Here is a 72,089-nt window from a genome sequence, read left to right as displayed (position 1 = left end):
TGAGAACGTCAAAAGATTCAAAGTTCAAACCCTGAACTTCCATCACACGAACGTGACAAGAATAAAAATCGATGGAGTTATATATTAATGACATGATTTCCGTCTTGAAAATTTACGTTTTCAAACTGTGACTACTCGTTTTCCCGTAGTCTACGTAATGTATACAACTCAGAGGATCATATACTAAGTAGTATAGATGCTTCTGTTTAACTGATGATGCTAAGTAATAAATGGTATTCACGATCGCAATAATAACGAAGAACACAAATATAATGTAAAAGCTTCTAAGTTATCATGAGACACGAGAGATTACGTGGTTCTGCTTTTGTCTACGTCCACGGTGTAATGAGTGATTGTTTTGTATTGAGTATGGTGGTTACAAAGATCTTAATGGTGGTTACAGAGATCTTAAATGCTTCCCAAAGTAATAGAGAGAACTCAAGTTCAAGGATACTTAAGTTACAAACATTAAAGAGGTATAAGCTTAAGACTAGATCTTCTCTCCTAGATATTGAATGCCCTTAGTTTGTTGGTGAGGCTTGGTATTTATAGCCCCTTCTGCTCCAGGTATATCTTTGCTGCCTCTGGGTCCATCGTCGCTGATATACCTTTCGTACCAATGGTACTTTCGTTCACCGCATGCTTTCTCCAGTCTCACTCTGCCACCTCAGCTGACCCACGTTCCTTCGGAAACTTCCCAACCTTAGTACATGTTGTACCTTCGTTCACCGCCAGCTTCTGCCAATCGGGTTCTGCCACGCCTTCTCTCTTCACGTGCTTTGTGCATTTAATGCTGATTAGATGCGTCATCTAACTTTTTCCCTTCGCCAACTGCCTCCTTGTAGACTAGGCTTTTACTTTTCTTATCTCAACCGTCGAGGCATCCTTCCTCCGGATGGGATAAAGTAGATCTGCGAAGGTATCCTTTGTTACTCAGGATTCTCTGTATAGCGAAGGCTACACAGTTAAGTTCGTATGCGTCCACTAAGATCGTGACACGTGCTCCGCAGAATATTGGTATTTTCACTAACCTTCTTGGAAATCAACGAAGTGGCTAAGAGATCAACCACCACTGCTTCGGCATTACTCGAAAGAATGAGATAAGTCAAAGATGAAAACTGTGGATACACTCGCGAGAATAGGCGTCCAATCAACAAGCAATACTCAGTTCAACCATCAATTGTGTTGTTACCGACGAAGGGCCTACGATAAAAGCTATGCTTCAGCAAACCGCACGAACCAAAAGTTCCATGTTCGCCTCGACACCCACTCAAAATCCAGCGTCGCCTACCCAAGATTGTCTCAAATCTCCACGCCGACCACCACAACAGCAAGCAAAGCTGGACTCAACATCTCCAAATTCTCATATGGAAGAGTTCCTTAGGCTGCCATATGTTTGCATACAAGATATAGTTATCAAGTTACCTCCGGTACGACGCCAGCCAACTAATCAAAAGATGATGAATCCAAAGTATCATTTATTTCATAAACTGGCGAAATAAATTTCTTCACAACCCCCGACCATGTCGCTTCCGCCCGACTGGGGACTTCTTACCACCGCCTATGTCAGACAAGTTGAGTTGGAGAGGACACCTATCGATATCGGAGCCGTATCTGCGTCACCACTGCCAAATCCCTAAGAGCCTCGGGGACTTCCAAATACAATGCTATCCACACGCCTACTATAATTGAAGATCCCTAAGAAAAATCCAGGTGTGCATATGGCCACATTACTCTCGATGATAACATAGGTGGCATCCAAACAAACACCAGAGTTCCAGATTATCAAGGAAAACATAGGCTACGATATGGTCCTTGGATGTCCATGGATTCACACCAGGAAAGAAAGGTCTTATGCATCCACGTCGTGAGAGCCGCTATCGGGAGACTCGCCTATTAATATCGACAAGTCATGGGATCTTATTGTTCGCCCACCTTCGACTGACCACCATACGTCTAACCCGGATGCATAGCCAACACTTGGAGGAGACATGAAATTGTGCGCTCACGGGTTTCGACTACAAGTAAGTCATGTTCAACAAATTTCTTTGCAACCAGCTGTAACAAAATCTGTCAAAGCCATGGACTTGACCCCGGACGTCAATCCCGCTCCTACACGACGATATGAATAGGAAGATGGTCATTATAATATTTTATTAAGAGGGTAAGAGTAGCCCCGGGTGAAAACAAGAAAACCAGTGACCCAATTATTCTGGAAATGTGTCGCAAGTCTGAGATACCAAAACCCAATCCTTTCCAAGACGGCGACACAATCGAGGAAGTTACCAACTCCCCTGGAGAAAAAACATATCCAGTTGTTGAAAACACATTAGGAAGATACTATAAACTTTTCAATATCAATAAGCTAACATGAATAGTCATTCATAGCAAGTGGCTTAAAGTCGTCAATGCTTAAACACTTCACCATCTCTAGCAATCTTTTCTTGTTTTCACGTAAAATTTATAATTTTCTCAAAATGATTGCAACACCTAGCATTCATATTTAGAATTCCAATCTATCAATCAAATTATTACTTCCCTTTCCAAGAAAATCCCTTACAAACCTTCATATTCAAAATCCCAAATAAAACCACAAAAGTCCAGGTATCTCAGAGACATAAAACCTTCAAAGAGAATCACTCTTGAAGACTGGTTTTGCTAGGGCTGTCAATGGGTCCGGATCCTCCCGGGTACCGCTGGACCCGGACTCTACTTATAAAAGTAGGATCTGGATCCCAAATTTTTGGACCCATAACCGGACCTGTTAAAAACCCGGTCACCCATCGGTTCCGGTAACCGTTGGGTATTACGAAAACATACAAAAAAAGTTCAAAAACTTGATATATTTCTCTTTTTGGCTCGAATCTAACTTATTTTTATAAAAAATTACTTTTATTTCTTTGTTAATGTACTAAATAAAGATTCAATATAGAGAAAAATGAAAATGGAAAAAAGTCCAAAGCCAAAACTAGCAAAATACTTGTAATTTTGCTAAAAAATATGAATAAAAGAATGAATAACCGGGTACCCATTACCCGCGCCACGGGTATTCGTCGGGTATTACCCTTTTGAACCCGTTAAGATTCAGGTGTAATCGTGTAATTACCCATCGAATCCTAACTTGTTAATGGGTTCAATTTTAGGACCCGGAACCGGACCTTATTCGACCGGGTCCGGGTAATTGGTATCCATTGACAACCCTAGGTTTTGAGCCATTAGCAAGATTATCCTTCACTGGCACAAAGTATTTGGTTGCAAACCTCAAATCTAAGGATAATCTTTCAGTGTCAATCTCCAGCCTCGGTAATCGATCTCATGCAATGACGAAGTCATCCAACTCCAAGTTTAGATGCTTCAGCTTCCTCCAAGAGTCATATTTTTCTCGACAAAGTCAACTTCATCATTCAACTAGCCAATCGGTGCAGTTCCCGTCACATTGGTATCATATTCAACGACACCACCTGGAACGTCATCTTCGACAGCCACATCCGAAGAATCATATGAACCGCACTTGGGGACTGAAGTTTACAAAACATCCCCTCCCTTTCGGAAATCCCTCCACTCTATAGAAGACAGACAACCAGGGAGTCGCAAATTTGAAGAGGATTCTTTGCTCTCCAAAAGTATACCGCGGAAGTATCTTCACATATGCCAACCACGTCATCAGATCTAGTATGCGCATACAACCCCTAACAAGGCTAAAACGCATCACAAGCCAACTCCATAAAATACAACAGAAGTGTGACTGCAAACTCTTCACCATATCCCATTATTGTGTGACTACAATAATCAAAGAATCAGAAGATAGCTCAAAAGGCGTCGTCTGGAACATAGCTTTGAAAAAACAGACAACGACACATTTGCAACATTTCTTTCGTCTTCGATGCCTCATCATGACTTCACCAATGTAAGCATTCCAAGCATACCATCACCGCAGTTAGAAAGGAAGAATGAGTTTATGAGTTAAAAGGTCAGAATAAGACAAAATTCTATTCGGTCAATGCTCACGAGTTTAGAAAGTATCCCAGTTGTGACTCAGCGGTCCAACAACAAGGGATTCAACTTCAATTCAAGCTCTTACTCTAGTCTTGGCACGAAAGAAACGACAAAAACAGAAGGATACATCAACCGTTCTGGCTTTTCTTGCCTAATCAAGACCTAGAGAAAATCACATCAACAACAGTATTAGAAACGAGGCCATCATCTCTACAAGAAGAAGACATGTGGAGTCGAGACCATATTATTCACCCATAGCATATGCGCGTTGGTATATACACATAACTTGTAAGCCTCCTCCGTTTACCTGATCACACCCATAACATGGGGACTTTGCCTTTGTCACCGCCGTCTTCGACCATACCGGTCAGTTATGAAAGAAATGTTGAATCAAGAATTCTGAAGGCGACGCCATCAGTCTACAAGAGAGCCCTAAACATACAGTACATGAAGTCATAGTATTAGTCTCAGCTATTATTGGTTTACTAGATGCTCTTAGAAGTTCAGAAATCAGCAACCTTCAGTGAGGAACATGATGACACATCCTTTACAAGAAGTGTTTACCTATGTCTCTGCTACGACATACTGAAATGGCGTATCAAATGGATACACGAGCTAAGGGATGTGGCTCTTTCACTGAAGTTCATGGAGTCTCAAGAATTGCATGGGATTACAAGTTACGAATGTCCAAGCACCGATGACTATCCATACAAACTTCGAATCAGGTGATTCCTTTTGCATATGATAGTTTTATTCGCTAGATTTGAAAGTTGGGGTCAAACGTCAAAAACCGACATCGTATGAAGACTCTATGCCTCCTAGAACGAATGGTACGCAACTAGGGTTACCTTACGGGATTCAATAAAATCAGCCTCAGAGAAATTTTATCCACCTATGGGCTCACATAGTTTGTCACGCTCAAAAAAGCTTGGCCAAACCGTGGCCAAGTCCATAGCATAGATTGCTATGCTAATTTCCTCTTGTCTAGTTACAGCCAAGTCCATGGACTTAGCTTGGCACGCCCAAATCGCCTTGCCCAGCTGAAACCAGCTCCCCTGGAATCCTTCAACATGGGTCTCTTATTAGCAAATTGTGTTTTGGGCCTTAAATCCTTGTAAACCCATTTAGCTTATGTTTTTTGTAGGGAACCTGATTGGTTGTTACCACCCAATGGGTGAATTTAGTGGTTTTGTCTACAACCAATTAGAGAACTGTGTGGGTGTAAGTCTATTTATTGGCCAGATATTTTTGTAAGAGAACTAATGAGAAAAGTTAATGAAAATTAAGATATATCCTTAAGTTAGGAAGAGAAGGTATTGCAGTTAGTGAATTCTTCTTCCTTGTTTCATGACAATTGGTATCAGCCATTAAGATCCTGATCGCCTGTAGTTATGACCAGAGGTGTTGATAAAGCTACTACAATAAAATAGGTTGCAGCTCAGTTGCAGGCTCATTCAGATCGATTGTTGACATTGGAGGAGGCTGTTAAGAACATCTCTTCTGAGGTTCGTTCTTCATCTACTGAGATCATTCCTGTTAAAGAATCTTTCACCACAATCGTTCTGCTGTGTCAAAGATTGGGTATTCCTACTGATCCAATTCAGCCGGAAAACCCAGAGCAAACTTCTATACCAGCTACTCATGAGTTGATTCCTCAATCTGGTAAATTCTCTCGACACCCAAAAATTGATTTTACCAGATTCGATGGTTCTAATCCTAGGGGTTGGATTCGCAAGTGTAATAGGTATTTTCAGTTAAATTCTGTTGATGAACTTCATAAAGTAGATCTAGCCTCAATTCATTTTGATGGTAAGGCAGATTCTTGGTTTCTATATTATCAAGAGGGTAAACTTTTCATAGATTGGTCTCAATTTTCATCTGATGTATGTTGTCGATTTGAAGAGGTAGCCTATGATAATTATGTTGGCAGTTTTAACAAACTGGCTCAACTTACTACTGTTGAAGAATATTATGAATGTTATGAGTCTTTAAAAGCTTTAATGAAGTCTCGCAATCCCAGTCTATCTGAAGATTATTATACTATGAGTTTTGTTAGTGGGTTAAAGGAGGAGATTCGTAATGTTGTTCAAATGTTCAAGCCCACTTCAGATACTGATGCCTTCTTGCTAGAATGCAACAAGCCTCTGTTAATTTTCAATCCAAACACCATAAACCATTTTCTAGACCATTTCAACCATCTACAAACAATTATTTACCCTCTACTTCCAAACCAATTTTATCACCCCTCACTACTCCACCTAAACCATCTTTTTCCAACACCAAACCATTTGTTACACTTCCTTCTACACCTACTAGACTTGAACCTAATACACCTCCTACTAAGAGACTGACTCCAGCTCAGATGAAAGTCAGAAGAGACAAAATTTTATGCTATAATTGTGATGAATTATATAAACAGGGTCACATGTGTAAGACTCAGCAGTTGTTTATGTTGGTGGCATCAGATGATGTTGCATCTCCTTCTTCTGACATTGATGAGGATGTTCCTTCTCCTCCTGCTCCAGAATTGTCTACCATGGAAATATCTTTACATGCTCTCACTGGATTGGTAACACAAAATACCATCAGAGTACATGGTCATCTTTATTCACATGATATACTTATACTTATTGATACATGAAGCACTCACAGTTTTGTTGATGCTAAATTAGCTGAGCAACTCCAACTTCCAGTAGAGCCTACTGGTCAAATGCTAGTGACAGTGGCTAACGGTGATTCAACTATCATTAGAGGCATCTGCAATCAATTACATTGGTGTATGCAGGACTATGAATTCCAGGGAGATTTAAGGGTTTTACCACTTGGTGGTTGTGACATGGTTCTTGGTGTAGATTGGCTCAAGCAATTGGGTGACATTACTTTCAACTTGGCTGAACTGAAGCTCACATTCTATCATCAAGGACATCAAATTACTCTACAAGGCAGCTCCACCTTACCTTCTTGTAACTTGATCAGTGGTAGCTCTTTTCTGAAATTTTTAAAGAATAATACACCTACTATCATTGGCCAATTCTTTTCAATTTCGACTACCCCTTTGGAACCAATTCATCCTGAGATTTATACATTGTTAGAATCCTATGATGATGTTTTTGAACCTCCTACTTCCTTACCACCTCGGAGAGCTATAGATCACCAAATACCTTTGAAGCCTAATTCTTCTCCCATCCCTCATAGGCCATACAGATGCCCTCATATGAAGAAATCAGTAGTTGAAAAATTAGTCCAAGAAATGTTGGATGCTGGGTTTATACAGGACATCCACAGTCCTTTTGCTTCACCTATACTTCTAGTCAAGAAGAAAGATGGCTCTTGGAGATTCTGTGTGGACTACAGAAAACTTAATGACATCACCATCAAAGATAAGTTTCCTATTCCATTGATTGATGATTTATTGGATGAACTTCATGGTGTTGTCATTTTTACCAAAATTGACCTTAAATCTGGGTATTATCAAATCCTAATGCATTTTGCTGATATTCATAAAACTGCTTTTAGAACCCATCAAGGGCATTATGAATTTAGAGTCATGCCATTTGGCTTAACTAATGCACCTGCCACCTTTCAGTCCCTTATGAACACTATTTTTAAACCTTTTTTAAGGAAATTTGTCTTGGTGTTTTTTGATGACATTTTGATCTACAGTAAATCAATAGAAGAACATGCAGTGCATTTAGCTCAAATTCTTTCATTATTGAGACAACATTCCTTATTTTCCAATAAGAACAAATGTTGTTTTGCTTAAACCAAGTTAGCTTATTTGGGGCACTTAATCACTTCTGAGGGTGTAGCTGCAGATCCTGACAAAATAGCTGCAATGCAACAATGGCCACAACCAACTACTCTGACGCAGTTGAGAGGATTTCTTTGGTTGACTAGGTACTATATAAGGTTTGTCAGAGGTTATGGCAACATCAGCAAACCACTGACTGATATGTTGAAGAAGGATTGTTTCTATTGGTCACCTTCAGCTTTACAAGCATTCTTAGCTCTCAAAGAGGCCATGACATCTGCACCTGTTTTGGCACTGCCTGATTTTTCTCAACCTTTTGTTCTTGAGACTGATGCTTGTTCTACAGGACTTGGAGCAGTATTGATGCAATCTGGTCAGCCCATAGCCTTCTTTCGCTAGGACCACAAGCTAGCCTTGTCCACCTATGAGAAGGAATTATTGGCTATTGTCATGTCAGTTCAAAAGTGGAAACATTATTTATCTCACCAGCAATTCATAACTCACACTGACCACCAGAGCTTGAAATACTTCATGGAACAGAGAATCACTGTTTTATTACAACAGAAATGGCTCATGAAACTTTTGGGTTTGAACTACATTATCAAGTACAAGAAAGGTCTTGAGAATAAGGCAGATGATGCTTTATCCAGAATTCCTCATGATACTTCTGTTTGTCACTCTCTCTTAGTGTCTCAACCACAATAGGGCTCAAGATATCATCTCCAGCTATGTTGGAGACACTATGACTCAATAGCTCATCTCACAGCTACTTATTTCACCAGCTCATCCTCAATACTCCTTGCACAATGGCATCCTCAGATACAAAAAAAAAATTTATGTTGGAAACACCCTGCAAGTTAGGAATCAAATTACACATTCTGTGCATTCCTCAGCTGTGGGTGGCCACTCTGGCATGTTGGGAACTTATAACAAAGCCATTGCTTATTTCTATTGGCCTAAAATGAAAGAAGACATTTTCCAGTTTTTTGCTCAGTGTGACATCTGCCAATGTAACAAAACAGAGTATTTTTCCCCTGCTGGCCTTCTACAACCTTTGCCAATCCCAGACACAGCTTGGCAGCATATATCAATGGACTTTATTGAGGGATTACCCATATCTTACAGGAAGAATGTTATATTATTGGTAGTGGACAGGCTGACTAAATACAGTCACTTCATTTCCTTGAGCCATCCCTTCACTGCAATTTCTATGGCTAAGTAGTTCATGCATCATATTTTCAAGCTTCATGGTCTGCCCAACTCCATTGTATCAAACAGAGATAAGGTATTTCTCAGTCACTTTTGGCAACATCTATTTAAATCTTTAGGTACTCAGTTAACCATCAGTACTTCTTATCACCCACAAACGGATGGGCAAACTGAGAGAACAAATGCTTGCCTTGAATAATACCTTAAATGCATGACTGGTTCAACTCCTAAATTGTGGCTCAACTGGATAGCCTTAGCAGAATGGTGGTTTAGCACAAACTACCACACTAGCCTCAAGATGACTCAATTTCAAGCCTTGTATGGCTACACTCCACCCCACCTAGCATTTCCAGTACAATTTACCACTTCAGTTGCTGCTGTTCAAGAATACCTTGTTGAGAGAGATCACATGCTACAATTACTCAAGGAAGACCTTTCTAAAGCTCAACACAGAATGAAGCATTTTGCATATGCCAACAAGACTGACAAATCTTTTACTGCAGGAGATTTGGTATTCTTAAAATTGCAGCCTTATAGACAATCTTCTGTTGCTCTGAGATCTGATATGAAGTTGTCTGCTAAATATTTTGGACCATTTGAAGTGCTGCAGAGAATTGGCAAGGTAGATTACAAACTCAAATTACCAGTGGAGTCAAGAATTCACCCAGTTTTTCATGTGTCTCAGCTGAAGAAGAAGATAGGCCAACATGTTTCAACTACCACTTCCCTGCCACTGGTTGATACTGCTGGTTCCTTCATTGTCACTCCAATTGTAGTTCTGGGTTCCAGATACATCCTCAGAAGAGACACCACCATTCACAAATTACTTATTCATTGGGCTGGATCTCCTGTAGAAGATGCAACACGGGAAGATGCATGTCACATTCATTCTCAATTCCCAGAGTTTATCCTTGAGGACAAGGATCTTCAAAATGGGGGAGTATTGTCATGTAACTAAATGGGTCTCTTATTAGCAAATTCTGTTTTGGGCCTTAAATCCTTGTTAACCCATTTACCTTATGTTTTGTTTAGGGCACCTGATTGGTTGTTACCACCCAATGGGTGAATTTAGTGGTTTTGTCTACAACCAATTAGAGAACTGTGTGGGTGTAAGGCTATTTATTGTCCAGATATTTTTGTAAGAGAACTAATGAGAAAAGTTAACGAAAATTAAGCTCTATACTTAAGTTAGGAAGAAAATGTATTGCAGTTAGTGAATTCTTCTTCCCTGTTTCATGACAACTTCCTACAGCTCGTTGGACCTTGTCCAACCTTTTTATTGCTCAATGAGACCTTAGCCAGCCACGGCCAAGTCCATCACATAACTATTACCGCCCATAGGACCTTGGCCAGCCACGACCAAGTTCATAACACGAACCATGCTACTCCCACATGTCCTAAACACGTGGTGGCCAAGTTCACAAGACCTTAAGACGCTAATAAGAGTCCTGACCAATCAAAACTTTCATTAAATCCTAAAAATTAGAATTAATCCTAACCTAAGTGATTGGGACAATTAAATCACGCCCAAAACTCTCAGCTATTCCACCTAAATTGAGATAAATATTCAATGACCCTTGGAAATTTATGACTAAGACCTAATTATCGCTTGTTAGGTTATGGCCAAGTTGCACCATTCCCATGTCGTAATCGGCCAATATCGATCTACGGCTAAATATACGTGGGCCAAACTATTATGGGTGTCCGCAAAAATGCTACAACGTTGTACATGTACCCTATACATCCATGGAAAAGATGAGATCCAATTATTTCGGTCTCAATCACCTTGAGTGGCCAGAGCATATTAAGCCAGTTTTAAGGCCACAGCTTACTAAGCTGATTTTAGCGCCATCTTGGGTCCAGAATATGGCACACGCCATATTAGGTCCAAAATATGCCAAAACATCTTCAATAGGTCACATCTTGTTATACCCGTGACCAAGTCATGGCCCCACTATTATCTTCTCATAAGTTCAAACGTATTAAGACACGATAAAGACGCAGCTTGCCAGGCTAGCGTTTTAGGTCGTGGCGTGCAAACCCTAGTGCCATATTAGCCACTCCATGCCATTTTACTTTCGTGGCCTAACTAAGACCTATTCTCAACTACCGCAGATAAGAAAAAATATATTATTTCATCTTTTGGATCTCAGCCTACTAGGATAATCTTAGCGCCACTATAGGCTATGGCATGCCAAACCCTAGCCTATTTTAGGCCACAACACCACTTGTTATTTTAATGCCACAAATAGGCCATGAGCATATTATACCAACCATGTGCTTATTTTACACTCCAATATTCCACGAAAAGATTATGACCTGTAATATCTATTTCATCTTAGCTGCAGTGGAAGAGTGTGGACATACTATGCTACTTTTACGCCACTAACATGTCGTGCTAATTTCTAGCATTATAACAAATTATTGACGTGTCAAATTATTTTTTTAGCGCCTTAATAGGCTATGAACATTCCATGACACTCTCTTGGCGCCTTAGTTAGTCGTAACTAAGTTTTTTCACAACAACTCCATAAAACTCAATCAAACATGTCAATAAGACATGTGGCATATCAATCGCCATGATATTTGGCCTAAAAAAGATGTAGTCTATGATTCTTTTAAATTCCTACGAAACATCAAAATACATCACATGTGGGGATTCTTCATGGGGTATTGTTCTGGTGGTTTACAACAACATGCAGCGTGGAAACACCCCATGTGAAAAGTTACAAGCAGTGGTGACGGTTATAAGAGTTGGAGAGATAATGGGTCACAGTAAAAGGGGTTTCCAGAAACTCCCCTAAAATACTCACCTTACCTCCATCATCTCGGTGTTCTCCGTCTCTCCATGACCTCACTACCTCCACTACTTACGAGAAAAGCAGTGTGTATTCCTAACTACTATAAATAGGCCACTTAGCTTATTCAGAAGAAAGAACAAGTTTACCACATCCATAAACTCTATTACTCTTCATAGTTTACCACATACGCTGCAATTTCTTTAATTTTTTTGCTTCCCTCCCCTAAGATCAACCCTCTTCCTCTCCACATGACCGAAGCTGGACGGAACGACTACTTTTGTGGTTCAGGCTTGTCCAGTTCGATTTTGATTTTCGAACCTAAAAAGAAAGTACCACAACGGTGCATTTGTTTTTCCTAGAAGTAATTTTTAGGTACTAACACACACAAGCTGGAAAAAGTGACATGAAATCGTCATTAGTTGGCGGATGAGAGGTAGTGGTTACTGCTTGAAACTATTGCATCAAGATATTAGTAATATCGTCTTGACTGGAATGCCAAACACCATTGCTTTCCTGAATGGAGTCGATGTGATTACACCTCCTACAATAATTAACCTTTGAATGAAAAAACTTAGTGTTCTTATCTTCATATTTCAGAATGTTTTCCCGTGATTGCTGGAACATCATGTGGTTATAGGAATCATACAAATCAGTGAGCTTTTATATGAGTGTTGGATAATATTTGCTTGTAGATGATCTTGTACTTGAGAAGCAGAGGTTGGGATATCACTAAAAGTTGCATTCTTCCACTGCTTAAGAGCTATTTTAATGGCCTTAAGTTGAGTCACAAATTGATAAGCCGGAGATCCTGTGATATTTGTCTTCAAGCTTGAATCCATGATATCTGGACATTGAGGGTATTTAAACCAAAATTCATAACATCGAAATGGTCTTCGTAGAAGTGGCGTGATGGGATTTGTATGTAGTAAGATGGGTGAATGGTCTGAGCTCACAGGAAGTAGATAATATACCAATACTTCTCGATATTTTAAGAACCAGGAAGAATTCGCTAATACTCTTTCAAGTCGTACCCTGACTTTTAAATTGGCGTTGAAAAAGCGGGGGTATAACAACCAAACCCAATAATTCGTCCGAAAATCTATATGGACTAACTCCAATATAATTCCGAGAGAACCAGCTTATAAAGCGAGCTCAACCAAGAAATATATCAAAGAGTTATATCTCAATTTCTCAATATGACCTGCAATCGAACATATAGAAATCTGTGAGCCGGACCAATATGAGAAATAACTTGGACGGTACCAAAGACCAAAGCCCAAGTTCCAAACAATTACTATCCAACAATCAAGGTCGGATTTACCAATTGATTGAACGACGCACAATCTGTGATATTTGATCGCTGTCGTAGACGTCAAATAATTACACTTTCTTACTACTCAAAATATATTATGAAGCAAGGGCAAGAAAGGATCGTTCTCACAGAGAGTTCTTGGGTTGTCGTTTGTTTCGGTTTCCTATAAGTAACAAGCGGGTTTTCTGATTTTTATATACTAAAATAAAATAAAAGCAAGACAAATAAATAAAGCACATAATTTAAATATGTGAAAGGATTGGTCAAGGATATCGTTTTCATCCACAAACATGCTTTTCAACAATAACAAGAATTGATATTTAATCTCAACTTTATTAAAAGTCCTAAGATATCTTGATCGCAAGTATATCCCGCTAATTCCCTGATTTCATCACAACCACATTAAAAGATTCATATGTGAAGTATTCCTAGAAAACAACCTAAAATGTAAAGGCACAATTAAGTTTAACTCCCTAAGAGCATTGAGTTCTATGGAATAAGACTAATCAAAGCAATCGAATGTGTAAAAGCACTAATCCGATTTAACAAAGGTTATGATCCACTTGTGACTACTAGGATGCATCACTATAAGCAATACTCACAATTATGCTACTTGCAATCAGTAATTATCACTTTTACATATAATAATCCTAATCTAGTAATAGAGATGAAAACTAATTCAACCGATTCGCGACTCGACTAAACATGCATTCAAATCATATAACAATATTAATAGTGAATCATAAGCAACAAAGTATGGAGACAACACTAATTCATTGCATAAATATCATGGTTGGATTCCAACTTATTCCTTAACCAAAAGAGAGTCATCTACTCATATCAATGGAGTTCATAAACAAGAAGAAGAAATAAAACTATTATGTTCAAAACCCTAGAATAAAAGTAGAAGATGAGATAAAAAGATATCCTTGTTGTGGTATTCTCAAACCTTTTTATAGCTTACTGGCCTTCAGATCGACTAGGAATAGTGTCCAGCTTCCTAATAAAACCCAACTTCCAAATCTGGGCCAAAGCCCATAAAGTTACTTCATGCCTGCCTCAACATAGCCTATTAACTTGAAATGCTCGTCAGTCTCGTGAAACTGACAAGCACCCAGCCCACAACAGCACCGCAAAAGCTGGTCATTCCATTTAGGCTGCTTCCCTGCACAGTCCTAGCATACATCTAAGTTATTCATTTCCATTGTCATAAGAACTACCAAATCAACAACCTTATATCGATCCACGACATCACTTGCACTTGACTATCTCAGCTCAGACCACCTTGACCTGCAGCTCCATCTCCTGTCGTTGCTTCAACACCAGTCCATCAACAGCAGTGACCATTTCCATCTCATAATCTCTGCATCTCAATTCCTTTAAGCAGCACCAGTTTCTGCGAATCACCACTGCCATAACATCCATTCACACCTCAATCCTCAATCTCAGTCTCTTGCTTATATCTTCTCAGCTCAAGATGAGATCTTAACCCTTCTTTCTCACCACCATATGTTCTCAGACTCAAACCATTCAAATGCAGCGGCTCATTCCCTGTATTTGTTGTTACAAAGCCACCATACTGCCAATCACCAAGTTGAACTGCAACCCTCCTAAACATTCATCTAACTTCTCAGCTTTTGTACCTTCAAACCCACTAACAACTCTATATTATTCTCTATCTTCAATCAAGCTTCTCCGTTTTCCGCACCCCAGCTTCTTCCATGAGTTCAGCTGCAACTTCAATCTACTACTTCTGTAGCTTCCTGCCTGCAATAACTCCAATCCAATTGTGTCATCCTATTCCTGCTCAACCACCAATCACGCCCATTACCACTGCCATCTTGAATCTCCCTTAACAGCACAATCAAACCATAGTTCCTGGAACCAACCCATACAGATCCATCTCATCTTTGTATTCTTCTCGGATTTGTCAGCAACCCATATCTTCTTCCATCTCTCTGTGTTGTTCATATCTCAAACCTATCTGCTCATTCATTCAGCTTCAGACCTACACAACCACAACTCCTTCCATCCCACCATTAGTATCATACATGCGGCACAACCCCAAACCAGTAATTCATCTTCTCAGCCCGCGTTAGCCTGTAGCAACAACTATTTCATCCATTTCATCCATTCTTCAACCTTCCATCACCTGTAACCATTTCCTCAAATACCAGCAGAACAACTTCTTGGACTCAAATCCATCACCAACATCTTCTACATCCATGAAATGAACAACAACCCTTGTAATCTTCATCTTCAAAACACCAACACAAACCCATATTTGTATATGCATTGTTTGCTTCATCACAACAACAATCGAAATCATTTCCTCTCTTTAACAGCAAACCCTAACTCAGTATCATCTCAACTGTTCTTCACTTCCGATGAAATTAATCAGCAGAAACCACCTCAATATATCTTAATCGACCATCCAACCCTAACTGGACCTCTGCATATCCAGAAAATTTATGAATCGACTAAAAAAACCCTTCATTTCAACTCATTCGAACCCTAAATTTCTCCATATGAATCTTCACGAATTCTTCCATTGAACCCAATCGATCTCCACTCTCTCCACACCTCCTGTGCGATACTATTTGCATAAGCTAGAGTCGATTCTCCTTTAACCTTAGTTTTTTCACGAAACCCTGTAGGTTAACGACTTAAAGACTTCATTGGGATTGTGAAGCCAGATCCAACTATTTTCTCTGTAGTTGCGTGATCTGATCGTGCTGTTTCTATCATGTTTGAGTACTATCTTCTTTAAGATTAGCTCGAGATTTAATCTTCGATAGACAAGATAAAAAGTAGTCACAAACATATTCGTCTCATCGTTTGTGATTCCACAATATCTTGTTTCGCTACCATATGATTAAGATTATTGTGAGGTGATTGATATTTCTAGGTTGTTCTTCGGGAATATAAGTCCAGTATATCAATTGGTTCCTGTTCACCTTGATTTATCAAAAGATGGAACAAAACTCGTAGGTATTTCTATGGAAGACAGATTTATCTATTCCTATAGACTTTTCTGTGTGAGACAGATTTGTTTATCAAGTCTTCGACTTTGGGTCGTAGAAACTCTTAGTTGTGGGTGAGATCATCTAAGGGAATCAAGTGTGTAGTATCCTGCTGGGATCAGAGACGTAAGGAGCGCAACTGTACCTTGAATCAGTGTGAGACTGATTAGGGTTCAACTACAGTCCATTCTGAAGTTCATTGGTGGTAGGATAGTGTCTGTAGCGGCTTAATACAATGTGGTATTCAAATATGGACTAGGTCCCGGGGTTTTTTCTGCATTTGTGATTTTCCTCGTTAACAAAATTCTGGTGTCTGTGTTATTTCTTTTCCGTATTATATTTTGTTATATAATTGAAATATCACAGGTTGTGTGTTGAATCGATCAATTGGTAAATCCAACCTTTGGTTGTTGATTGAAATTGATTGATCCTTGAACATTGGTCTTTGGTACCGTTTAAGTTATTTCTCTTATATTCAATCGGGCTCGCAAATTCCTATTTTATGATTGCAAATTGAATTAAGAGATAGACTCTTTGATATACTTTTCTCTAGATTGAGTCTAACTGTCTAGTTGATTCTCTTGAAAGTATATTGGAGTTTGTCTATTCAGATTTCCAAACGAAATATTGGATGTGGTTGTTAGACCCCCGCTTTTTCAATTGGTATCAAAGTAGGCAAACACATTTTAAGACCTTATAAGTCTGTGTTTGTAGCAATCTGATTTTTGTATACCTAAGAAGTATCTCACAAATTACGTACATAGAGATGTCTTCCAAAGTTTCTGATTATGCCAAAAATATTGGGTTTCACTCAAAGGATAACTCCTTAGCAGATTCTTCCGAGTCCATAGGGAAAAACAAGAAAATTGACATCGTATCAGAATCTGAAATGGAACTAACCAGATCGTTAAAAAAATATGCTGATATCATTGATGTCCAAGGTTCTAAAATCAAGACTCTTGAAGAGAAGAATAATCAGCTCAATGATGAATGCGAGAAATCTCTTGAAAGAGAACGCGAACTCTATTGCTTTATTGAATCTCTATCTAACAATATCAAAAAATTGGTTCAAGAAACTAATCTACAGCGTGAAAATATTAGTATGCTTGAAGATACTGTTAGAAAAACTCAATTAGAGAAGAACATTTAATCAATTCTCATTCATCAGAAATAAACAGTCATCGTGTTGAAAAAGAGAAACTTGTTGCATCTTGAAAAAGGAAAATTGTTTTGATAAATAAGTCATCCTCTGTACCTTTCTCCCGATACTCATAAGGTTTTACCAAGCGTGAAGAAAATTCCCTCCAAGGAATTACCCACTGTGAATCACTTGCAAGATTTGCATATGTCGGAAAAGGTTACGAGTCAAGGCAATTATGTTTCTAATCCACAATGATGTTCCTTCTGTGGGAAAAAGAATCACTTTGATCTTCATTGTTTTGTTAGAAGGAAACAAATCTATGATCTTCATAATTTGCTTCTTTTTACTGTCAACGAAGTGAATCGTCTGAAGACATCTACAATGAATTTCCTTCCTACAGAAAACCAGAATTCTTATAAGAATGATCTCTCTTCAAGAAATCATCACAGGTTGCAAGTTCCGCTTTATGGATTAAAATCTTGTGACCCGAATGAACACATTCCCTGTGCTTATAAGTACAAGTCTGGCAAGTCTAGATCAAGAAGATGGAAATCCTTCAACTCTTATTATCTGGAACCAATCTCTAGAGGTCCTAGACTTAAACCTCAGAAAAGTCCTTATGATGGATCTCTAATAGGGCGTACAACTATTCCTTATGGAATGAGTTATAATCAATGGAAAAAAGGGAATACTCGATACAAACACATAAAATATTTGTACAACTCATCTCCCACAATTCACAGTGAGAATACTTCTCACTTCTGTACCTGATTCCAGGTAATTTTGTCCTTGTATCTATCTTGAGAGTTGCAAGGATGATGATATGGGAGTCTCAAGAATAGTTGTATGTTTTTATACGTTTTTATGTTAATTTTATTCGATCTTGCTGATCGTGTCTCGGGCTCTAATTTGAAAAGAAGTTTTCTAAATTATTGAGCCATGATTAACAAGTATTGTATTTTCTCTAGTTGGATTTCTTTTAATCCTTTCCTCTCCAGTGACCGGCCCACGAACGTCCGTATCCCCTCATATGAGTTCATAGGATTTCCATAACAAGAGATTTCTTCTCCTGTTTTCAAATATATATATATATATATTGTGTTATTTTATCCCTAACAAAAATTATATGGAGAACTCTTCAAGATCTCAAGAGATTGTGAGTCTTGACATGGAGGAGGACACTCAAGGACGTGATTCCATTCAAGAACTTGTTCTGAAGAAGATGCTTGCAAGGAAAGAGCACAACTCCTGGATTGATGAATCTGTCAAGGATTTAACTCGTTTTCAGGGAGATTCAAAGGTCGAGTTTGCAAATCTTCAACTGCAAATAAATCATCTCTTGGATGGTCAGGCCAGAATCCTTGCTAATCAACAGATCTTGATAAGGAATCATAAGAAACTCATCGTGGACTATGTTAAAGCTAGACAACTTGCTCGTGTTGTTAATCGTAAAGTTAGTGTTCTAACTAATGATCATGGGGTTTCCACGGTCAAGAAATCAAGGAAATCAGCGATACCTTCTATGATGGATTCATTGAAAGGTATGAAGTTATCAGAGAGCAGTAATATTGTCTAGGAAACTTCTTATGAGAATTTATTCTTGTGTTTTTAAGAAGGATAACTAGGGTTTGGAATAGCCATTATTGTGAGTACACATAGCCATTGCCAACGTTTTCATCTTGCAATGTTTTTGTATTTATTTGTTTAAATTATAAAGTTTTTTTGAAAGATGATTTTTGCAGTATTAATCTTTATGATTTTATATATTGCAAATTGTTATGGGATATGTTGTTTACGTCCGTGAACCTTGACTGTCTCATATTTGTTCAAAAGTTAGCTCTATATATGTCGGTATGAAAGTATTGATAAAAGATATAATGAAATTTTGACTACAAAATTTAAGCCTTTTATGTCATTATGCAAATATTGATGGAAGAAAGGATGAACTTTTGTTTACAAATATTAAGTCTATTATATGTCATTGTGCAAATAGTGATGAAAAATAGAATGAATCTTTGATTATTCCGCAGTATTGGTCTTTCCCTGATCCATATCTTTGTGCATATACTGTGTTGCTCCATAAGTTTTCTTATGTTGAGCATGACCAATTGAATTGATCATTTTCCTTGTAGTTAATTCAATTGAGATTTTTGGATACAAATTCATATTCTTATGTGATTTGTTAATTTCCAAGGAAATCTTTTTTTCTTGTAAAAGTAAGGTCGCTCTTTTTGTTCTTTTGGGAATGACATTTTATGGGGGAGAGTTCTTAATTGAACTTGTGCTTAATTTCCAAATCTTTGTGGAGAGTGCGGCTGTGGAATATTATATGAGTTATCTTGTATCTTTATAAACTCCTTGGTGAATACACTAAGTTTCGACTATGTGAAATCATCGAAACAAGTTGGTATGTTGTTCACTTTTGGTCATGAAGTATCTCTATGAAAATTTCATGAGGATTCCACTAAATTTCGTACCTTTGCCAATTTATATTGACAAAAAGGGGGAGAATTAATGTATAGTTCACACTACAAATACATATGGTTTACGGATCGTTATGTAAAGGGGAGTGGTTTTAATGTTGAGATGAAGTATTGACTAAGGGGGAGTCATACATATCACCATAGTATTGTTGTCAAAGTTGTGATACAATTGGACTTTGATGTTGTATAATGATACTATGACACTGTATAACAATGACTGAGAGCAACTGTTTTCTCATTGTTATAGCTACAGATATTCAACAACAATGATGCATAATTGAACATATTCGGAATCATTAGAGTACTTGAAAGTGACGAAGATTTCGAGTAATGTTGAAGAACCAAGGAGATCAAGTATTTGGATGAGAAGCTACAAAGTTTATTTATTTTGTAATCCATATGTATTGACATTTTTGTCACTAAAATTGACAAAGGGAGAGATGGTTAGAGCACTGCTCGGTCGAACTTGCAAACGTTTCTATCTCAAGCTTGTTTGTCAATGTTAGTGATCAAAACTATAAGTCTTAGTTTCTAGTCTACTTATAGTAATGTCTCGGACTAGGATAGATTGTGTAGTTGATCATTAGACTTCACGACGTTCATCAAATAAAGACAAAGAACTATTAAGGCGAGCTTGTGGAACATCATCAACAAAAGGTATGTGGAGACTAAACTCATCTATCACTTGGAAAGTATATTTCTACTCTATCTCCTATATTGAGACAGAAGTCGTATTACTATATAGTTGTTGTTAGAGCATAGCTCGGTTGAACCCACCAAGCGTTGGTATGTCAAGTTTGCTTGTCATATTTTTGTGAATCAAAACTCATTTAAGAGTCGCTTGATTATGTACTAGAGTCAACTTCGTATAGGTTATCTTGAAAGTATTAGGATATGAGACATTACAAGTATTGCGAAGACTTGAAGAAGTGAAGAAGTAAGAATCTACAACGACAACATCATCCTTCCCCTTGAGGTTAGTGATATTTGACTTGAACTATTTCATTCCCTAAGGTAAATTTCAAGTCGTGCATATTGAAAACGAAACTGCGAAGCATGAACACTCTAGATAAAAAAGTATTAAGGAATACAATATGAAGTTTATTGCTTAACCGTTAAACTTTGTAGATAACACATCGACATAATCGTTTAAATGCTATTATGATTATGTATGGGTATGAGGTGAGGATTTCATCCTAGAAAATAATGTTTTACATGTGTTTTAAGGAAGTAAGTTCATAAACTTGTTTATGAATCGAAAAGGAAATCGCCAGGCGTATTGGGATTGTTATTCATTGCATATATTGTGAACATCCAATATATGTGATTTAGTATAATTGCTCACGACTTGTTTGTGTTCTTGGTAAAACTATTCACAAAGGCCTGACTTATATATTGGTATGACTTTTATTAGTGAAACCGATTTTAAGTAATTACCTGATATGGTATGATCGAGTTTGTGATTTGTTGAACCGAATCTAGGTAAAGGGGAACCGATCCTACGAAGAGGTGCAAAACATCACAAAGAGGAATCGATCCTTGTATGAGGTGCAAAAAGTTTGTAGCAGAAAGGGGAACCGATCCTATGGACATGTGCAACACATATAAGTTAAATACCATATATATGTGGGAACCGATCCTAGTACCTAGTCAACCGAATTTTGGAAAGCTAGTGTGACTATGCACAATACTCACATAGAGGTAGAACCGAAACTTGTTTTGGTCGAACCGTTAAACCCATGATTTGTGATTGAGTGTTTCTTAATCAATCGCATAGTTCTTGAAAGTCAGATGAACCAATTCTAAACTTGTTTGGAAGTGTGGAAAATCAGTTTCAAGGTTGTAAATATGAAAGAGGACTTACAAAGTAAGGATGTCGGAATACTTTGAACACGTACAGTAATGTTTATCTTTTATTGTTCAAAGTTATTCCTTAATAGCTACAGGAAGAAAATCCCAGGATCGAAATATGAATAAGTTAAGAATCTTTTAATTAAGCTTGTTAATTTTATTTTAGGAAAATGAGAATTAGTAATGTGCATTTACTAGTTGAGATTTTCCAAAGAGATTTTCGGTCATTATTTTGGACAGAGCATTTCCAAGAATTATGGAAACCGAATTTGGAATATATTGAATATCTTTGAGAATATTTTCGGTTTTGGAAATTCCTTGGTGTCCAGACTTCCTTGTCCATAAATACTTGAAGTTTGCATTTCTAGCAAACTAATCCTTCGTGACAGCAAACTTCCTCGGTTGTGTTGTTATTGGTGTAGTCGCCTATTCGGAGAGGAGAGTAACCTAATTAGGCGAAATCTCTTACGGCCGCTCAATTTAAAGTCTTCTTTGGGATTGAGAATCTCTACGAGTACCGTTGGTGGGAAACTAAATAATTGCGGTTTATCTTGTGTTTTCAATTGATTTGATTGACTAACGGTGGTTGAACTTTGATTGCACCTAGTTTGTTTATGCTTTAGAATCTTCTCTTCTGATTAAGATTCACTCAAACTAGATCGAAGTTTCGACAGGGATCTTTAGACTGTTGTTAGTGCTAAAGACGATCTTGTGATGATCCATTGTTAACAGACTCCGTTCTGTGCGTGATTGATCACAAGAGATCCAAGTTGTTGTGTGCAGGTGTTTATTAAAGATCTAAGAAGATTTGAAGACAAAGAAGATATTGAAGATTTCTGATTTAGAGATCATAATCTTTGGTGTGCACAATACTTGTTTCGGTATAAGAGCATCCAACTATAATCGGTTTATCCTTGTGGTAGATTGGATTGATTAGTTGTGTAGATCGGCATCAATACGATTCTTTGTGATTAAAATTATTGATTTCAAAATCACAATTACCTTTGGTGATTGAACATAAGATATATCTAAGAACCTGACGAAGGAGTTTATGTTAAGATAAACAGAAGAGCCTTTGTCCGACTCACATCACTTGGTTGAATAGAGTCGGTACCAAACAGATTTGTTGCTCCTTTACTGTTTGGAATATGAACCAAAGGAATTGTTCCAAGTACGTGATTTATTCATAAGTTGGAGGCGCGGGAATACAGACGGAACTAGGTGAACCATAGGTTTAGTTGCTTGGTCTCAACTATACGAAGTTGGTTTAATTTTGTGTAGCGGCTTAATCCTGAGAGTATTCAATTCTGGACAAGGTCCCGGGGTTTTTCTGCATTTGCGGTTTCCTCCTTAACAAAATCTTGCTGTGCATTTACTTTATATTTTCGCATTATAATTGTTTTATTATAATTAAAGTAAATTACACAAACGCTAATTCCTATTTACTTGATAAGCAATCCTATTGTGTTTGGTTAAGTCCGAATCTTTTTATCAAGTAAACATACTTCGTTGTTGTATTGTCTCGATATCGTATCCATAGACGATCGCACGATGTGTAAACTGATTAGTTACATTGTCTCGACTCAGTCCATAGACAATCACTTTCGGAGAAAGGACTTATAGGTAAAAAATTATAGCTTGAGGTATATTTGGGTACCCTCGCCTTTTCAGTTGTCGATTATACACATTTGAGATTTCGAGCTGAGTTTAACTCACTTACATATTTCTCGGAATATGTGTTAGTAAGCTTTCGCTTCAACCAAGTTCATCTTGTATTCTCGGTATCATGTGAAAATCGCCGAGTAACATCTTACATGGTTTGTGTGATACAATCATTTGGTGTAGACTTGGAATGTTTCGTTATAATTATTTCAATAGCTTGAAAATTGCTTTGATGCTAATAGTGTGCATTCTTGCATGTATGTGATCCATGAACGGAACTAAAGTATGCATACCCATATGTGTACTTGAAGTTGAGAAATTCCGTGTACCAAGTACACATAACGAAATGCGTACTTGCGTAAGGTATAGGTCCGGGAATTTCTGCTGGGTTTTGGAAGTGTTCTAAGTATGCGTACCCGTTTGCCTATTGGCGAACACAAACCCAGGCCGGCTACTTAAGTATGCGTACCCGTTTGCATACTTGAGTGGTTAAAGTTTTAAAATCGGTTGGCTCATGAACTAATACATTTATATATTAAGGAATGCATTATTTGCAAACCGTGGATATAATGTTCATAAATTGATTCGAGTGAATCAAATCGATTTTTCTTCAATTGTGTTCTTGTATACTTCTATGAGAATATAGCAATTGAACAACTCTTTAACTAGTTTCATTTGAGTCATTTGAAATACTTATGATTAAGATGAATAAGGTTGATATGAGAGTGTTCATATAGCTAAAATTGGTTAACTACGGTTGAGCCAACATGGTGTACACGTTTAGGTACGGTTACTAAACCTAAATGAGGGTACATTTCATTTGTGTATAACAAGCTAAGTTCGATCTAACGGTTGAAAGATATTAGCTTGAATCTAATCAGGTTTTCATCTATCGGTGAATATTGAATGCTTTGTTACCAAGGTAACTAAGATTGCAAACCCTGATTTAAAGACTATATAAAGGAGAACTCTAGCAATTGGGAAACCTAATCCCCACACCTACCGTGTGATACTAGTTGCATAAGCTAGAGTCGATTCTCCTTTAACCTTAGGTTTTTCAAGAAACCCTGTAGGTTAACGACTTAAAGACTTCATTAGGATTGTGAAGCCAGACCCAACTATTTTCTCTGTAGTTGCGTGATATGATATTGTTGTTTCTATCGTATTTGAGTACTATCTTCTTTAAGGTTGGCTCGAGATTTAATCTTTGATAGGCAAGATAAAAAGTAGTTACAAACATCTTCGTCTCATCGTTTGTGATTCCACAATATCTTGTTTCGCTACCATATGATTAAGATTATTGTGAGGTGATTGATATTTCTAGGCTGTTCTTCGGGAATATAAGTCCAGTATATCAATTGGTTCCTGTTCACCTTGATTTATCAAAAGATGGAACAAAACTCGTAGGTATTTCTATGGAAGACAGATTTATCTATTCCTATAGACTTTTCTGTGTGAGACAGATTTGTTTATCAAGTCTTCGACTTTGGGTCGTAGAAACTCTTAGTTTTGGGTGAGATCAGCTAAGGGAATCAAGTGTGTAGTATCCTGCTGGGATCAGAGACATAAGGAGCGCAACTGTACCTTGAATCAGTGTGAGACTGATTAGGGTTCAACTACAGTCCATTCTGAAGTTCATTGGTGGTAGGATAGTGTCTGTAGCGGCTTAATACAATGTGGTGTTCAAATCTGGACTAGGTCCCGGGGTTTTTTCTGCATTTGTGGTTTTCCTCGTTAACAAAATTCTGGTGTCTGTGTTATTTCTTTTCCGTATTATATTTTGTTATATAATTGAAATATCACAGGTTGTGTGTTGAATCGATCAATTGGGAAATCCAACCTTTGGTTGTTGATTGAAATTGATTGATCCTTGAACATTGGTCTTTGTTACCGTTCAAGTTATTTCTCTTATATTCAATCGGGCTCGCAAATTCCTATTTGTTGATTGCAGATTGAATTGAGAGATAGAGATATAAAACTCTTTGATATACTTTTCTCTAGATTGAGTCTAACTGTCTAGTTGATTCTCTTGAAAGTACATTGGAGTTTTTCTATTCAGATTGCCAAACGAAATATTGGGTGTGGTTGTTAGACACCCACTTTTTCAGAAAAAAATGAAGAAACTTTGCAGTAATATGAGAAAATAATAGCTATTAAATAGATATACTACCTCCTCATAATCAAAGAAGGTGAAGTTGATATTTAGAATGAAACCATGGATAGAATGATAGTGATAGATGATAATCGACACTTTATCCATGAAAGCTAGGAAACGAAACCTGAAGAAACAGATACCTAAGAGAGGGTACGCATGAAACAAATCATATGATAAAGAAAGTTATATAAGTATGCATGCAAGTATCAAATCATTGATTGATGCGTGTTTTGGTAGAATCATAAAGAAGTAACTATAAAACAATATTGAACGAAGAATTTAACCATTCTCAAAACTTGTTAAAGTAACCTATAGCAGATAAGGATGAAATCAAATCATGGGTAAGAAATAATTACACTTCAATATTACAGAGAGAAACCAGATTAGGGCATGAAAAATTACGAAGTTAAACCAAAATAGTTATAAGTGTTAATTGCATTGATGAAATTTGGAAAAAGGGTTACAGAGATTGAGAAGAAATTCTTACTGGAGTTCGAATTCAAGGGTTGACTTAGGTTGATTTTCGCTTGACTTTTCTCTGTACTTTTCACTTGTGGAATGCGGTACATCCCTAGAATCCTCATATTTTTTGCTTTTTGTAGTTGCGGAAAATCTCACAACTACACCATTTGTAATGATAATAACACAAATCCTAAGTCATATTGATCAACTCAAACATTAATGAAATTATTCACCACTTGACACTAGTATGATCTTCTCAAATGCCTTGTATTGAATATGTGATGTTTCTTACAGAGATTACAAGATGAGTTTGTGTACAACAATGGGGAAACATGAGATAAAGCTAAGTTCTAATGGCTTCCTTCCTTCCTTCTTTCCTTTTTTTTTTTTGATAATTTCCTTAGTTTATCTATCTCAACTGATCTCTCTCTCTATCATTTTTGAACCCTTATATAGACAAATGTAGCAGTAGAAGACAACTATGATTCACATGCAAGATCTTATTTAACTGATTATATTTCAGTTTGTCTTATTCGCCAGGCTTTGGGAGCTGTCTCTATCTGTCGTGCTGCTACTTCGTGCTTCTTCTGTTGAGATGGTCATCGCATTGTCTTTATCGTGCTGCTACTTTTCACACCTTTCATCCATTATCGCACAATTACTCTTCGCCTTTTCTTGATAATTATTGTCTCTTCGTGCTCAAGGTTAGAGCAAAGTTGTAGATTTCTATTGTTACATAGTGCATGTTTGCACAATCTTGTCCTTCAACTGCCTAAAGTAGACGAAAACCTTGCTGCGGGAATCTTGGGCAATCTCATCATTTTTATCCTCATCTCACATGTTTGCGCTATATATATATGTACTTCAGTTTTGCATCATTGGGCACTTGATGTATAGATGTCGTCTAAGGCTATATCACTGAAGAATTATGCTTATTGATGGTAGAATAGACTGTTGAAAATTACTTGCAGGTCTCAGAACTCTATTTATCTTTATTCAATGACACCGGAAAAGGAATACATGCCTCGAGGAATATATAATAGGGCGTGTTTCACACTTGATAATCTGGCAATAGCTATTTTTGGCTTGGTGTAATGACCTTAAAAGAAAAACCTGCGCAACTAATGGATGGTTCCCTTTGCTGTACACAATGTTATCGGAAAACCATAATGAGTCGGGAAGACATCTATACATGAAATGTCTTGGGAAACAATAGTGATATGCTGGTGCAAGGCTCTCATCCAAAATCTTGTGGAAAATCCTGTATAATAGGACAAAGTAAAATTATGAGAAACATGTAGGAGCCTTAGGACTAGGAAGTAAACAATGCCAATTGCATCAGATCTAGAAGAATCCAACACTAACAAGTCAAGCAAACACAACGGGAAAGTTGTACCTTCAAAAAATCTCCAACGCCTGATCAAGCACTCCATCGTCTTCCCACTGTATATCTTTAGCCTTTGAATCCTTTCCAATTAATTGAAGAGGTGCATCTAATGGTGGGGGACTCTGCTCAAAAAAAGCCAAAAAGATTCATTTAAAACATTTCACTTTCAAATCATAATTTTTTTAAAAAAGTTGAGAAACAAATCATCACATAAATTAACCAAAGTAAACAACAACAACAAAAATCACAAACACACAATAATGCAAGAAAAGATTAATGGTGAAATTAGTTAAAAAAAGACAGGATTTACCATGCATCGAATGAGGGGCCAATTAATTCCACGGAAGAACTGATGCTCTTTGATCTCATTGGCTCCGGTTTTTGATCCTAACCGGTCAGCAGGGTCTCTATGCAATAACCCATGGATCAGTTGTCTAGCTGCAAGGCTTACCTATATAAGATGCAAATAATCAAACATCGGCTACAATGTAAAAAAATTCTAACCCAAACAACAATCTTAGCACTTGTGGAGCTTCTCTAAATTCATTAGATCAAGCATACATGTGTCTCTCCAAATGATACAACACTACTATTCTCAATAATTTATAATGGCCTTGAGCCTGTAGTTTAAAATCCAAGATATCAATCTAGTTATAGATCAAAAAAACATGAACTATTTGATGCAGCAGAATCAGGGTAAACTATAGGAAACTATTGTAAGTGCTCATGCTTAATTGCCTAAAAGCAATTTCGGAACCTCAAGACCAGCTGATTCTAAGTTTTTGAAGATAACCAATTCACTAGCATCCCCTGAATGAATGCTTCGAAATGTCAAATTACTAACAGAAGATAACATAAATAACAGAAAAGAGTTTCATTTTTACCGGTATGCTGCTAGGAAACGTCAAGTCTTTGTGCAGAATATTAGCAAATGTTTTCTGCCTGTTCTTTCCCCTGAAAGGTGTACGTCCATAGAGCATTTCATAGAGCAAAATTCCTGTGTACCAAAATATAAAACAAGGAAAAGAATTCTGACGATCATTAACCCATTGATATTCAATGTAAGCATAGTAAAATTTCACATAATTAGTTTCATCATTCCTCCACAAATTTCCTAAATCCTTCGTTGTTTAGCTGTGTAATGTATGAGAACATTGAGAAGTTGACGCAGTATTAGTTAATTGTGTTTAAACAAGCATAGAGTTGTAAGGCATTTACCAGATCCCTATTGCATTATGCCCAATAAATGATTTTTAAAAACAGACAAACTTCTCAATACTGTTCCTACTCAAGGCTAGTTAGATGTCTCAAACAGCCTGCTATGTTAAACTTCAATATGAACAAAGACTGTTACACATGTTAAATTGCATTTCGATTGCAATAATCAGTAAGTACACCAGCAAGAACATTCACGCCGGAACTTATTACGATGCATAGATGAACCAAATTTACAAATTGAAAAAAGAAAAAAGAAAATGAAAGAAAGCCTAATGAAATGCTTACCAAGAGCCCACCAATCGATAGCACTACTATGCCCTGCACCAGTTATAATTTCCTGAAAACAAGTGAACCGTGAGAGTCTTTTCTTAACCATAACTGTGATATGTATTTAATCCATAAATTTTTCCAAAGAATATGTGAACCAGATAAATTATGCATTATAAGGATTTAAAACACATTTGACATTGGTATGTGACATAATTGGAGAAACTGCGAGAAAGATATGAACATAGTATCCGTACAGGAGCAATATACTCTTCAGTTCCAACAAATGAATTTGACTGTGTGATGGGTTCTGCATAAAATGTTGGAGGAGGTTGACTTCTGGACCTTCTCCTCTTTGCAGGTAATGGATGTTCAACAACCTGCCATACAAGAAATAGATTGCAATATTGACACTTGTCAGCATCTAAGCAGTACAAAAAGGAAAGCTATTAACTGATAGAGTGCGCATTTCAAATTTTAATAAGGCAGTAACCACTTGAAACCCCCAAAAAATAAATGTAATCATTAATTAAGCTGACTCGAGTAACCTAGAATGCCATCAGAGGTTACAGCAATTTCTGAGAGCTCCAGTGGTGACCGTTACAGACAAACTAGAGTCTGGAGGTCAATGACCTGGATGTAACGAGCTAGCCCCACGGAGACGGTTTATACCTGAGTATTGGAGATTTTTTAAAAAAAAACTGAGATGTTCTTTGCAAAAGCAGTTGATTTCAATGTGCCTAATCTTACCATAACGAAGAAAATCACAAAAACTAGCATGTGACAATCAACTATAAGTCAGTTTTTATAGGGTTAGATGTCTACAATGGGGCAGAATAGTTGTCAATCAGATAGCCATTCCAATAGGCCAAGGGGTATCTCATTTGGCGTGTCAAAAGTCTGTATTAAGCTACTGTAACATAAAAATCACAGCTTCGTTTGTACAGTAACATACCTGAGGTTTACAACCTGTGAGAAATGACAGATCAAAGTCTGTTAGTACAACATGACCATCCTTTTGGAGTAATATATTTTCAGGCTTCAGGTCGCGATAGATAATTCCTGTTTCAGTTACAAAAAATTGTGAGAATAAGATCTTAGAATAAAGTAAGTATTTTGTTCAGCAAATTGGCACTGATGAAAATTTGAAATGAGAGGGTTTCCCATGCAAAACTTTACAGGATGCCTTACTGAGTTTAACTGTTTAAGTTTAACATGATGTAGACCATAAACAGAACAAAATAGTTTACCAACTAAAAGCCAATTAGATAGAATCACCTAAACAATGAAGATATTCCAAGCCAATTAAAACCTCCGCAGCGTAGAACCTGGAGAAGTTAACCCAGTTAGATTTCCCTTGCTACATCAACAACGGGTATAAGTGACTTTCTAAGAAATGTTTCAAATATTTGATAATCATTTTCATATTTGCATGGCTTGAAAGCTTCCAGCTGTGACTTTTTCATCCTCCGATGGTTCCCAGGATATTATCAAAACTCTATCACTAGCAAAAAATACCCAACAACAGCCAACTAATATGCTAAGGAACCTAATTACTTGGAGCTAAGACAGATGGTAGTACCTCGCAGATTCCTCCTTAAACATTTTCATAGGCTGCTTGTCAAGCAACGCAAATAGTTCTCCACCAGGGCAAAAGTCCGTTATCAAACAAACATGTGTAGCAGTCTGAGGAGTAAAAAGTAAAATCAGTGCATCCGCAAAAGATCATTGTTTTTCTTGTACATGACATAGAAATGTCAACAAAGAATACAATATCATAAATTGTGGATAATAAAATATCATACAGGACATGCTAGTAAGTAGTAACAATAGATTGTGGATACACAATATGCGTGTGACATATGTGGGGTTCACTCCAAGTGATGTTTTAATCAGCTACACGCATACAACGCTGGGAAGAAATGAAATTTGTAGCAGGGATAAGATGTTGCACGTGATACATATCATATTTTGGTTGGTTGCGACAAACAAGAACAAGGGAAAGAAAGAAGGCCCCTCCTGGCTGGCCTAAAAATATTTTGATGAAAACTGGAACCCTAAATTTGAAGGAATTCAACGGTGGCTGATTTCAGTATAACCCTGGGAAGTTTATAGAAGCATAAAAGCATCCAACTGGCCAAACATCATAAACCAAAAGAAATCAAAAATGGCATCTAAGAATTCAGAAGACCTAAATTTGGACAACCTAACCGTAAAGGGGATCGATTCTCAGAGATACTGCAAAATAAAGAGCCTTGTTCATAAACTTGTCTGGTTGCTAAGATACAAACATCAAAAGTAAGAAAATAATAAGAAATTTGCACCTGGAAAGAAGTGTAGAGTGTTGGAAGAAAAGGATGATCAAGAAACGAAATGATTTCCCTTTCGATGCATGCTCGATGAACCTGTGGATGATTCACAAAAAAAAAGGAAACAAGGAGCGGCTAAGTGTTTGGAAAGCATGATTAGAAATTAAAGCAAAAGCTACATTTAAGAAAAGAAAAAAAGAATACTAATTATGATAAATACAACAAATGACAAAAACTCTAAACAATAACAACAGAAATAAATTTCACACAAGCTCTCATAAGTTGTGCCATTGCTGCCACGGTTCACAATTTTATTTCATCTCAGTCTTAGTCAAACCATTCAGCCTCCGTCCTAAGTAGCCCAGATCATATAATGCATGTTTTTGTCAGTTGAGTTCGGTTTTCCAACTAAATGAGGCCACCACTGAGGTCATGGTTCTGAGCCATGCTTATTTACTAGAATCAGACATCTTTACAAAATAGAATTTCAAAGCCTAGAGCTATGTAAAAATCAATATATTAACAGCAGATTACACACACACACACTTAAGCATGCGTACCTTGTTGCGGTTCAGCATAACAGACTTGTCCATTGCCTTCATAGCAAACATTTCACCCGTACCATGCAATTCTACTAAATGAACACTGCATGAAAACCAAATATACATGACTCGCCGTAGATAAATGCTCTAACTCTACATATCCAAAATTCTGTAGTGCCAAGGACAGAAGCTTGTAACAGCACGTAAGAGAAAAGGACAGAAATTACTTTTTAAGCTAAGAAACAGTAAAAAAATTGAAGCAAAGAGTCATGTCTTATTCAACCTTTACATGTTAAGCACAGACGCTTGATCAAAACTTTATCTTAGGTTTATGGAGCCAAGAACAAAACTAGACCTACCCATTACTAACAGTCCAACTTGCATCGTGACCTTACAATCAAACCCTCAAATCCAGCAGCCAAAACCTCTAGTTTAAATAGTTTTCTTCCTAGCTAAAAGCTGGTCTCCATCATCCCTTTACGGAGCAAGGTCGTGATTCACAAACAATCTAGTCATGGCTCATGACACGGGAAAGGAGGTTACAAGTTACAACTGTCACATCATACATGTCCGCATACTTGAGTAGACATGGTTGCTTGTCTGGAAGTAGACAAATTGTGCTACAATGTATCATTCAGAACAAGTGAAGCTAGGTCAAGAACGAATCAGGAGAGGAAGTAAATGAATAATTGCTTTTTTGACCTATAATAAAAAACATTTGTCAGTGCATAAGCCTCTCAGCTCAAACCCCAAATACGAGGTACTCGATCAATCAGCCTTCAATCTTCATAATCTAACCAGAGGTACTTCCAGTAATAGGGTAGACTGCGAGATTAATATAACATGTGTCTTCATAATCTTCCCCTATAAAAAATGGTGCACTAGAGCTTGAGCGCGATGTCATTATATTCTTTGTAAACATGTATATACATTTTTGAAGTGTAACTCTTCTTACTGATATTGTTCTTTCCAATGTGCAACCGTCATTTGAACATTATATATCCCATAAGAAAACAAAAACTCAATTGAAGCAATTAACCAATACACACACCTGCCAGTATCACCACAGCCCAGGGGTCTTATAGGCTTGAAATGCTTCAGACCAATTTGTTCGCCACGTGCAATGATCTACAACATCCAAAAGGAAAACAGGATGAGCAAGGAGAGTAGGAATCCAGTTATGCAGGTGCAATGAACTAGCTTCATAAACACAAACTAAATTTAGAACCTCACAAACAAATCTGCTACAAAGTAATCGAAATTTTCTAACAGACTCGCTCAGTAAAATTCTTTGAGCAAAGATAAAAAACTTGCGGCAAGGAGTGAGACCTAGGGGTGCATACTAAAATGTTCACTGAAGAATGAGTACCTTCTGAATCGCTAGCCAAGAAGCATTGTTCTTTTTGTGAGGCCTTGGAGAGACAGGTTTAGAATGTATTGCCCACAAATCTTCTGGTCTCTAAAGAAAGTAAGTGATGCATTATAAGTCAAAACATATTTAATCGACACCAACAGAATATCATCGCATAATGACGGAAATTTCTGCAATTCAAGGGCAAGTAAGAAGGTCAGTTTTCAATTTTCGGCAAAGATAAATGGAGCCAAAAAATAGATGCCTTAAACATTAGGTATCATTATCCTAAAATGGAACAATTGGAATTCACTGCAGTAATGGTAATCCCAGTATCATTTGCCATAAGGTATCCAAAAACATAAGTTACATAAGATCTGTGTCATGAGCAATGAAGTTATCTACTAATATATCATCAGTTAATTCTCAGTTCAAATATATTATAGCAGAAGAAGTCTACCTTACCAAGTTGGCGTCAGGAAGCTCTCGAACGGCTTCGTTAACATTTTCGGCAGTAGCTTTCACCTGGGAAAAGGAACTAACTCTAAATGAGATACATACAAGCAGAATAACAGGTTTATAGACACATGAACCTACTAAATTGACTTAGATAATTAAGGTTCTAATAAGAACAAAATGTTGGTTTTTTTGTGATTCAACAATAAAGCATGATTGGTTAAGTTAGTGCTTGATTAGATTTAGTTACGCAAGTAATAATCAAGATTGTAGAATATTGAGGTTCTTAATCATGTGATCATGGTTAATGCTACATTAATAAGGTAGCTTAAGGATACATGAGGTGGCTTTTAACCTAGTATGTGGTGTCCCTCCAACTCCAGGTGGAAACCACGGAGGGCACATGGCTAGCATGACAAGCACGTTCATGCAGCCTCTTGCATAAATACAATTTTCGGATTTTACGTTCGCTTAAGCATAAGGAAACGTCTAAACCATCAGACCTAGTTGTCTTAACAATATGTTTCTAGCTTCTGTTACTTCGAAAGTAGCTGCTTCAGCTTCAGCCACTCGAATTTTCGATACACTATCTATCAAACAAGCAATAATATAGACTTATGCACACTCTTGATTGAATGACTTGCAGTATACAGTAAAAGATATTCAGCTAGAAAATACAAGGAGTTAAATGTGGAGAGCGAAAATTATACCAGCTTCGCGCTTTGCTGCTCAGTGTTCTCAGAGAGGCGGCTTCGAAGAGGTTCTATATGATCACTTCCATCTAATTGTACACCAATGAAGTATTGGAGTTCACCCTACAATGGAAAAATTAAGAAATTCCAGAAAAAAGTTGCAATTACTCTAAACTTGATAAAGGCCGACCTTGAAAAATGATAACTGCAAAAAGGAGCAGGTATTTACCTTCTGGTCACGCATAGGCTGCAAGTGGAATAAATTCCAAAATTTCTTCCCTGCAAGTCCCAGATGTTACGTCATTAACCATATGTAGCATTGTGCAAATATAAGACCAAGTATCTCCAATTTGAATATAAGATTTATCAATACAGTTTTGTCGTAATTTGTGCCATGAAAATCATGTCAAGCAAGTCATTTCCACCAAATGATGATCATCATTATCACAAATTGGTCCAAATTCTACAGTATTCATATAAACGGTTGGCTACACAACAGTTGTTTTGACTTTTGTTCTCCTGTGGAAAGCAGCTTGACCAGACCCTTCAACGATCTCAACTTTAGAAATCAGTCGTCCTGACTGACGAATGCACAGTGATGTAAAATTTACTTGGGAGGGTTTTCCCTGTCCAAGGTTCGAAAAACCTCAGCAGTATTTAACTGTCTAACGTAATCACCAGAAGTGTTGCAAGTAGTAAGATCAAATACTGTGACATTGTTCATACATGGATCTGCATTATCTTATGGGTACTATGGATACCCCTGGAAACAAAACATGTGCTATAGACCATCCCAGAAGAAATCCAGTTATGTATTTTAAGGCTTCCGCCTAGTTTTGATGAGTAGCCAATTCCCAAAGCAGAACACTATAGTCGGACCAGATGACCAAAAAGAGCCCACTTAATATATTCTGTACATTTATGGAGATGGTTTATAGGTTTGTGCATGGCTTGCGCTGAAGAAATAGGAAGTAGCAACGATAATTTTAACATGGCATGTGAAATCTTAAACACACTCAGCTCATGGAGAACAAAAGAGTACAAGAGAGTTATGTTAGCCTACCACTCTTTGTATAGTTGATCAATTGGACAGTAATTTCTCTTTGTTCTCGAATAGCATCTCTTATTTTTGAGACGGTTCCTTGATCGGTATCAGAGCCTTGAAGAAATCTACAAAACCAAGTAAAAAACTTATTACTGTTGCCTTACTGGTGAGGTATGCTCCGTGGATGTAAGAGTAATGTCACAAGCAAAATAGATAAATGATGTACTAAAAAAAAGAATCCTTAATCTGTTGCTTCAGAAACAAAAGGAACATACTCTTACCGGCAGTTTCGTCCCAGAATTTCTTCTCGAGTATACTCTGTTAGTTCAAGAAAGCTGTCGGATGCAAAAATCTGGATAACAAGCACACATGAGTCAAATCCCTTTTTAATAGTACCGGAGAACAGCAGACGTCAGTGTTTTGTTGTAGATGTAAGTATCCATTTCAAAGATGAAATACTAAGCAATATAAAATACTAAAGTGCAAACAAAACGAGCTACAACAATCTTCAGAGGATGTGCTGCAACAATCTTGTAGCTTGGTTTGAAGGTTTCGCATGTTATGCGGGTGTTTTTGGTTAAGCGAACACGTACTTCGCGTAATGCTAGATATCAAGAGTATCGCATTTCTAGCTATAGGGGATCTTATTCCCCGGTCTTTCTCCTTTACTACAGGGAAAGAGTAAAGCTACATTTGACACTTATTGGTTTGGGTACCTCAGATCAGTGAAATTACGGAGAAAGCAAAATATATCTAAGAACTGTCATGCCCTTACAATGGGGTTATCGGGTAGCCTAGGATCTGTTATAACAAAATTCTTTTCAATGCGCTCCAGTGTTGTTGCTAGGTCAATCCCTTGGCGTATATCCCTTTCCATCTCTGCACGATCCCAACTGTCAGAGTGTTGTACATCTTTGGTCATTAGAACCTCTGGCTCAAAAGTCGGGGTCTCAATGGTTTCTACTGAGCTCTTTCTTCCCTTAAACCTACAAAAGGTTACAAAATTGTCAAAGCAGATTAACCGCAGTTGATAAATCAAGATGATAAAAGTAAAGTGAACATATTTTATACAATTGGTCATGCATCACTTAACCTTGAGTTTTAAATGACTTTGAGAATGTGACACATTGTCCCTTGATTCTTGAAAAACATAGAATTTCACTTGCATGATTGATTGAATAGAAGGTTGATGTTTTGGACTTGTAGACACAAAGGCAAAAGGAAAACTCTAACTCCGAGCCAAGCTTGGATAATTACAAATGAAATTACGCTCTAGTTCCGCTTGATGTATCTAAGCCACACGCTGATCAAATCAATAAATGAGCTTTGAAACTGTAGTATATCTTGTTACAGATGAAAAGAACCTCTTCTCAGTACATTATATAAAAAGAAACGCGGAAATCTGATCTAAATCGAATGCATGCTTTTAAGAAAAAATCATAAGCAGTAACTGCAGGTGATGAATTCATCTCAAAAAGAAAAAAAAACAAACATGTGAAAGAAACCAGCAAGTCAACAATTAACAAGGGAAGGATTTAGATACGCATATTCAATCAGAAAACACAACATGGATGAAGCATTAATTCGGTGTTTGAAAAGAGTGAAGAGCAGCTCACCCCATCAATGAGTTACGTCCTGATTTTCTAGATTTCTTGTTAGCATCACTTGCTGTACTCATTCTGGATAGTTCACTTCGTGCATCCATGTCAGGAGTATGTCTACCAGGTGTATTCAAGTTCTCAAATTGAACAGATTTGGGCAGGACCATGTTCAACTTGTCATTATCATCAGCCTTTAATGGTGTTCCAGGAACTGTGCCACCAGTATGAGATTTTGGGTGTTTGACAGTCTGAACAACTTCCGTCATAGAATCCATAGCCTTTTCTTTCTGCCGAGCTGAAACACAAAACAGTCAAAGAGGATAATTAAGCACACTTGCAATTAAATTTAGAACTGCTCTTATAAACATGTTGTTATCTGCTTACCATCATAACGAATTAGAGACTTGGGCAGTCCATTTGGTCTCAAGGCTTTATCGACCAAACCTTCTGTATATTTGCTGACCTCAACTTGCATTCTGCAATATCATATCAAGTCAAGTTCAAATTCACAATAACCTAATACAAGAAATTGCAAAAACCAAAGAAGTTGATCAACATACAGATTATCAGTCCAATCATGCTTTAATAGTCATGCAGTAGCAAAAGGAACGGAATCTGGGAACTTTAAGAACCTAAATCACTTGTAATTGAAGTGGTTGTAAAGTCATGGAAGTGAACCGTACAAATTTACAGATACGGAGCTTGTCTTTCTTCCCTGCCATGGGAAGAAAATTCACATGGCTACTACACACGAACCCTGACTATCCAATTCTAACCTTCTAGGGATTTTCTGCTATAAATCTATCTACATTGCTCAACACTTTTTTTTGAATTAGACACTGCCACTGATGCTATTGCAACCAATGTATTCTGGATTCGGAGGGGCTTTGAACATCCGAAGATATATCCAAGTCATGGATGTTAAAGTGCAGTGACTATTGGTTAAGGTTTTTTTTTAAAGGAAAACGATGAGATTGAGAGGAGGTGATAAAGCTCAGGGAGAGAGAAATGAGTAGTTGGGTACTCCGTCCGTCCGTTCTCCCTCCCTCTCTTTTTCTCTAGCGTAAATGCTCATCTTTCACACCCTTTTCCATGCGGGTGAGCGTAACCATTTACTCGCCGGTGTTACGAACAGGTTGTCTGACTCATCTAGTCATCTGGGTCTAATTCATTATATTGAAATCAGACTCGTTATGTCTGACTCAAAAATTATAGAATTATTCAGTCAGATATGTGCTCAACGAGTCAGACACAAAATGATATCTGACTCAAATAATTCCAAGACAGATGCATGAGCCGAGTCAGACATCAGAAAAATAAAAAACAAGTAATACGACATCTGACTCAGACCGAATCAGATGCCGAGTTATATTCAGATAACGAGTCAGATCCAAACAAACTAGGTGAAACATCGCGTGCGGATTCGTATGCTTCGCAACTCAACGAATGTGGCATTTCCAAGTTATAAGATTTCACATTTATTTATGTGTGTTTCTTTTGACGGTTTAAAAGTGCATATTCACTGTGCAATTTAGGTGCTTGTTAACGTTGTTTTTTCAACTGTAATTGGGAAAAAGTATTGTTAACTAGTCATCGAGTACACTTTCTATCTGGTTAGCTAAATTGAGGATGCATCTTAAATTGAAAGAATGCTTTGATATTCTTTAATATATCGAAATTTGACAGAGTAATCATAGAGTGGGAGAACATAAAAGGAAATTCGTTCCAAATTCTTTATGTTAAAAACAAGTTTTTCCCTAATTCATGTTTTTGCTCTTGACGAAAATGAATTGCAAGACTTTTTTTTTTTTTTTAATGTGCAAGGGCGCCCTTGCTCGAGTTAGCCTCAAATTACCAACCGGACGAATAAAAATCCCCATGAACAGTGTAATCATGCATGCAGGTTACAGATACCCAAAATAACATGGTCATTGGTCACGATTGCTTTTTATGAGTAATTTAATGGGGACTGACGGACCCAAAAACCCATGTGAAACATACTGCTACTACAAGTATGGTGCCAAACAAAACAGTCAGCGCCAATATATGAAGTTAATAGTTAAAAAACAAAAACAGTATAAGCTAGTCAAAGTCAGTCTTACCCGATAAACTTGATAACCTTGCCAGTATTATCTTTAATGGGTGTAACTGTTAACAGATTCCAAAATGGTTTCCCATCTTTCTTATAGTTCAACAGCCTCCCACAGTAGCTTTTCCCTGTTTTAACAGCATCTCTAATTTTTGCAACTTCATTCTGATCTGTATCAGCTCCCTGAAGAAATCGACTACAACAACACAGAAATGCAGTTTCAAAGTTAATAAACAGTTATACCATCAAAAATGCCTAAGCCAACATGGGGTTTCTGTGCATGATTACCAGTTTCTGCCAACAACTTCAGATGAAGAATAACCAGTCATGGTGAAAAACCCAGAGCTAGCATAAATAATAGGACACTCAGGTCTTGTAGCATCTGATACAACAAATGTCTGTTGAAGTGTGGCCAATGCATCTTTAAGTTCTTGAGAAACTCGTGGAATTCCCATCGCAGGCCCAGCTTGTGAATCTTCAGATGTTTTTGCATATTCTCTAGACTCTTTTCTTGAATCTCCGGACGACCTTAGTCGCACGGCTTTAGAATTACTGTCACCTGCGACTTCAGATTCAACTACTAGTCCCCATTCAGCAGCTCTCTGTGACATACCATCTTCACTTATTATCTGATTAGTTTTATCATCAACCGAAAATTCGTCTCCTCCTATTTCACTTAATTCCTTGAACAAACCATCAAAAGTATTTGATTTTGAACTCCCTGATTTTGTTATCGGAAATGCCATCCACTTACCGGACGAATTTGTTAACTCTTCTAAGTTCTTCTGTTCTTCAGATAAATTTTCTTTCTCGAATTCTTTTTTGTTAGTGTCTGTAAATATTTCCATTCTTCTTTGAGGATTCTTCGATGAAGAAGCTAAGTTACTTCCTCCTGATGAACCCTGAGGATTCATATCTGAAGACGACGGCAATTAGAACTCGAGTTCTCTGCAGCTGTAGACAAGACATAAAAGATTGATATTCAGAGCATGAAAAAATCTGTAATTCTAACAAAACGAGATTGAATTTGTCGAAAAGTCTCAGATTTCTTGGCCACATTTAATGACAAAGTAGACCACTTATAACTGGCAAATTTCTTACAGTTTCTGAGGCTAAATTCTTCGTGTTTTTCACGTAGAAAACTTTCTATAAAAGCCTCTCAACCTATATAAATGCACATCTTCATGAAAAACCAACAACTTAAAAGAGAAATTCAAGATGATTTTCGTGAAATTTTTCTCTTTTTGTAATCCTTTTATCTTTCTTTTGCGTCCTTTCCTTCAAGTTTGGTGGAAAGAAGAAAATACAGGTGGACAAGGAGATAACATTATGAGAAACCATCATAAATATAACTCTAACTCTACTTGAATCAAATGATAGCCATTGATTTCTTACACATATGCACAAAATAACCGTTGATTTTTACTCTGTTTATCCATTTAGTTTCTCTGTTCCTAAATCTTGGCCAAAAATGGTTCTTTCAGATTTTACCGACAATTTTTTGAGGCTACGAAAAATGTCGATGTGGGAAACAATAATTGTAATGAAATTTCGTTTTCATGCTTCAAATTACGATATCTGTACGGTCCAGTTAATGCCAAGTGTAGAGTTGGAGAATAATCTACGACCACGTTTTTTTGTTTCTTGTGAATAAATTCAAGGTTTATTCTTTGAGAAAATCTACTACAACAGGTAAAAGACTGCGACTGTCAGCAGTTAAAAAGGTTCGACTGTTCAAAGTAACTAAATCTTGGTTTCCTGATATTATGTGACGATGTTTACAAAAACAGTTACAGCACATCCATGTGTACCGTAGGATTCAAGTTTCTATGGTCAATGGTCACATTTTCTTTTTATAGATTCTTTGGTCACATGGATCGGAGATGAAAGAAGGATGATGGATATACATAACGAGGGAGAATCCATGGTCAATTTTATATGGACACTATCCATATAAGATTGAATTAATATTTTTTAGAATCCAAATGATAATGAATCTGAACCTAATATGTTGATGATATGTTCTTTTTATTAAACTCTAAATTCTTATCAAAAATAAGTATAATCCGAGACGTATAATATCACTATCTACCACTTTGAAAATCAACCGTCGAAAATTAACAATCGAAATTAAAATCGGTGGATGATGAGGTTTGGTATACCAAATTGCGCTCATTTTTGGTAAAAAATTTAGAGTTTAATGAGAGGAACACATCATCAAAATATTGAGTTCAAATTCTTTGTCATTTGGAATCTAAAGAAACATTGGCTCAATCTTGTATGGATAGTGTCCATATAAGATTGTCCATGGATCCCCTCAATACACTAAGCGTGCACACTAAAGAAACTTAACGTCCAAGTGTTAACTAACAAAAGCTGATGACATGTGACAATGTAAGACGATGGGAAAGTCATTAGCGATAATATAAGTGATCGTCAAATTCTTTATCGATACCAATAAAATAAAATAAAAATACTAAAAATAATAAACTCTAAACTCAGAAATTACTAAGTATGAATTTGAATATTAAGTCACGTTTTATCCACCCCCGATAAAGCTACGGGTCATCTTGAACCGTTAGCTTGGACCACAAAAGAGCATAAAGATCTTTGGGCAGAGGTTTTATGAAAGTATTTTGTTATAGAGAAAGCTAATTTGTTTAGGAGAACATCATTTCAAGGGGAAAGCCAATATTATAGAGACGTGTATACGGGAAAAATATTTAGTATAATTGACAAATACAAATTATTTAGTATTAATTACCAGATTACCCTATGACCAAATCCACATCCAATTGACCATTGGCTTCATTGTAATGGCCGCCGACGACAAAATTGTTTCACCCAGAGAGGAAAGAAACCACAAGTATTCTTTTAGATCAATGAACGTATTTTGAAGTTTGGTTTGAAGAAAAGTTTAGGTTATGTGAATTTTTGTATTTCTGCACGGTGGATGTTCGACAAAATGTGTCATACATTGTCATGGGTGAATTTTTGAATGACATGTCTGATTACATATATCAACCACAACATGGCCAGCATCATTACCACCATAACAAACCGAGAAGATACAATGGAACAAACACATGGGTATTTGAAATTCATCAAATTTCAACAATAAGGGAAAGAGAGGTTGTGAATATCGACTCTTATGAGGTTCTTGTTAATAGCTGGTAAAGCATGTTAGTTGTTGCAAGGATTTATTCATCGATGAGTTTGCTCTGTAACTAATTTCATATAGCTCCATAAATTTTATGTTCACTCTAAACTTCATCAAATGTTGCACATATTGTCGCTTTTTTGTACTAGTTTCCGTTAAAACTATTGCAGACATGTATGGGAGGGAATATGAATTGCATTGTCCATGACCATCCAGACCTGCTAAAAGCTCAATTTAGTGTCATTATGGTGACCTCTGGATGCTACACATTCTCCCTCCGATCCCGGATATTCCGTCAAGTTCTCGAGCCCTTATAGGCTTGAAGACAAACACACCTAATATAACATGTTGTCTAAGTGTCTAGTCTTTCTCGGTTACAGGTTTCTGTCTCAATTCGAGTGATTTTCAAACCCAAGATCTCTATTAAAAATACTACTAATATTATCTCTATTACGGACTTCCTGTTAGAATATCTTTGGTTTATATGAATTTATCCATTTGTTGTTTTCTTTTCAATTTCCAGAAGTTATCTTATCCCTTGTATCCTTAAAGTCCACGGTTGTCCCATGCTAAGTATTTTCGTTTGCTAATATTAATTTCACGGTATTTTTTATCTTCATTTTTTGATACAAGGGGACTATGCTTTCTCTTAGTTGGATATCGCTTTTCATTTTCTTTAACAGGTGCTAGCGAAGAAGAATTCAAAGAGATGAAAAAAAGAGTCACAGATGCTTTATAAATACTACAAAATAGAGTTTCTTCTTCTAGGCAATTTATAATTGCTCCAATCTGCATCTTAATGATTCATGTTGTTTTTTCTGGAAAGTTTTTGGAGAGAAGGGTGCGATGTATAATTGCCCTAATCTTCATCTTAACGATTCATATTGTTTTTTGGGGAACGTTTGTGGAGGGAATGACGATAGTTAATCATGAAAATTATTTAGGTTTAATCACGGTTATAAAATAGCTCAAATATATGATCAGAATAAGTTAAGGACAAAACTGTAAACTTCAGTATTTTGTTACGGGGACAGATAATTTTTCACTCCTCCCCTTTAATAATCCAAAGTCAAAACAAATACATCAGATTTGAACAATTTTGCTTTCCCACTAAACTAATCATCTTTCCCTATGAAAAAGCGAGGGTATAACAAACCACACCCAATATTCCAATCGACAATCTGTATGGACTAAACTCCAATATAATTCTGAGAGCACCAACTTAAAAGTGAGACTCAATCAAGAAAGATATCAAAGAGCTTTATTTATTTCTCAATACAATCAACATATTGAACATATAGAAATCAGTGAACCTGATTGATATGATAAATAATTTGGACGGTACCAAATACCAATGCCAAGTGTCAATCAAGTTCTATCCGAAAATCAAGGTCGGGTTTATTAACTGATTGAACAACGTACAACCTGTGATATTTCAATTATATAAAAAAAATATAATGCGGAAAAGAAATAACACAGACACCAGAAATTTTGTTGACGAGGAAACCACAAATGCAGAAAAATCTCGGGACCTAGTCCAGATTTGAACACCACATTGTATTAAGACGTTACAGACTCTAGCCTACTACAAGTTAACTTCGTACTGGAATGTAGTTGAGCCCTAACCAAGTCTCACACCGATTAAGGTGCAGTCGTGTTCCTTACGCCTTTAGAACCACGCCGGATTCTGCGCACTTGATTCCCTTAGATGATCTCACCCACAACTAAGAGTTTCTACGACCCAAAGTCGAAGACTTATAAACAAATTTGTCTCCCACATATATGTCTATCCTTTATTCTTTTTTGTTCTGTATTTTGATACAAAGATCAAGGTGAACAGAAACAAACTAATAATCCGGTCTTATACTCCCGATGAGCATCCTAGAAATATTAGTCACCTCACAATAACCTAACTGATTAACAGAAGAATTTATTGCGGAATCACAAGAGTCTGAGACAAAGAACTGTTATGATTAATTTTTATATCTTACCTATTGGAGATAAATCTCGAGTAAATCTTAAAATAAGATAAAACTCAATACGATAGAAAAAGTAAGATCGGGATATGAAACTATAGAGAAAATAGTTGGATCCGGCTTCACGAATCCGGCTTCAAGTCGTTAACCTAATAATGGTTTTGGAAAACCTAGGTTAAAGGAGAATCGACTCTAGTTTGCAACTAGGACACATGGAAGTGTAGGGATTAGGTTTTCCAGTTGCTAGAGTTCTCCCTTATATAGCCTTTCAAATCAGGGTTGCATACAATCAAAGCTAAGATTGCTTGGTAACAAAGCATTCAATATTCACTGTTAGATGAACTTCTGATTTAAAGTTTAAGTTAAGTCTGCTTAGAAACTAAGCAATTAATCTCCACCGTTAGATGGTCCTAGCTTGTTACACACAAATGAAATATACTTATATTTAGATATGGGTAACCGTACCTAAACGTGTATATTGGGTTGGCTCAATAACAGTTAACCGAAGTTAGCCATATGAACACTTTTGACTTAACCATATTCATCTAACACTTCTGTATCAAATATGATGATCAATCAATCATAATAGATAATTAGATGAATCTAATTGTGTTTCAAGTAAAGTTGTTCAATTGTACACTATCTCATAAAAATATTCATGAACAAATTGAAACGAAATCGGTTTGATTCGTGATCGTTCAAAGTACTTATACAAGAATCAATTCATGAACATTAAGCGACGGTTTGCAAACTTAATTTGTGTTCCTTAAATCATAAATGTTTTAGTTCATGAGTATGAGAATTATACATTACCGATTTTAGGACTTAACCACTGGGTACGCGAACATCAACTACGGACCTTGGCCTAGTCAAGCCATTCGCAAACCCGGTTCGCGAACAATCGTTCCGGACCCAACTCAGGTAAACCCGTTTGCATACTAGGTACGCAAACTAGAGTTTCAGACCTTCTCAGGTAAATCCGTTCACATACTAGGTACGCAAACAAGAGTTTTGGAGAATCATCACAATACAGTTCGCATACTGGGTATGCATACCGCGTTGTATCCAGACAAGGGTAATCGTTCCGAACCCTTATTTCAATCATTGAAACATCCTTAGAATACGACAATGGTAATCTTACACATATCATTAGCTTCAAGTAATATTCAAGTGATCAAATGATCAATACGAAACTTCCCGATCTAACATCAAATGACTGTCTCACAGAAATCATGTAAGATGTTCAAGGTAATTTTCACATGATCATCTTTTGACTTGATATTTAGTTTCCAACAAATAAATTGTTTCCAACGAAACTCTTAAAGAATACGATGAACATAGTTAAAGCTAAAAGCTTCCAACGCGTATTTCGAGAAATAAATAAGCGAGATAAACTCGGCTCGATATATCAAATATGTATAATGTAAAAGTCTATATAGGTATACAACTTAGTCTCATTAGAAGATAGAATATAATAGACTTCTGAGTGATAGATAAGTTTCATTCTCCACATACCTTTTGTTGATCCTTCAATCTCCTCAGTAGACCTTCTTCTTCAATTGGTGAAAGTCGTGAAGTATAAATCTCAATGACACATTTTATCCTAATCCGAGACATAATTATAAGTATACTAGAAATCAAGTATTCAGTTTTGATAAACTAAAATTGACAAACATGTTTGAGATAGAAACGCTTACGAGTTCGACTGAGCAGTGCTCTAACACCCTATAACAAAAACCTTTGTGAAAATATCAGCTTTTTAATCTTTTGATGAAATAAACCGAACATTGAGAAGATCCGAAGCCACGTAATTATAAACAAAATGATAATGCACTTCAATATGTTTCGTAAGAGAACATAATATAGGGTTGGTTATGATATATGTATTGCCACACCGATATTGTCACACCGCAAAATAAGAGGAGAACGAGAGGGGACTTGTAATTCTGAAAGAAAAAATTGAATCCAGATAACCTCATCAGTAGTGATAGTTTTAGCAAGCCTTCGATATTCAACTCAATACTAGAACGATATATAAGTTTCTGTTTACGAGAGTTGTAAGAAATAATATTACCACACAAATAAACATAATAACCGGTAGTAGAGCGGCGATCATCAAGAGAACTAGTCTAATAGGAATCTGTACATAGTGAAGAATAATTACAAAGAAGGCGCCTCCTAAAAAAGGATGCCAAAAATAGACGTGTATTTGGGATGACGTGGTATACGCTTAACCAAACTCTACTGTACGCATTGGGAGGATGCATAAATTGGCATATGGAGAGTTTGGATGCAAAATTTTAAAAGTGAGATTTATGGGTCTAGGGATCTAATGGAATTAGGTTTTCCTGGTTTCCCAAATCCTCTAGAATCACCTTTCCTATGGGAATCACTTTTCCAGCAAATATTTCATATGAAGTTCGACCTCTATCCCCTAAGATTTGTTGGGAAACTTACCAAGGGATTTATGGACCCACTTTTTATAATCCTAAAATTCCACATATATACAATTTTAAGATTTTGAGTAATGTCAAAAAGTACATAGACTTTAAAACAAGGGAGGCTAATGAATCCTAAGTAATTTAACTGAGTTACCAAAGACATCATCCCAGAATTTTTGATCCTATGGGATTATATATTCCACAGGATTGTGAATCATACAAACGAATTCACCAGTACTTTATTAACAACATAAGTCAAATCATGACAAGTAAAAAACAAATATTGTATGGCACCAACGATGACTCGATATTCAATATCCATTTATTTAATAGCATAAGACCGGTTATACAGTTATATATATGGTGATGCTGACGGTCAACTTATTTTTTTTTTGTTTTTGACGTATGTGGACATAAAAATCTATGGAAAATTCCAATTTGTTGAATCCTCGAAGGTGATGGGTAAGTTTGCGATATTCGTCAGCACTATTATATTGAAATATTTTGATCTTACGATTGAATTGATTTTCGAAATACTTTTGGAACAAATAAAATATAAAGATAATATTAGATTTTTGAGACATTCTACACATCCAAATAAAACAATTGAATGTCAATGAAGATGATATAATATATGCAACCTTCATTAGATAGGATATGAGCAGGTCCGTAAACATCAACGTCAATTGAATCCAATGGCCTCGACTATGTAGTTTTACTAGAAGGGAATGGTAATTTTTGACCTCTATCTTATGACATGATAAATATAAACTAGTAGTTTGACTTGAAATAGGAATATAAAAATTGAAATATACTTGACAACAGTGAGCATCGTCGGATGACCTAATCTAAAATGCCAGTCTTGTAAACTAACATTTTCACCAACATAGACTTGGTGAGACACAAATGGAGCGCCAAGTTGATAAAGAACACACTACTACCATCGCTAAGAAGAACCTTTCTTCGTAAATTGATCCTTCACATGACAAAAATCAAGACGAGCAAAGTGACGAGGGTACCAAGTACACCACAATATTTTCGATATCAACTTATAAGTCTGATACCTTGCGTGATCTAATATAGACAGACATTGTCAAGAAGATAGCAAACCACAAGGTATATACTTGATATATAGTATTGGTTCGACACCGAACACAATTATAAAGATCACCCCAAGTGTTCGGGATTCACGAATAATGTATTTAGTTTTAGTTATAACTAAAACAATAATTATAATTATAAATTTTAAAATTAAAGATACAACAAGATTTTGTTAACGAGGAAATCGCAAATGCAGAAAACCCCGGAACTTAGTCCAGTTTTGAATACTCTCGGAGTTAAGGCGATATACAAAGACCACTACCAACTTCATATAGTTGAGACCAAGTAAACTACCCCTAGTTGCCTAGTTTCCTCAGTATCCATGCGCCTACAACCAATCTCGCCAATGCACGTGAAGCCTAAGATAGAGTCCACTACCTTAAGTTGCTTCAGCCTCTATGAAAATTTTAAGCACTCAACCCTTTAGATCGTCTTCCGAACAGTAAATAAATAATATGTTTGGTAACCACTCTTTTATCTCAAGAAGTTAATCAGCGATATTTGTTGAGCCTGGCAAAATCTTTTCTGTTCAAATCAACAAGCTCCTTTGTCGGGTTAGATCTTCCAAGATCTGGATTAACAAGTTAACCAGATCAAGTCGAACAAAACTACCAGATTCGAATATGGAAGAGTATCACCAAATGATAGCTTGCCGATATAAAAACGACTAACAATGAAAAGTTTATCAAAGATAAACCAAATCTAGTCGAATCCCAGCCGATCAAATTTGTGCATAAAGCAAATCACAAAAATACGAAACCAATAAGAAAATATTCTTGTCTTTAAATCTTCAATAGTATTCTGTACATTCACAATAGCAAATTTGATTCCAACTTATGATAGATCACGCACAGAACGAAGTCTGTTAACAACGGATGATCTGAAGTCAATGTCAGATCTAAAATCATATTTGTACTACCACTAATCTCTTGATCTAGTTTGAGTGACATTATGTTAGAAGAAAAGTCTCTCAAGAATAATCAAACTAGGTGCAATCAAGAGTTAACAACCATTAGTCAATCAAATCAATAATCAAAAATTAAAATAACAATTCAAATTCTATTTTCCCACCAATGGTACTAGTAGGCGCTTCTTGATCCCAAAGAAGTCTTTAAACTAGCGGATGTAGGAGATTTCGCCTAATTAGGTTAATCCCCTCTCCAAGATAGTATTACAATTAATACTATTAGTCGGCTACAACAGTGACTATGAAACGAAGTGCCTTCCTTAGGATAAGTTTATAAAAAGAACAAACTTCACTATTTATAGACCAAGGTATTATGGATTCCAAGGAATTTCCATAACTGAAATTATTCTCAAGATATGCAATAAAGCACCTAAATTCGGTTTTGTCTAGTTCCAACCAATATCCAACTGTACAGCTGAAATTCCTCTTGGAAAACTCAATATTAGGTAGAACTTAGCTAATATATTTTTCCAAAGATATGTTTTGTATTCTGGTGAAACAAAAACATATACATTCCAAAATATCAAAAGATTCTCAAACATTTCGATTTGGGATCTCACCTTGAGTATCAAAGAATATTTTGAAACAATTAAGAAATAATATTTGAGCATATGTTCAAATTACTCATTATGTTGACATCTTGAATTTTCCCATTTTGCAAACCCAATTTCCAAATTACACAAACCCTAAAGTGTACGTGCCCAACATAGGTTAAGAATCGGTTCTACCTTGACTCCCAATATCCTTGAATCCCAACATAAGTTAGGATCGGTTCTACCTTGACTCCTAATATAGGTTAGGATTGGTCCAACCTTAGATCTTCAATGAAAACCAGACCTTCAATCCTATTGATTTCTTTCAACTACGAAACAAGTTCACAAGTCTACTTCCTTAAGCTCATGTAATTAAACATAGTTATTTATGCATGAAATCAAACCTATGTTCAGTAAGAATATAGTAACGAGTTACAAAGATTATGTTGATGTTGCAATTACGAAGTACAAAAGATAAGCATTATACTTCGCAGTATAATATACCAATATAAAGCACTCGCAATTATTGATATATTCCTCCTTGACACTTTGATCATAATAAAATGATCAAGTCTTTAATGCTAGAGTTTCATGTATATAACTTCGCATGTTATGTCTTCAATCTAAAACGAATTTAAAAATTAAGATATAAAACTGGAAACAAGTCAAGTCATGTAATACTAACCTCAAGTAGAAGGATGATGTCTTCGGATTCTTCGGGTCTTCAGAGTAATACTTGTATGTCTCAATATTTCTAGACTTCCTAGTCTAGCCTAATGAAGTTGACTCTAATAATCTAATCAAGCGACTTATGAGTTTTGATACTAAAATATGACAACCAACCTTGACATATCAACGCTTGGTGGGTTCAAACGAGCAGTGCTCTAACAACAAGATTCAAACAACACATCAATAAAAGTTGTGAAATAAGAAAAAGATAAAAGGTCATGAGAAATCTTATGAGCAAAGTGAGTACTATGAAGGTGTAACTTACCGTCAGGAGTTCCTAAGATAGAGGAACCAACGTGATATAATGGAATATAAGAATTAACATCACCCATGTTGACTTGATCGGAACCGTTATACTTTGAGTGAAGATGTAGATGACAAAGATCATTGGGAATATGATCGGTAATACCATTGTCAGGAATCCAATTAATAGTATAATGAAAGCTAGGCACTTGTGCAACCTATGCGCAAAAAATTTTCAAGGTAGCTATCAACGAGAGAGATCATTGGTGTACCTGAAGGTGGTTCTCGACGAGGCGAACGAAAATTGTGATCATGACGTTTCTAAAAGTTAGAAGCTTCATGAACATTGCTACCGCATAACTGAAGTAATATACCATAACATTTAGGAGCTTGTGATTTACTATCATGATTCTAAGGTTATAGAAATGAAGACGAGGACGGCAGACGAGACGAAGTAGGTACAATAATACTAACCACATGTTGAAAATTATGAGATTCGATCTGGTGATCCATACATAACTCAAAAGTAAAAAAGAAAAAGTGTAAGAAAGTTTTTCGTTTGCATAGAATTCATAGCGACAGAGGGAGAAGTGATTAATGAATTATAAGAAGTGTCTAAACCAGTAAAAGGACAACGACATAATTCAGTGCCAGCGTACGATGCGGGAAGACTATTGGATCACGGCCATGGTTTACATATGCTCGCATATTAAGAGAACTTTTCTTCAAAGCACACGTAGCTCGTAATAAAAATGATGAATATGAGAAGCAGATTAGAAGCAACCTGATAATCAAGACCAGACCAAACATCTTTAAAAATAGTAAGAAGATGAACATGACGAAAAACACCATGAACAATGACAAGAATAACCAAACAGGGTCTCCAGAAAATAAATTCGGGATTGAGAACAACCGGCGAACAAGGTGTTAAACGGGTGACAAAACTATCAAAATCATAGCGCTAAAAATAAGACAAAAAAAATTGTGTCATCAAGTTAAGCCAATTTTCACTGCAATACAATAATAAAGTTACTCGTAATAATACCAATGAATACCAATGACCTGAGTTCCAAAATTTAAAACTGTTCGGCACCAAATTCTTCACGTACAGAAAAAAAAAAACAAAAAAGTTAAGCCAGTTTCGCGCATAGTTTGATTAACCCACATGCTTTCTCTTCATAGGGTAAATTATTTCCCAATATGTTTGATTTACCAACGAGGTTTCTCTCTATAGGTTTACCATTTCCCAATGCGTTTGATTAACCCAGCTTCTCTCCGTAGTTTAATCATTTCTCAATGCCAACTCAAACGATTACAATCCCAAAACCCAGACGTCAGGGCTCTGGCGGCTATAATTCGCTCTCATAAGTTACCTAAAGTCACATGGAAGGTCCAAAAACGAGGGGACAACCTTCCAAGCATAGGAGGACTACGACATGGTCCAATCCAAATACAGATAAGGCTACTGACTGCCTAACCAACCTGGTCAAATGAACCGATGCCGCATGGTAGTAAATCATAGAAGTATCAAGTCGATGGTTCAAAACTTTCTAAAACACAATCAAGAGTGGAGAGACCCCAATAACTGGAGATGAAATAAGTAGTAACTACACATGTTTTTTTGTCCATTCACTTGCATAAAAAGACAGATTTGCATTTGATAATAACAAAAAGATGCATGTCTCGTACAAATCCACGTGATGATGAGTCTATTTACTGTATTTCTCTGTTTGTTTGTTTTTTCTTTTTCGATGTAACTTGAGAAGATGAAGGAGTTTTGTGTACGTGGTTCATTTTGCATTTTCATTTCTCCAGTCCTCAATCCTCACAAGTAGGGATGTGCAAGCGGACGGACGGTTGCGGATTAGGGGTCACCCACAACTAAACCATAAAAATTGTGGATTTGGAAAATTGAACCGTGACCGGTCCAATTACCCGCGAATTTTACATCCGCACATCCGCGAAAAATTGAACCGTTACACGGTCCGGATGCGGATCAACCGCGGATTTCGTCCGAAAAAAAATATGTAAAGGAAACAGATGAATACACGCCGCCAATTAGAAGCCAATGCAGTAACTGATGTGCGGTACCAGTCTGAAATTAAACAGGATGCTGGTTACATCGCAACCAAGATTAATGAATGGGAAACATCAGGAGAAAATTCGAATATGAGTTTAATTGCACAGAAGTTTGAGAAATTACTTTCTCCAACACCAAGAGAACAACCAACTCCAAACAAAAAGCCAGCCCCAGATCATGCTGATGTTAAACAAGACGGGATTCTTTGGGTGAAGGATCTGAGGCTCAACAAAAAAAGAACCTCCCGTCGGCAGAGAAGAAGGTAGCCTGAAGTGAAACTGTTTTATATTTCACAAATATAAGATGTTTATATATAACTCATATTTTTAATATTATCCCTAGTATTTCTATCAAATTCCTTTCCTTTCCTGCGGTGCAGGTGAATCCATGGATTCACAAAACCAACCGCAACCAAACCGCTAAAACTTGCGGATTTGAAAACTCAACCGTGTCCGGTCCATAGACTCTTGCGGATTGGTTTTCACCCGTAAATTTGTGGATGGTTGCTGGTGAAATTCGCGGTTTCGGTTTTTCTGCACATCCCTACTCACAAGTCAATGGGAGTGGGCCTATAAATGAATTGAAAATATGAAGAACTGGTAAATTTAGGGGTGAGCATTTCATCCGTATTCCGCGGATTTAACCGGGACCAACCTTATTTTTGTGGATGGATGCCCGGACCGTTTTCCAATAAGTTGGACGTGGATGAGATTTTTGAAATCCAACGGATTGGGTACGGATGCAATCTTGAAAATCCATTGGACATTCATATCCGTTAGATTAAGGGCATTTATATAGTTTCTGAAAAATATATAGATAGTCTTAGAATTTTTAAGGTGTTTGCTTGGAGTGTTGTCCATGGAATTTTTATATTTATATACATATATAAAATGTGTAGGTTCTATAAGAAGTCAACTATATTGGTTTTATTTTTTCATTATAAATTTTAGCTAACACAAATCCATTGAATTATCCGCATTTAATCCGTTCATTTATGCATCCATTGCATACAAATCCGTTGGATGTTGGATTGGATGCGCATGCCAAAATTAAAATCCGTAGTGGATTGGATACGGATGAGATAAAAACCGGTCCATACCGGCCGATGTTCATCCCTACTAGTAGTAATCTATAAATCAAGATCGCAATAAGTTAACCGAAGGTCGCTGTCAGATTTAGGGCCCATTTGTAAACGCATCATAAATTTATATAGGGACCATGGCTTTTAGTCTTTTAGATGCCACCAAACTCTAATTGTGACAGCCGTTTATTACCCAACGATTCCTTCTTACAAAGGCGATCTTTAATAGCGTGTTTGTAGCGGAAGTGCTTATACTTTTAGGGTGTTTGGACATATGCTTGCTCGTTGGGATACAAATCTATTTCTAACTTTTACTTTTCCGGAAGTAGCAGTCAAAAGCAGAAATCAAAAGCAAATTTGCTTCACAAAAAATTAACTTTTGATGTCGTTTTAAAATTCTATGCCCAAACTGACTTTTTGCTTTTCGAATTCTAGAGTCAAAAAGAAACTTCTGAGTGTGTATCCAAACGCGCTTCAGAAATTACTTTTCGACTTCTGGAAGTGGAAAAGTCAGAAGTCAGCTTGGTAATAATTTTTCAGAACGACTTCTAGAAGTTGAAAAGTTAGTCTTTTGATGTACACTCATAAATTGCTTTCGACTTCTAGAAGTCGAAAATCAGAAATCAGTTTGGCAAAAAAAATTCAGAACGAATTCTAGATCAAAAAAGTTAGTTTTTTTTGAAGCAAAATAGTTTTGCTTCTGACTTCTGCTTCTGGTATCCAAACAGTCAGAAATAAAATAATTTTGTTTATGACTTCTGCTTCTGGGGAAGCGGAAGTACTTCTCCAAACGCGCAAAAGAAAAAGGACTTTTTTATTTCTAGAAATCATTTTGAAATTGTGTACCCAAACTAATTTCTGACTTCTTTGCTTCCAGAAGTCAAAAAACAACTTCTGAATGTGTATCCAAACAACTTATTAGCATTTGATTTTTCATATACGCTCCCTGTATCCAAAAAATTATCGATCTTACTTTTTATTTTTACTTTTGCCTGAATTGCCTTTATTCAGGTAAAAATAAAACTCTTTGAAATAGTATGTGCTAGCAAAAATGAAAAGTGAAAAACGTATTCTTATTGAGACGGAAGGAGCACAGTATAAGCAAATGTATGCCCCGACTCGGTTAAGTTTGTCTCCAAATATGGTGTGGCTGCGTGGTTCAAAGTCCCACAAAGCGTTATCATTGTTGGCTCGTTCACTATTTTTCAGTAGAGTTCTCGAGTTTGAATTCCCGAGGCATAGTTTTCGGACCCGTAAAAATTTCAGGGCATACAAAATAGTTCTCACGTCCTAGGTGACCTTGTAAGGGGTATCAATTGGGTACTTCAATTACCTATATACCCTTAAACCATTAAAAATACTAATCTATCCTTATCCTTAATCAAGGTAATCAATATCGGTTGTACCGGCATATATTATAGGTTTCTATCGTGTATCGGAAAAAACCTTTACGGTATCTAAAATATCGGCGATACAAGAATGAACGATAAAAACGCTCATATCGGCCAGTACAACCCGATATATCGGATTTACCGATACACTGATAATATCATTAAGGGTAATTTGGTAGAATAAATTATTTAGATATGAAAATCTGTAAACAAAACCCTTCTTCTGAATAATCTTCTTCTTTTATACCCCTGAAAACTCAATCCATTCAGTAAAGACATTTCTAACTATTTCACTTTTTGATGAGTTTCTTATCCTTGAAACACCTATGATTCTTTATTGATCCTTCTGTTTCTTTAGAAGATTTATCAAATGAGAATTCATTATCGTTGACGCTTTTATCTCCATCATCAGAATCCAGGGTAGTAATAACGACATATGAAATAAGATTAGTGAATATGGGATAAAAAGTGGAATGGGATTGAATTTGTGCTATGAAGCTTCTGATCTTGAGAATTAATGCATCATATGGCACCAATTTTTTTTTTAAAATTGAAACATTTATAAATTTTTGTCTCAATGGTGTATCACTGATAAAAATTGATATAATCTTTTGTATGGGTGTATCAGACTCGGCCGATACGATACTGATACACGATATTAACTACTTTTCCCTTAATATAAAAACCTAAAATCAATTTGAGAGAAAAATCAAAATCAGTTATCTAAACATCTGTTCTTCTTCCTCCTCTAGCCGAACGTGTTCCTTCACGAGAGAGAAAATTCCATCGCCGTAATTAATCGTTGATTTGTGAAAACTTCATCGTCGATGAAAGTCAACTACATGATGGTTCGTACAGAGAAAAAAGAAGGGATTGGGCATTCTAAATCGTCTTCTAATCCATCAATTGAAGAAGAAGAACCAGTATGAGATGAAGGTGTAGAAACTGAAATTAAACCACAAATCGAACCATATATTCAACCAAGTGAAGCACCAACTCCTGAAATGAGGATAAGAAAGTAAGTTTTACAAACCCATCTCTTTGTTTGTTGTTTTTCATCGATTGAATAGGTTTAATTCCTGAAAAATTAGAATTTTTGACGGTTACAGTATTGGGTTCGGCTCAAAATTTAGTAGTATTACAAGCCGAAATGTTCTTAATATTTCATCTTGAAAGTGTATATGAACAATCCGTCTTAAAATTTCATATGTAATTTACGCCGAACCTAGTCACAGAGAGGAGATGCATTTGTTGTTCGGCTTATTCGATAATATTGAATTTGAGCCGAATATTGATCGTCTAGTTTATAAAAAAATAATGTATATAGTTCAAGTGGTTCGGCTGGTTATGATATTGCAATTTTAAGCTAGACTACTCTCTGTGATTCATAGTCAATGAACTTTTTATTGGGTTCGGCTTATAATGGGTATTTCGGGATCGCAGAACCCTTTTATTTGATAACTCTTACCATATGAGACATGAGTTGATTCACCATTTTTCTTTTGTTCAATGTATTTGAAAAAGCGGGGGTCTAACAACCACACCCAACAATTCGTTTGGCAATCTGAGAGGACTTACTCCAATACACTTTCTAGAGAATCAACTAGACAGACAGACTCAATCTAGATAAAAGTATATTAAAGAGTTTAATATCTCTAACTCTTAATTCAATCCGCAATCAGCAAATAGAAATCTGCGGGCCCGATTGAATATAAGAGGAGTTAACTCGAACGGTACCAAAGACCAATGTTCAAGTGTCAATCTATATAAATCAACAACCAAAGGTTGGATATTCAAATTGATTGATCTTAACGCACAACCTGTGATATTTCAATTATATAACAAAATATAATGCTGAAAAGAAATAACACAGACACCAGAATTTTGTTAATGAGGAAACCGCAGATGCAGAAAAACCGCAGGACCTAGTCTAGATTGAACACCACACTGTATTGAGCCGTTACAAACACTAGCCTACTACTAATGAACTTCGGAATGAACTGTAGTTGAACCCAAATCAATCTCACACTGATTCAAGGTACAGTTACGCTCCTTACGTTTCTGATCCCAGTAGGATACTACGCACTTGATTCCCTTAGTTGATCTCACCCACAACCAAGAGTTGCTACGACCCAAAGTCGAAGACTTGATAAACAAATCTGTCTCACACAAAAAAGTTTATAGGATTGAATAAATCTTTCTCCCACAGAAATACCCAAGAGTTTTTGTTCCGTCTTTTGATAAATCAAGGTGAACATGAACCAATTGATAAACCAGACTTATATTCCCGAAGAACAACTTAGTATTATCAATCATCTCACAATAATCTAAATTGTATGATGGTGAAATTAGATATATTGGAATCACAAACGATGAGACGAAGATGTTTGTGATCACGTTTTATCTTGCCTACCGGAGAAATTAATCTCAAGCAAATCTTAGAGAAGATAGTACTCAAAAGATAGAATCGGGCAAGATCAGAACACGTAACTACAAGAGAAATAGTTGGGTTTGGCTTCACAATCCCCATGAAGTCTTTCAAGTCGTTAACCTTCAAGGTTTAGGAAAACCTAAGGTTAAAGGAGAATCGACTCTACCTTAGGTTTCCCAGTTGCTAAAGTTTTCCTTTATATAGTTTTCAAATCAGGGTTTGCAATCCAAGTTACCTTGGTAACAAAGCATTAAATATTCACCGTTAGGTGAAAAACCTGATTCAACCAAGCTAATATCTTTCAACCGTTATATCGAACTTATCTTGTTACACACAAATGAAATGTACCCTCATTTAGGTTTATGAACCGTACCCAAACGTGTACACTCATGTTGGATCAACAATGGTCAACCGAAGTTAGCCACATGATAACTCTCATATCAACCATATTCATCTTATCCATAACTAGTTCAATTGACTCAAATGAAACTAGTTAAAGAGTCGTTCAATTGTTATATTCTCATAGAAGTATACAAGAACACAATCGAAACAAAATCGGTTTAATTCACTCGAATCAATTCATGAACATTATAGCCACGGTTTGCAAAGATTGCATTCCTTATTATATAAATGTTTAAGTTCATGTACACAACCGATTTTAGAAAGTAACCCACTCAAGTACGCAAACGGGTACGCATACTTGAGTAGCCGGACTTGAGTTTGGTTACGCCAGTACGCGTACGGGTGCACATACTTCAACACATTCCAAACTCCATCAGATTTTCACGGATGTGAACTTTCCGCCGGTATGTGTACGGGTACGCATACTTACCCAGACATCAGTAACCACCAGTACGCGTATGGGTACACATACTTTAGGTTCCCGGTTTTGGACTTGTACACTAATGTGATTAACACACTATGATTATATCCAAACATGGTTACATGATTCTAAACTCTTTATTTCAATCATTGAAACTTTCTTAGAGGACGTTATATAGTTATTGTTCACAAACTATTTTTCGTCAAAGCGATTTTCAAGTTATTGAAATTATCATAATGAAACATTCCAAGACAACACCAAATGATTGTATCACACAAACCATGCAAGATGTGACTCGACAATTTTCATATGATCTTATTCAGACTTTCTTCACGAATGTAAGATGAATTCGGCCGAAGTGAAAGCTTGCCAACACATATTCCGAGAAATATATAAGCGAGATAAACTCAACTCTAAATCTCAAATGTGTATAATAGAAAACTATATCATAACACGACTTATGTCTCAACATAGGAGATAGAGTAGAAATATACTTTCCAAGTGATAGATAAGTTTCAGTCTCCACATACCTTTTGTCGATGAAGTTCCACAAGCTCCCCTTAGTAGTTCTTCGTCTTCAAGAGATGAACGTCGTGAAGTCTAAAGCTCAACTACACAATCTATGTCCTAGTCCCGAGATATCTAAATAGGCCAGAAATCAAGACTCATAGTTTTGATCACTAACATTGACAAACATGCTTGAGATAGCAACGCATGCGAGTTCGACCGAACAATGCTCTAACAGAATTAATCAAGTTTTATACTTGTTTTAGGAATAACGAAGTTAACAAGAGGAAGAAGATGGAGGTTACTCCTTCTACTTCCAAAACTCCCGATCCTCTAGAAGGAGGTACCAAAAAATTGGGAGCAGGAGGTAGAGAAAATGACAAAGACACCGCTATAGAAATTCATGAACCACTGCCAGAGATACAAAGATAAGAAGAAGGAACAATTAGAGTTCAAGAACAAGAAGAAAGAGATGGAGGAAGAGATAGTGATCGTGATGATGAAGAGAAAGATGATGATAATGAAGAACCTCAACATCAACTTAAACCCCAGAAAAAGAAGAATCTTGATGAACCACGGTTTACAGGTTTTCACATTTCTCATAAGTTCAACATAATAGAACCTCGAGAGGATGGTTTTCCCCATGGTCTTCCGGAATATGGAGGAAGGGTGTTGATTGGTCACGTCAAATCTTGGGCAAAGAGAATACATGAGACTCCTGATCACAACGATGTGGTGTAAGTATTGAGACACCATAGGGCAGCAGAATGGAAATTATCTGAAGAGATCCCTAGGTGGTTGCTTACGTATAATCCTCTGCTTTATGGCATGCGATTCAAAATGGACATCAGGAATGTGATAGAGTGACTATCTCCGCCTTTCCCGAGATATTTTGTCCAAAGACTTATACGTTTCAATTACCTTTTGGAGAGATAAAAATCACTCCCGATGAGGCGAACAAGATTACAGGGATTAAAGTGGGGGGAACCATGGATGCTGACTATTATGATATGAGTTGGGATGAGCTATAGCATTTGTTCAATAAATATCCGCATCACAACTAGAAGTACTGTCACCCGGGATGTACTCTTTGATTGGGAGTACAACTTGAAGAAAGCTGAAGAACTTGGCTTCAATCAGAAATGGCTTCGTCAAAAGCTTGATGCTATTAGGAAATCAGTGAAAGGTGACACTCCTTTCACCACCAGTGATGCCGTGTTGAAGAAGATGGATGAAGTTGCTGAGCTGACCAAGAAGCTGGAGGCGGAGAAAGCTGCTTTACAAGTCTTGCAGGATGCAGAAAAAAAGAAATCTTACTTTGCTGACTTTCTTTAGTTTCCTTTCTATGATATCTTGAATTTTGGACTTCTGAGAGGCGTGAGGTTTTATTTTAGCTTTGAATTGTTGATTGGTTTTGAAATTGAGGATTTTCTTTGGGTTTGATAGAGATTTTCTTTAAGTAAATGAATTGAATTTGATAAATTGCTGAATTCAAATACTGAATGCAAGTATTGCAAACATTTTGGAGGAATTGAAAATACATGTAAAAGAAAATCCTAAAACCAATAGCGTTTTTGTGCCTCGAATAAGCGACCTCTCAAACATTGAAGATTTTGAGCCATTTCTCATCAACTATTGGGACAAATGTCCTGCTCTTCATGCCGACCAATTTGTAATACCCTCCAGCAAATAATTTAGCAATCGAGAAAGGCCCTTCCCAGTTGGAGTTCCTTGTCGAATGGAAATTGCGTCTGGTTGTCTTGAGAACCAAATCCCCTTCAAGGAACTTGTGAGGTTTGGCTATACGTGCTCTGAATATTTTCTGCTGGATTGAAATTCCAAGTACCACGAGATTACATGTTGACGCGATCTCCCGATCTTGTGGCACATATGGACAGTCGCGAAAAGCGAAACACCTAGGATATTGTTTATCAAATTCGGCCATTATCTCGGAGATGACCGTGTCAGTGGAATGCATGATTTTGATGGGTTCTGCATCTAACCATTTGGTGAAGTATTGTTGAGGCGAAGTCGACCATTCGTAGCATATGGTGAGTGCTAGGTGATTCGCGGAATTGAGTACTCGTTCCAAGGCAGCAAGATCAAAAGTTGATAATGGGGTATGAGGAGGAATAAGACTTGCCTTAGTGCGGAACCTCTTGATGAAGGTATGTGGATCTTCTTCAGGTTTTTGTGTCAGTTCCATCGAAGCTTTAACTGCTTCCAGGTGCTCAAATGTTGGAGTATCCTCTGCTTCCTCTGAATGGGAGACTTCAACGGGTGAATGTTCGACTGGAGATGTTGGAGTCGCTTTGTCAGCATGAATCCATGTTTGTCCGAGGATAATATCATATCTAGGATCCTCCCTAATAATGTGAAACTTGGTTTCATCCCAAGTCGAATCGATCTTTATCTTAAGGATGATGAAACCGTATGTTTATTTGGAGGCTCCTTCATGATCTCTGATTGAAATAGGAGCGTGGGTTGCTTCTTGGCAAGTAATGCCTGCATCCATGGGAGTCTTCAGAGGAATTATGTTGATAGCTATGCCAACATCAATTAGTACTCTTCTGAACTCATTGCCCTTGAGATGTACCGAGGTGAGTAGTCCCCAGTCGTACATTTATTTGTCGGTGGTTGGAGGTTCAGGGACTGTCTCTTGAATCGCTAATCGTTTTCCTGACATGATGTGGTTCAACACAGCAAACATGTCATTTCTTTGAGCCTTTGACAGGTACAAAAATTCACATACATGTTCAATTAAGGATTGAACTACCTCTTTGACCGGCTGCTCGGAGAGTGTAAATGTTCTGATTGGGAGAGGATTTCTGTATACTCCATCAGTCCGCAATTCTCCTGAATCGACCTTCTCTTTGAACATGCGCTTTAAGATTCGGCAATCACTTGTCGGATGACTGACATACCTATGGAAACGACAGTAGCGCGGATCCTCCATTTGTTCCTCAGTCGGCTCATTATTCACGGGTGGCAATTGAATAACACCATATTGAATCCAGTCTTCCAACAATTCAATTACTTCTTTCATAGAAAAGGGGAAATCAGGCGCATCTTGATCATTCTGTTTTTGACGTTGAGTCGGTGACTGTGCATTCCTGGCTTGACCATCCTTCCTTGGCGCTTTTGAGGGGTTGGACGCTGAAGGAACATTTTTATGTAGTTTTGCGTCAGCTTTCCTCTTGATTCCTTCAACAACATTCACGGAAGTCTCGAAACTGTACTGTTTGTTGATCATACGGCTGGCAGTATTGCTTCGAGTGTCTTTCGATTCCTCTACTTTGACAGTTTTCGTTATTTCCAGCAAGGCGGGAGCAGTGGTTGCTTATCTTTTGGCCACTTCATGAAGTTATGAAAAGGTCTGAAAACATAGATTCTCCAGCAAAGATCTGTATACTGGGATCATCCCATTGATACACAAATCCACCAGTTGTTTTTCTGTAACGTTGGGATCAGGGCAATCCAAAGCTTGGACTCTGAACCTTTTCACATGATCGTTAGGATTTTCGTTATTCTTCTGAGCCATCCTCCCTAAGTCAGAAAGATTAATCTTCTCAGAGACGAAGAAGTATTTTCTGTAGAAGGCGTTAACCATTGCTCCCCAGTTGTCAATGCTTCATGGTGCGATGTTGTTGTACCAGGTATATGCCCGGCCCGTTAGAGATTTCAAAAATTCCTTGAGACAGACAACATGATTCTGTTCATGCTCTCCTAGTGCCTCTAGGAATCGAGAAACGTGTTCCCGAGCGTTCCCAGTTCCATTGTACATCGTGAATGTTGGAGAAGTATAGCCTTTTGGAAGAGGGATACTTTGCGTAGTAGACGGGTATGGAGGTTGGTGATGGTGGACGGTTGGTGTAGTGTTTTTCCCATGGTCCTCCATGAAACGCTCCAGTTCTTCACGAGTGATGAAATTGACAGCCTCTCCTGATGATGTTTTCTTTACAACCTTATGGACTTCATCGTCATCGATTGTATGAATTGGAATGACCTCCGGATCGTCATTTGAAACAGGTTTTTTTGCTTTTCCCTTTTCTTGCGGTTTCTCTGCCATCTTTTCAGTGAGAGTCTTGAGGAAACCGAAAAGTTACTTTTGTGTTGCGGCCATGTCAGTTTGATTATTAGCAAGGGTTTCTTGCACTTTGATAAGATCAGCCATGGTGGGTGGATTCTCTATGACTTCTTCAGGGTGTCTTCCCAAAAGAGGATGATTTCCCAAGTTGGTGTGAGGAGGAGTGACGTCACCACCATCAGTGTTAGTAGCAGGCATGGTTTATGGAATATCCTCGCCGTTGTAGTTGTTTCTAGTGGTAGCATTGTTTATGTTAGGATCTGCGATTGTGCATGACCTAAGATCAACCATCTTGTGAAAGCTTGAGATTGCAACCGAGAGATTAATCTCCCACTGTGGTCGGTGATAGACGCATTTATGTGTCTAATATATCTCATTTGTATATACTGTTAGTGCCCGTTTTTGTACTTATTATGGTGTTTTATTTATTTATAGGTGTTTTTGGAAAAATAAGGTTTTGCGGCGAAATTGGTTAAAAATGCGGCGTTTGGAGCTCCGATGACGGTATACCGGAAGCGCCCCAGAAGTGTGCCGGAAGTATCCCAGAAATGTCCTGGAGGAACCCCGAAAAAGTGCGGAAAATATCCCAGAAGAATTGCTAAAGGCACCCCTTGGTTGGATAAGGGCACCCCATGGATATTTACACCCCAAAAAAGATGTTTCCACCCCAGTTGCTAAGGGGACACCCAACAGTGGTTAGGGGGACACCCTTCTTCACGATTTGAAAATTCAAAATGGCGGGAAACATGCATGCAGACGCTGTTGAATTTTCGATTTGATTTTGGAAGATTTCTAAAGAGATTCAATACCAAGAATCAGTTGGGCTTAACTTGATAGAGATAAACAGGGATATTGTAAGCAATTTGATCGATCAAAATGGGCCACATAAGCCGTGGGAGGAAATCAAAGTTAAACAGGGGAAGATATTATCGGGTGCACTGTGAGCCGATTTTGGAAAGTTTGTGGACAAACAGGGGAAGATATCTTCTCTTATAAAGTTTGTATGTGACTTATGGAAGTATTACAGCTCATTTGTGCAGGCAGAAGAGGTAGAAAAGATCGTATCTCGGCTGACAGTGAAGAAAATGAAAAAAATATTTTCCGAGTAAATGAGAATTATGTGGAGTTATTGTGAGTGATTCGTTGCTCCTGTTGTGTATAAATAGCATCCTAGGGTCTCATAGAAGAGGGTTCAATAGTTTGGGGTCTAGCCAGAGCCGAGAGGAGCGAGAAATCGGGACTTGCAGGATTGTTCACCTGCTGCTGCTGAAGAAGAAGGAGAAGCTCAAGAACACGAAGAACGGACGGCCAAAGACCGTCGTTTTTCAACAGTTCCAGTAGCAATGGAGAAGTGTCGCAGTTTAGCGGCAGTTTTCTGGTATCGTTTCTTTCTGGACGTGTTTTGTGAGTCTCATAACCACTGTTTTATAACTTTTGACTCTTTTAATCATACTTTGAGCATCAAATTTATATATTGAGAACATGATTATTATGATTAGCTAAACCCCAACATTGGGATGATGGAGGAAGCCGTTCTTTACGCATATGATAATTATATTAATTCTTTTTTTGACTACTTTCAATTTTTATTAATCGATTTATGATTTTTCTTAATTGGTTGTGATATATTATGATGATGTATGCTTGTCGTAGTGCTTTTGATGCGTCATGCTAGTGATATACAATAAATATTCTAAAAATCTACCTTGGCAAGAATGAGAGTCCTTATGATTTAAGCTATAATTATTTCGAATAAATATATGAATTGTGTGAATGATTAATGGTGGAATCATGTGTCCTAGTGTCTCTTGATCCTGTGACAAATATTGTGTACATATTTTTGATTTTTAAATCTTTACAAGTCCGAGCAACAAACTTTTACTTATCACTAGAAAAAAAAAACACACAACAAAATGGCGTCGCTGCCGGGGACTTGTTTATAGATTTGTTTTTAGGTTTATTTTTATTTTTTACTATTATTTGTTCCTTTTTACGTTTCTTTTTGTGTCTTTGATTTACAGGTTCGAAGTGGAATACTAAGGACTTGGGAACAAAAAGCTTAAATCTAAAAGCTAAAAGAGAAGAAAAAAAAGACATAATTTTTTTTTAGGATTTAATTTTTATTATTATTTTTTTTTTTGTATATAGCTTTTATTTAATATTTTTAGAATTTGTAAATAGGCTTTATTTTTCATAATTTTTGTAATTTTTGGACTTTTTAGTTGGACTTTATTCTGGACTTTTGGACATTTTTTTTTATTTTTTTTAACCCTACGGAAGGGTCTTATTATTAATAAAAAAAATTAAATATAAACTGTTTGCAGGGAAGGACGACGATTACAATATCTTCTCGGCCCCTCGGGTTCGTACATGACATAGGAGTCGTGGCCCGAGTCGACTTCAACGGTTCATCCCCCGTCTGGTACGGGAGGTAAGCTTTTGAAACACCCGCGAATCCCCTGTTAGCGGGTTTACTGTATTCCTTAAGGTGATTCATTGATTGAGGACGAATTTGGACTGTTTTTAAATTCCTAGTAAAGGGCAAGGACTAGCAAATACAAGATAAGGGTTCGGATTTCATCACCGCTCCCTTCTTGCCCGCCTTAGGAAAACGAATCCTAACGCGAACCCAAGCTTAAAACTTGACTAGAACGAGACCGATAGGGTATCGCGCTTATCAGGAAAAAATTTCGAAGGATATTGGTTACTTTCTTAAGCACACCTCGAAGTTCATGATGGTTTCTGTGAGTTGAATGCGTGACTGCGACGCCTTGTGATAGCGGTGAGGCCTTGGGTATCAAAGCTCCACTGAGCTTCCCTCGCCTCAATTCAACTTACTTTGACTCGGATTGATTCCAGAGGGGTTTTCTTAAATTGTAACAAATTCCCCTTCGAGAGATATAATCAAGTCTAGAAACAATCTAAGTGAAGCCATCATGCTTTTTGTTTGCTAGAAATATTTAGGTTTGTTTTGGTGGAGTCGAGTCGTCCTTGTTTGTGGTTGTGTAGAATTCCCTTGCAATTAAGAATGTCGAACTGGTACGATGAAGCCAATACAATGAGTATCGACCTGAATTTGAATATGGACATCATCCTTGTTATGACCATGTTGGGAATAGTGGTTGGGAACGCCATCCTTTGGAAGGATATGGGTCATACCTTGGTGAGCCCAATTACTATCCACACATGCATCAGTCTTACGAGCAAGAAGATTATAGTACTAGTTCTTCGTCTCTAGAGGATACAATCAAACTATTGAAAAGTAGTCCTTTTTATGATCCCTCTGTTCCTATTCCTCCTTTATAAGAGTCCCTCAAGGAGTTAGCTGAGTCGACGCGTAAGTTAGCTGAGATGAATAATGTAATTATAGACGAAAGAACTATAATAATGAGTGAACTTTTTATAGAGGAATCCCTCAAGCTGGTGGCTGAGACGAACGAAAGACTTGCTCAAAATAATCTTACTTTCCAATATAGTGTTTCCAATAATACCCTTAAAAATGAGGATAGTTATTTTCATAATCAAGATGACAAGGTTAGAATTGGTAACACTACTTGTTTTGATGAGGTTCGATCTTTTTCATGTTATTATGATGAGGATAGTGTTGATGGAGAATCATACTTATGTAGGAATAGTGATCAGGAAATGGTTACTCCAATTGAGCTTTACAATGATAATATTATTTCTAGTTCAAATCCAAATAATTTTAATAATTATTCACCTATTAAAAAGGACGAGGATTTGACTAGAGATACCCTCATTTTAGACGATGTAGTATTTCCTGTTTACAAAGCCGATTATGATTTAGAGGAACGAGTTTATTCTGAGAATAATGTTTTAGAGTCTAGCGATTTAGAAATAATAGTCTTAGACGAAGAAGATGAACTTGTAGAGATGAGTGAGGATGAACCTGACTTAGAAGAATCAATTGACCATTTTCAGGAATCTGATGACCTAGGAATTAGGGAAGTTGTGACTAGTCTTTCTAGAGACACGGAAAACTCTAAGTTTGGGGGTGATTATCATTCTCCATGTGCTTTAACTCTTATAAAGTTCCCCCGTGTAGGATTTGACATTTATGCCTCAACCATATTACAAGATTATCTTCATACATGTTTTCCCGAACCTAATAATGTCCATGGAGAAGCTCAGTTGTTAGAAACCCATCCTCTGGTTGATGTGGTTAACCCAGGCTATGATACCAAGATTGACTTTGTTTTCCCACCAAAAACTTTTCTTCCAATTGTGGGAACATATGATTTTCAGATGTGCCGGATATTAAGTTTTGAGACTAAACCTAATTACTTTAGGATATTAGGGTCGACACATTTTCTTAAGAATGACCATTATTATGGTCAACTTTGTGAGTCTAATCTAATTGACTCAGAGGATCCCCAATTATTCAGGTTGTTGTTATGTGCTTCTAAGTTCTTAGTTGAGTTTTTCCAGACTCTAATACCTGAACCGGATCTTAGCTTTGAGGAAATCCAACCGATGAAAACCTTTTATTTAGACCCTTTTATAGAGCCTGAACCTGAAACACAACTAGATGTAGTTGTCTTAAGCAAGGGTATGTTCGGTATCTTCTTGGTCTGTTGCAGTTTCCTCTTCTTGTGGGTAACACTTTTTGATACAGATGACCCGCAGTTATTCCGGCTACTACTATATGATTCTACGTGGTGACTAATCCTTGCTTAGTCTGGATGAAGACTTTAAACATAGCACTTCTTGGGAGGTATCCCATGATCAAGCGACACGGTAATATCTTTCCTTATCTCTTTTGCTTCATTGGTAACAGTTTCTCCTTGTTCATGCTTTTAATTTCATCTTTAGAACATTGAGGACAATGTTAGATTTAAGTTTGGGGGTATGGGAGAAACTTTTTAGTTGCATAATAAATAAACTCCAGAGCTTAGAAATTTATGCCTATTTAGGATTGCACTAACTAATCTAAGTGGATGGAAGCATTTTGATCGTAGGAGTTGAGGAAATAATCTGAAATAGATGGAAACATCTAAAGAGTCTATTCATAAAAGCACAGAGCTCAGGTGTTAGAAATAACATGATAGTTTCACCATATTTCGTTGAGTCCTTTTCACTTCTATTTTTATTTTTTATTTTTTTCATTTTAAACTATGTTTCTCTAAGTGATTAGGTAGGGCACACGATTCAAGTTGTTACCACTGCTAGGGTGAATTAGAGTGATTGAGTTATTATATATAAAAAAAAAAGTTGAGACCGGACCAATTAGACCAATCGGAATAAATATTAACACTTGGATAGCAATATGTGTGTGTTCTCCCTGTCTCCTTCGCCTAAACAAGCGTGGAATGCAGGACCCGTGGGAACTATCGTGTAATATGCTGACAATAAGCATGCGCTTGGATCCAAAAGATCTATTCATGCCGTTAAAAAAAAAAATCGAGAAAAAAAGGTTATTATTCTATGTAGTCAACCATTGGTTCCCTTGTATATGCCAGTTTGTTGATCTAGATTTAGGTTATCGGCCGCTGGTTCCCTTGTATATGCCAGCAGTGTTGATATTAGTCAGACCGGTATCTCAGTCCATTAGGATAGGTTCATTTTAGCAGTGGCCTTCAGATAGATATGTGAAACATCGATCATTTGGTCAACATCAACACCATCTATGTTTTTTCTATATCCATCTCTTAATCTTTCCATGTGATTAGTTTGACTCCGAATATGATGTCCATAGTGCAAACTATCTGAGTAGAGCTCTGTCACTTATATATGAATTTTAGTATGCTTGAGTGAAAACTCGTGTACATCAATTGGAATTTCGCATCAGGGTACTTCCTCTTATAGTCAATAAGTATGCCAACCAAGGAGATTCTTTAGTGCCTTCCAAGGTTCGTTTTAGATAGATAGGGTCTGGAGTATTAAGGTTTTGTGGGTATATCTCTAGTAAGCCCTCCCGAGACTATAACTCGGCCACTAGGGACACCTGGGGGTTTAAAGGCTTATTGCATATGCTAAATGCAATCGACGATGCCTGCGAAAGTGAGTTAGGATTTTATTTTGTAGTTTTGATTTGCTCGGGACTAGAAAATAATAATTTTGGGGGTATTTGATAGACGCATTTATATGTCTAATATATCTCATTTGTATATACTGTTAGTGCCCGTTTTTGTACTTATTATGGTGTTTTATTTATTTATAGGTGTTTTTGGAAAAATAAGGTTTTGCGGCGAAATTGGTTAAAAATGCGGCGTTTGGAGCTCCGTTGACGGTATACGGAAGCGCCCCAGAAGTGTGCCGGAAGTATCCCGGAAATGTCACGGAGGAACCCCGAAAAAGTGCGGAAAATATCCCAGAAGAATTGCTAAAGGCACCCCTTGGTTGGATAAGGGCACCCCATGGATATTTACACCCCAAAAAAGATGTTTCCACCCCAGTTGCTAAGGGGACACCCAACAGTGGTTAGGGGGACACCCTTCTTCACGATTTGAAAATTCAAAATGGCGGGAAACATGCATGCAGACGCTGTTGAATTTTCGATTTGATTTTGGAAGATTTCTAAAGAGATTCAATACCAAGAATCAGTTGGGCTTAACTTGATAGAGCTAAACAGGGCTATTGTAAGCAATTTGATCGATCAAAATGGGCCACATAAGCCGTGGGAGGAAATCAAAGTTAAACAGGGGAAGATATTATCGGGTGCACTGTGAGCCGATTTTGGAAAGTTTGTGGACAAACAGGGGAAGATATCTTCTCTTATAAAGTTTGTATGTGACTTATGGAAGTATTACAACTCATTTGCGCAGGCAGAAGAGGTGGAAAAGATCGTATCTTGGCTGACAGTGAAGAAAATGAAAAAAATATTTTCCGAGTAAATGAGAATTATGTGGAGTTATTGTGAGTGATTCGTTGCTCCTGTTGTGTATAAATAGCATTTTATGGTCTCATAAAAGGGGGTTCAAGAGTTTGGGTTCTAGCCAGAGCCGAGAGGAGCGAGAAATCGGGACTTGCAGGATTGTTCACCTGCTGCTGCTGAAGAAGAAGGAGGATCTCAAGAACACGAAGAACGGACGGCCAAAGACCGTCGTTTTTCAACAGTTCCGGCAGCAGTGGAGAAGTGTCGCAGTTTAGCGGCAGTTTTCTGGTATCGTTTCTTTCTGGACGTGTTTTGTGAGTCTTAGAACCACTGTTTTATAATTTTTGAATCTTTTAATCATACTTTGAGCATCAAATATATATTTTGAGAACATGATTATTATGATTAGCTAAACCCCAACATTGGGATGATGGAGGAAGTCGTTCTTTACGCATATGATAATTATATTAATTCTTTTTTTGACTACTTTCATTTTTTATTAATCGATTTATGATTTTTCTTAATTGGTTGTGATATCGTATGATGATGTATGCTTGGTCGTAGTGCTTTTGGTGCGTCATGCTAGTGATATACAATAAATATTCTAAAAATCTACCTTGGCAAGAATGAGAGTCCTTATGATTTGAGCTATAATTGTTTTGAATAAATATATGAATTGTGTGAGTGATTAATGGTGGAATCCTGTGTCCTAGTGTCTCTTGATCCTGTGACAAATATTGTGTATATATTTTGTTTTTTAAATCTTTACAAGTCCGAGCAACGAACTTTTACTTATCACTAGAAAAAAAAAAACCACAACAGTCGGCAATCTGTAGATGGGAAAAACGAGTCGCCGGTTTTCGGAAAGCGAAGAGACGAGCGTGCTGTCGAGACTCCTCAGCCGGGCGAAATGTTAATCCTCACACAGATGCACTACAAAGGGAATGCTTAGATTCGAGAGATCAATCTGTAGGACTCCGGCCTAAACCAAGTCAATGGCCGTTCCAGAGTCAATTCGGTCGCAAAGAGGGAGATGGGTTGATCTTTTGGAGGGAAGCTGGGAATTGTGTGGGATCAGTGATGATCAAGGATTGTGGATGTGTTGAAGGTTTCTGCAATTTTGGTGAACTGATGAGTTCGAAACAAGTTATGGTGGATTGCTGAATTCTTGAGAGTAGTTACTCGAGAGAATTCTGTGTCGACAATTGCTGATATCTGGTGATCATTCGTTGTTTGTTCTCCTCAATCATGGATTCAGAGACTTATTTATATTGTCAGAGTTATGAACACATTGATCCCTGTAAGTGTGACGGTTTCTTGAGTGAAAGAGTGGGAAAGTGGGAGATCGTGGTACAAACAGTTCCAGGTCGTGCAGAGACTAGGTTGATCATTTACCCACTACTTTGCTAACTCCTCCAACCGTTGACACGACTTACTCACATCTCTCGTTGTGGATGAATCCACGTGTTGTAGGCCTCCACACCAAAACCCTAGTTGTTATCCCCCAATTTGACGTGATTGATGTCTCACGAATCGTGGAGTATGAGTGACATACGTGTATTGATTAGTCCGTTGTTGACTGATTAGATAGTGAGTCTAGGTTCTGTTGAATCGATCATAAGTGGTGAATGATCAGCGATTCATGGATCGAACATGTAATTCTTGAAATGGTGTCAGTATTGTAGATTCAGTGATGAATTACTGACCGCTCGATTCGACGAATTACTGAATATTGAGAATTTGACGAGCAGCTGAGCAAGTATTGCTCAATTCAACAAAATACTGAATGTTGATAATTAATCGTACAATCGAGCAAGTATGCTCAATTCGACAAATTACTGATAATTCACTAAATATTGATAGCTGGATCAATATTTGAGCAAGTATGCTCAATTCGACGAAATATTTATTGGTGACGTGACCCAATAAAATATTAAAATATTGGTAGATTACCAAATATTATATGATTACTTCAGATATTGGTTGCTGAATCAATATAAATTCATTAGTTCTTGAATCTTGCTCAGAATGATTCGTAGAACATTTTATTCGAAACCCTAATTTCATATCATAGTTGATGGGTCACTGAAAATAGGTCATGAGTGATATAGGGACCGACCACATGGGATGATGGGAGTCCATGTGGTGCCCAGTGCTCGAATGAGCATGCACCAGGATTCTCAGTTCGAGAGTTGGTGAAAGAATGATGATTAAGTATCGGTTTCATCATTTACTAAAATATTGTTGGTTTCAGCATTAGGTGATAAAACCTAGATATGAAAGGTGAGGTCCTACCAACAGAGCATGGGACCGGCTCTTGGTGGGCAAGTTACCAGTTGTTGTCCGTTTGAGCAATCCGCAGGTTGGTTGAAGAAAGTTTGGGCCCAATACTAGCAATTGAGCAAATTAGGTCAGAATTATGAAAACATGTGGGACCGGCTTTGTGAAAGACCTAGGGATGACCCTGGTCGATCATGAAGGCATGCACACGTTGCCGTGGTGTCCGTGTCTCCATACTGAGAGTTTCAGTATTTCCTGATGTGAGTTTGAGCAACGTTGTGAATTTTCAGAAGAGTTTCATCTTGACTGAAATTCTTGATTTTTGTTGGAATGAGCATGTATGCTCAATTCATCAATATTCTGTAAATATTAAAATAAGTGTATTTTAATATATAAAATTTCCGTGGGAGGCTAGCCGGTCGTGTGACCATGTTGGATTTTGGTTTTTCATGATTCGAGCAAAATTTGAGAAGTTATGACAAAATCATGATTTTTGCTCCAACCCGGGAGTTTCATGAATTGAGGAAAATAATAATTATAAAAGATTAGGGATTGCAAGGTGTGGGACCGGCCACGGCTAGGGCATGGCCGGCCGGTTATGTTGCTCGGTCCCGCACACCT

General features: G+C 37.1%; 1 protein-coding gene across 1 annotated transcript; it reads right to left on the bottom strand.

Moving 5' to 3' along the window:
* Nucleotides 1-26,095: 26,095 nt before the first annotated feature.
* Nucleotides 26,096-40,108, bottom strand: LOC113283557 (phototropin-2-like). Its single transcript, XM_026532862.1, has 24 exons — nucleotides 39,905-40,108; nucleotides 39,092-39,757; nucleotides 38,817-38,999; nucleotides 37,099-37,190; nucleotides 36,730-37,009; nucleotides 35,889-36,099; nucleotides 35,395-35,465; nucleotides 35,132-35,238; nucleotides 34,298-34,347; nucleotides 34,087-34,191; nucleotides 33,386-33,445; nucleotides 32,939-33,028; nucleotides 32,621-32,697; nucleotides 31,588-31,672; nucleotides 31,043-31,123; nucleotides 30,301-30,404; nucleotides 29,997-30,046; nucleotides 29,674-29,780; nucleotides 28,976-29,098; nucleotides 28,737-28,788; nucleotides 28,118-28,230; nucleotides 27,544-27,684; nucleotides 27,243-27,355; nucleotides 26,096-27,107 (listed from the first exon to the last, which is right to left on the bottom strand). Exons 2-23 carry the CDS (start codon nucleotides 39,715-39,717, stop codon nucleotides 27,245-27,247), a joined length of 2,919 nt encoding a protein of 972 aa, XP_026388647.1. The 5' UTR covers nucleotides 39,718-39,757; nucleotides 39,905-40,108; the 3' UTR covers nucleotides 26,096-27,107; nucleotides 27,243-27,244.
* Nucleotides 40,109-72,089: the final 31,981 nt, after the last annotated feature.

Source organism: Papaver somniferum, chromosome 5, assembly GCF_003573695.1.
Source record: "Papaver somniferum cultivar HN1 chromosome 5, ASM357369v1, whole genome shotgun sequence".
NCBI classification, from domain to species: domain Eukaryota; kingdom Viridiplantae; phylum Streptophyta; class Magnoliopsida; order Ranunculales; family Papaveraceae; genus Papaver; species Papaver somniferum.
Note: the sequence above shows the minus strand (reverse complement) of the source record. Positions and strands in the feature narration are given on the sequence as shown.

Excerpts from the sequence above, each read along its gene's own strand:
- LOC113283557 (XM_026532862.1), bottom strand. The coding sequence starts at position 39,717 with ATGAATCCTCAGGGTTCATCAGGAGGAAGTAACTTAGCTTCTTCATCG. Across the intron at positions 35,466-35,888 it reads GGCTACCCGATAACCCCATT|ATTTTTGCATCCGACAGCTT; the intron begins GTAAGGGCATGA and ends CTTGTTATCCAG. Across the intron at positions 27,685-28,117 it reads CGTTTCCTAGCAGCATACCG|GTAAGCCTTGCAGCTAGACA; the intron begins GTAAAAATGAAA and ends CATCTTATATAG.